The 72,089-nt window shown below is 34.0% G+C and overlaps 4 protein-coding genes and 1 long non-coding RNA gene across 15 annotated transcripts; 1 reads left to right on the top strand and 4 right to left on the bottom strand.

The window, feature by feature from the left end:
- Positions 1-4,574: 4,574 nt before the first annotated feature.
- Positions 4,575-6,626, top strand: LOC131021581 (uncharacterized). The gene is made up of 3 exons (XR_009101002.1): positions 4,575-4,922; positions 5,672-6,281; positions 6,379-6,626. It is a non-coding gene; the product is annotated as an uncharacterized LOC131021581 (long non-coding RNA).
- A 12,554-nt stretch (positions 6,627-19,180) lies between these two features.
- Positions 19,181-21,411, bottom strand: LOC131021580 (1-aminocyclopropane-1-carboxylate synthase 3-like). Its single transcript, XM_057950840.1, has 4 exons — positions 21,182-21,411; positions 20,932-21,063; positions 20,684-20,844; positions 19,181-20,336 (listed from the first exon to the last, which is right to left on the bottom strand). The coding sequence occupies exons 1-4, from the start codon at positions 21,323-21,325 to the stop codon at positions 19,397-19,399; spliced, it is 1,377 nt and encodes a 458-aa protein (XP_057806823.1). The 5' UTR covers positions 21,326-21,411; the 3' UTR covers positions 19,181-19,396.
- Positions 21,412-34,958: 13,547 nt separating this feature from the next.
- On the bottom strand, positions 34,959-40,624 carry LOC131021579 (putative pentatricopeptide repeat-containing protein At5g65820). Of its 7 annotated transcripts, none has more exons than XR_009100999.1 (4): positions 40,269-40,624; positions 36,773-39,088; positions 35,245-35,375; positions 34,959-35,128 (listed from the first exon to the last, which is right to left on the bottom strand). XR_009100999.1 is itself a non-coding variant. In XM_057950839.1 (2 exons), exon 2 carries the CDS (start codon positions 38,878-38,880, stop codon positions 36,841-36,843), a length of 2,040 nt encoding a protein of 679 aa, XP_057806822.1. In that variant the 5' UTR covers positions 38,881-39,088; positions 40,269-40,605; the 3' UTR covers positions 36,619-36,840. The 7 variants fall into 7 exon arrangements, 1 of the variants encoding a protein (XP_057806822.1); XR_009100997.1 differs by having other exon boundaries at positions 36,773-39,131; positions 40,269-40,605; XR_009100996.1 differs by having other exon boundaries at positions 36,773-39,119; positions 40,269-40,605.
- Positions 40,625-42,566: 1,942 nt separating this feature from the next.
- Positions 42,567-45,789, bottom strand: LOC131021578 (psbP domain-containing protein 1, chloroplastic). Of its 5 annotated transcripts, none has more exons than XM_057950835.1 (4): positions 45,635-45,789; positions 45,029-45,186; positions 43,106-43,546; positions 42,567-42,998 (listed from the first exon to the last, which is right to left on the bottom strand). In XM_057950835.1, exons 2-4 carry the CDS (start codon positions 45,179-45,181, stop codon positions 42,777-42,779), a joined length of 816 nt encoding a protein of 271 aa, XP_057806818.1. In that variant the 5' UTR covers positions 45,182-45,186; positions 45,635-45,789; the 3' UTR covers positions 42,567-42,776. The 5 variants fall into 5 exon arrangements, with proteins under 5 accessions (XP_057806818.1, XP_057806819.1, XP_057806817.1 ...); XM_057950836.1 differs by having other exon boundaries at positions 43,106-43,540; positions 45,635-45,787; XM_057950834.1 differs by having other exon boundaries at positions 45,377-45,757.
- Positions 45,790-53,735: 7,946 nt separating this feature from the next.
- On the bottom strand, positions 53,736-56,648 carry LOC131021577 (AP2-like ethylene-responsive transcription factor ANT). Its single transcript, XM_057950833.1, has 9 exons — positions 55,754-56,648; positions 55,247-55,643; positions 55,091-55,173; positions 54,977-54,985; positions 54,800-54,888; positions 54,635-54,708; positions 54,488-54,538; positions 54,307-54,383; positions 53,736-54,224 (listed from the first exon to the last, which is right to left on the bottom strand). Exons 1-9 carry the CDS (start codon positions 56,028-56,030, stop codon positions 53,878-53,880), a joined length of 1,404 nt encoding a protein of 467 aa, XP_057806816.1. The 5' UTR covers positions 56,031-56,648; the 3' UTR covers positions 53,736-53,877.
- Positions 56,649-72,089: the final 15,441 nt, after the last annotated feature.

Raw genomic sequence — 72,089 nt, 5'->3', positions numbered from 1 at the left:
GACCAAAATGACAAAATTGAAAACGATATCATGGACGGATGGAGTATTTGTTTAAAAATTAAAATTTTTTAAAAAAATCTCCGCCCTCTCTCATCTTTTTTGAATAAATCTATTTTTTATTTGTTTTTATTTTTATATTTTATTTTCATTTTTATTTCTAACTTTTTTGCCCTTTCATAATATTAATTTTTATTATATTGAATTCTTCTTTATTTTTTCAATATTCAATTAAAATATTATGTTTATCATATTTATAAATATGATAATTAAGTTGGTATTTGTTTTATATAAATATAAAAATATAAAAACATTTTCAGTGCTGGTGGAAATACTAGTTTATAGTAAAATTATACATAAGAACATTAAAAAATGATTAAAAAAAAATTCCACATATATATGCTTATTGACTAGCGGTTGCACCCATTTAGAACTTATATGTAACTGTATCTATCCAAAACTCAGTTTAAAATTAATTTTACTACTTGTGACCATCCTAAACCTACTTAGCTAATATCACAAATTATCTAAACTCATTCAAATTTATTTAATATAAATTACTATAATAATTAGTAATCAATCTTAATAATGATCGAAATTTGTTTAAATTGCCGTTGTCATTGTTTATAAATAAAAAGAAAAAAGAAACGCATTAAACAAACTCTTAACAAAATAGCAACACTTACCACTATTCGGATTTAAATTATTCATACAAATTATAAATTCAAAACATATACACATTTTCATGGTTTAATTTTATAGAATAATCATCATCTTAATTGATTTACTTTGTAAACTATTATAAAGAACTACATTTGCACCTAGGGGTAGAAAATCGGGTTGCGGGTATCGGGTATACCCTCACCCGTCCCGATACCCGCAAAATTCGGGTGGAGGGTCGGGTGCGGGTATCGCATCCTCAAAAATCGCGGGTAGAGGGTACCCGCGGGTACCCGCATACCCGCAATAAATATTTAAAAAATAAAATTAAATAATTTTATTTAATAATATTAGGAATTAAACCAATTAACCAAAATTAAATATTAGGAATTAAACCAATAAATATTAGGAATTAAACCCATAAATATTAGAAATTAAACCAATAATATTAGGAATTAAACCAATAAATATTAGGAATTTTATTTAATAATATTAGGAATTAAATCAATTAGGAATTGAACCAATAAATATTAGGAATTAAACCAATAAATATTAGGAATTAAACCAATAATATTAGGAATTTTATTTAATAATATTAGGAATTAAACCAATAAATATTAGGAATTAAACCAATTTTATTTAATAATATTAGGAATTAAACCAATTAACCAAAATTTAAAAATAAAATTAAATAATTTTATTTAATAATATTAGGAATTTTATTCGTCACAGGTTTTATGGATAATCGATGAAATAGAAAGGATATTTTCAATTTTTTTTGTGAAATGCGGGACAAAATACCCTATCGCGGGACGAAATACCCTCTCGCGGGACGAAATACCCTCCAGCGGGACCAAAAACCCGCAAAATTACAATTAAAAAAAAATCGCGGGACTGTGAGGGTACCCTCATACCCGCAGCGGGTATCCGCTGCGGGTATTCGGGTACCCGCATCGGGGAAGAGGGTCGGGTGAGGGTGCCGTTTTCGGCAGTTTTCGTCCCGCGGGTACCCGCATTTTGCGGGTAGGGTACCCGCGGGTACCCGATTTTCCACCCCTATTTGCACCCCATGCAATGCACGGAAAACGTTTTTATATTTTTATATATATAAATTGATACCAACTCAATTATCATATTTATAAATATAAGAAAAAAATTAATTTTCACTTAATATACTATTGAGTTGAATATTAAAAAATTAAAAAAATAAAGAAAAATTAAAAATAATAAAAATTGATATTGTGAAAAAGGCATAAACAATAAGTAAAAATAATAAAATAGAAAAAATTGATTTATTCAAAAAAAGAGGAGAGATGAGAGAGAATTTTTAAAAATCATTAATCTTTAAATAAATATAACTCTCCATTTTAAATAAATATTTACATAAAATATATCAAATTAATGCTCTTATCATGATATTTAATTTGATATATTTTATAAATAATTTTAATTTCACAATTTTAGAAAGAAAGAATATTAAAAAATAAGAACACAAAGAAAAAAATTATATCGTGCAAATAAAACTTCAATTTTTTATAACTACAAAATTGCCACTTATTAATTTTGAAATCAATTTGAAATGGAAAATTATCTTCTTAATATATTATAAATTATTATATAAATATAAATTTTTTAATTATTTATAACCAATGCCTTATAAATTGTGTATATATACACATATAAACATATAATTCATTATGGAATTATAAACGTGGGTTGTGCAATTTTTCTTTTTAAACGTGGGGTGTGCATTTTTTTTTTTTTTAAATTATGGGTTATGCAATTTTGATTGAGTTAGTTACTCAATTTTTGAATATATACAATAAGTCATTATTTTTGTAGGAAATGACAAAATTGTCATTGAAATCAATTTAAAATAGATTTTCAATTGAAAACTGCTTTATTAATATAGTATAGATATGCCACTTCAGTTCTCTTGGCATTAAAAGGCATATTTAAAGCACTTGCTTACGGGCGACTACCTTTATACCAAAATCAAGATCAGATGGATAAACCTATTATCAAATTAGAGAACTAATAATTCAATATACATCATATAAGTAATCTGGATCAATCAATGTACTTGGATTTATTCTGGTAAATTAAAAGAAGCGACACACATAATTGAATCATCTTTTAGTATGCATCAAATCCTCTAGTAGAGAATATTGTGTAATATTTGTTTAGGTGAACCTCGATGGAGAACCAATGTATGAAGATAAGAATGAGTCCAACAAAATTACACAATAAAAATGTACCTAGTACGACTTTGAAATAGATAGAGGAGTTTAGTATTGAATTAATTTTCAAGGCTTAATTGGCGGTAAAATACTGAATTTTAATTAAATTCTGATTTTCACTACTACAAAAGTTTACATACATAACAGTGAATAGACAACGGTTTTTTTCAAAAACCGTTATGTATGAGCGCACTTTTAGGAATAGATAACGGTTTTGCGTAAAACCGTTATCTATGTACTGTTGTCTAAATGCATAGATAACGGTTTGAACAAATGCGTTATGTTTTTGCGTTATCTATAAGTTGCATACATAACGGTATTACAAAACCGTTGTGCCACCGTTATCTATGACCATCTTTTATAACAGTAATTTACAACGGTTTTTGAACCGTTATGTATAAGAGTCATTTACAACGGTTTTTGAACCGTTATGTATGAGCGTCTCTAAAAACTGTTATGTATAATTTTTTTTATTAATTTTTTTAAAATAATATTATATTATCTTATATTATATTAAAAAATAACAAATAAATTATTTATCCTAAAATTTGAATTTATTCCTAGATATAGACTTTGAAAAATAAAAAATTCATAACATTTTTTTTATTTTATTAACACTTATATAAAATCTAAATTAAAAATCTAAATACCATAAATTGAATATTAAAAGTGAAAAAAAAAGAAAAAAATTTAGGAAATTTAGAAATTAACCCCCAAAACTAGAAGCCCTAGTTTTGTTCGTCCTCACGGTCTCTCTCGACTCTCTCTCTCCCCTCTCGACTCCGCCGCCGGCGCCGCTGCCCTGAGCCAGCCCGTCGCCGCCCATCCTTGTCGCGCTGCGTCGCGCCGCTGCCGCCCACCCTCGCTGCGTCTCATCTCCTCCCCAAATCTTTCTCTCTCTTCGCGATCTCTCCCACTTTGAGAGATAGTCGCTGCCGCTGCCGAGGCAAGTTCTGGCCATAGAAGCACGCCCCCCCTCTGTCCTCCCCGGCCGCAGCAACGTCAGCCACCAAACTCGTCGCACTTCCCTCGTCTCCCTCTTAATCTCCTCTCTCTCTGACTCAAATGCACGCACACCATACCGCGCCTGAAATCCTAGATCTATAATCTTACAGCCACCTCCCTGTCGATTCCCGTCGACCGCACGGCGGGAAGGCCGCCGCCTCCGAGCGCAGCCCAAAGCCCCCTCTGTTCGGTTCAACCCAGTCGTCGCCATCTCAGGGAGACCGGCGAACTGCGTGACCTAGAGTCCGCCCATCGCTGCTAGTGGTTCGAGGATCGGCGAGCCGATGGTGTTCTACGGCAGGTTCTCTTCTCAACTCCACATAATTGAGGCAGGAAAGGGGAAAAGCCCTAATTCTCCTCTCATCCTCTATCTGACGTTTCGGCCGTGAGCTTCCGGTGAGGCCGCCGCTGGTAAGATTAGCCTCTCTATCTCGTCTCTAATTTTCCCAATCCCCACTGGAAAATAAAAGCCCTAATTTTTTTTACAGAAAGCCCCAAATTTTCAGATTCGGATCTTTCCCTATGATCTTTATTCGAATTTGAATTATTCTATTTCCTTTTGCACTGTGTTAGCTGCGTTGGAGTTAGCTAATCAAAATGTGATAGTGAAGTAGAATAATTTCATTTTGCTAGTGTTTTATTGGTTGGCTACTACTTGCAGGTGTTGTTCGATTAAAATGTCAGCAGGTGAAAACAAGATGCTTACACTAATGTCAGCAGGTGTTGCGTTATCTATTAGTTACACTATCTGCAGGTGTTGTTAGAAATGAATTGTTATTGATGTTCATATGCCATCTTCCTTATAACTGTCAGATAATATGGGATAAGGTTGGGGAATCTGATGCTGAAAAAGACAGAATGTTGCTTGAGCTCGAACGAGAATGTTTAGAGGTGTCCTTGAGAAATGTAGATCAGGCAAACAAGTGTAGGGCTCAACTGAGGCAAGCAATTGCTGATGCTGAGGCCGAGCTTGCTGCCATCTGCTCTTCAATAGGTGAGCCTCCAGTACACATAAGACAGGTAAGCTATGGATGCGTCTATTTTCTATTACTATATAAATAGTGTTGTATTTCTTATTTCATGTGTTTCTTATCATGTATATACAAGTATAATTTGGAAGTGTTCAGTGTTGTTTGGTGGAAGTTGATTATATGTAGGTGGAATTCAGTATCTATAAGTGGAATTCAGTATCTATAAAATTTATGTATAGATTAGTTAGGCAAACTCATAAATATGTTGTTGAGAAAATGTCGAATGGACTATTGCCTCTTAATTTGATTTTGGCTTCTGCTGATACGTATAGTTAATTCAGACAAATTAAGTTGCTCCACCGGTTTGTTCTTTCTTGAGATCCTTAAAGCAAAACTTTTCACTTTCATGGATATGATGTGGCTTTACATGACTTGTTTTAATTCATTGGAAGGGGGAGATATCATAAAAAAAATGTTCTTCACATTGGTTAGATTATAAGGTGGATTAGAATGGTTTTTGTTATCCGATGAACTAGAAAGTGGATGCTAAATTGATTGAAATTTGTATAGCATGGGTGAGGCAATACATGGTGTGCCAGTGATACTTTATGTGATGGGGCTTCTTAATTGGTTCTTGTTCTGTGATCATGGTGTAACACTAGCAGGGCCAAATAACATGCTTCATGAGTTATTATTGAATTAAATTGTCTAGATTTATGATTTATCTGTATGATTTACTATCATGAAAGTGCTACCCTGCAATCTTGTATTGACGAACATTTGGAACTCATTTTTCAGGCAACAGCAAGGTGATGAAACACCTATGGTGTGGGAAATGCTCCTTTATATATACAAGTATAATTTGCAAAGATAAATACATGTTGTGAGGCAATTTGCATTTTTCCTTCTAATTTGCACCTTGTTTTATATTTGCAAGAGTCTTTTCTGCTAACAAAAAGAATATGTCAACTGCAGCTCTTGAAGAGCTTCTAAAGCACGTAGTGCCAACTGCAAAGCTACATAAAGCACAAACAGAGATGTAGTGGGGATGTGTTATACAATCAAAATTATTTTGTTGGTTAGACCTTTTCATTTCTATTTGTGGATTCATCTAATTCTCCTTTTACTATTAAGCAGAATAGTTCGTTGTTGACAGGGCAATTATTGGTATTTGCATTCTTCTGAGATTACTATATCCTTTAGCTTTATTATTTCAGATTCAAATTATGCTAAGTAATTGATGTTTCAGTTATTCCCTTCTTCATTCCCTCGGACTATATTCAACTATACGGTATATATGTAACGTTGTGAGAGAGAGCAGAGTTGAAATATCTCTTTCATATTTCTTTTATTTAAGAAGCTCGGGTTGGCTATGTTTTGCAGGTGAACTCGCTCGTGTTGATGCAGGGTAATCTTCTTCTCATTTTAACAATATAGATAGAACATTGAGATCTTGAAGATTACTTATGTAACTCACATGTTGTCGGATTTTTTTAATTCTCCAGTTCATTATTGTGATTGAGTTTATCATCTTGGCGGATCAAGTAGATGGGAGTCGATGAGCTATGAGGACTACTACAAACGAGAAGGCTGAAGCAGAGAACGTCGTTTCAAATGTCTAGCAAGTTGCGCGCATTTGTAATATTTTTTAATTAAACATCTAGCTAAATAGAATATATGTGAAGTTTTCATTATATTTGGATGATAATGTATGAATATTTTGGATGATGTATAATATTGTTATTGTTGATTATATCATTTTGTCGTTTTATAAAAATTGCAAAATTTAAAAATATACTATAATTATATAAAGTGCAAAAAAACTGTTATAAAAGGTGTAAAAACCGTTATAAGAAGTAAAAAAAACTGTTATAAGGTGCAAAAACCGTTATGTATAAGCATTATAGATAACGATTTCATACCGTTATGTATAGAAAAAAAACTGTTAACTATGATAGGAAAAAAACAAAAAAAATACAAAACATAACGGAAAAATCCTCATACATAACGGTATAAACCGTTATGTATAATCATTATAGATAACGGTTTCATACCGTTATGTATAGAAAAAAAACTGTTAACTATGATAGGAAAAAAAACAAAAAAAATACAAAACATAACGGAAAAATCCTCATACATAACGGTATAAACCGTTATGTATAATCATTATAGATAACGGTTTCATACCGTTATGTATGAGCGTCTCGTACCGTTATCTATTCTCACATACATAACGGTTTTTAAACTGTTGTCTATGATACGTATCATAGATAACACCACTATACACAACAGTTTTTTTGCTCATAGATAACGGATAAAATCCGTTATCTATGAGCGTTTTTCTAGTAGTGTTTACATATAAAATTTAGAAGGTAACGTGATTATTACTAAATTTTCATCAAATTCTAATTTTATATACAAACTTTAAAAGGTAGCGTGATAATAATTGAACTTTCATTAAATTCTGATTTTGAATATAAAGTTTAAAATATAACTTGATAATTTATTGAACTATTTATTTAATCTGATTTTGCTATTAATTGAGATTTCGGCCAAATTTAATGCTAACATAACTAGCTGAATAATTAACGTGGTATAATTAATAGGGAAATGAAACGATATATCTATGATGGCACATCGCAACCACTACTCGAAATTATGCAAAATCATATTATAAGGCTAGTTGAGTCAATATATAGTAAATTTGGTCGGAATCTTGATTGGTAACAAAATAAGATAATATCAATAGTTCGATAATTATTGTGCTATTTTTTAAAGTTTGTATACAAAATCAGAATTTGATCAAAATTCAATAATTGTCACGCTACATTCTAAAGTTTGTACGCTAACTTTTAAAATTTGCATGTGAAATTAGAATTTGATAAAAACTCACGCAACTTTACAAATTACAAAATTAGAATTCAACGAAAGTTCCGTATTTAACGGACAATTAACCCAATTTTTATAGTAGTTTACCATACCGCTTTTTTATTAGACCAACACACTGTGATCTAGTTAGTTAGGTTAGACTCATTTTCTCAAAACATTGCTTTAAATCTTTCGATCAATTTTATCTTCATGAAAAAAAAAACACGTAATTAGCCTACATGACGAAACATGTTGTCACGCCATGATACATGAAGCGGAAAATTGTAGTAACCAAAAGGGCATCATATATTTGAAAGAATTGGGATGAAATGTTGTGAGAATGGAGGCCACATGGTTTGTTGTGGAAGAATAGAGATTAAGGCATGTGGAACTTCTCTTATTTGAGTGGCCCCACTCCCATTCCCAAAGTGAGTGTGTGTTTATATATGTACATACACCTATATGTAACTATCCATATGTATGTGTGTGTATGTTTGTTAGATAGAAAGAGAGAGGGAGTAGCACTATAACCTAATGTTGTATCTTTTTATTTGCTACTCCCTCTTTCGTACTATGTTTTAATGCTGTGTGGTGACAACTAACATGACTCTTACATTAAGTTCATCACTCACCCACACAGCAGACACGCCTATGGACCATTTGCTCCCTCTCTGCAATTTGCTTAGCCCATCTCAATTCCTACTTGTTTTTAAGCATCATCTATATATATATATAAACTAAAATTAATATGAGTTTCTAAATTATATGACAACTCGCTTTCATGACTTCATTTGACTAGGCACGCATGTATTTTAGTAAGTAAGATTCAAAAACTACTCTTCAATTCATAAAGTCTTACGTGACAAAAATATTAAATCGTACTGCAATTTCTATGACATATATAGCTAGTCTAGTTAGTGAAGTGGCGATTGAAAGCTCATATATGACATAGATTCAAACTCTCTCTCTCTCTTACACACACACATATATATATATATATATATATATATATATATATATAAATATAGGAAGAGGTTCAAATAAGAACCACTAATAAAATAAGAACGGAGAACCATATTTTAAGCCATTCGATCATATATATATATATATATATATATATATATATATATATATAGGGGTGGGCTACCGTGAGAGCATATCTTAAAATAAGAAATAAGAGCAATTTTTAATGTATGAATTTTATGTAGAATACGTATGAATTCGTTGTATAAAGGTATGAATTTTGAAAAATAAATTTTTGCTACCTTTGGGATTCGAACTGAGGACCATAAATCCATCCAACAGGTTACGAATCAACCGTAGATCTTGATGATCTAAGGGCTGAAAATGATTCTTATTTTATATCTTAAGAAATGCTCTTATTTTAGCTCTTCCCTATATATATATATATATATATATATATATATATATATATATATAAGAAAAGATCAGGTATAGTACTCAAACCTTAGTTAATATGCAATACCAAATTTGAACAACACATTTTATTTACGTGGATGCATAAAACTGTGACACATGACATAGGCGTTTTAAGATACAAAAATATGGAGTAATACAAGGAACAAATTTTAGATAAAAAAAAAAAGTACCCGGCGAACCGTAGCAGATGTGTGGGTGCGCCTCTCGCCTCTGCTCATCGACCCACTTGCCGTCTTGATATGCATATAGCTGAACAAAAATATGTGTATATTTAAACATAAATATGCATTGATAATTCTTAATCTGGGCGACCCGACGGCCTCTCGAACTCATCAAGAGTTATACTAGGTGACTCACCGGATAATAAATTAAGAATTATTCATATGTGTGCAACATCATGCATATTTATGTTTAACTATATGCATATTTACATTGTAATCATGGTGGTTGCCGGATGCAGCTCTCGCTGTATCCTCTGTGGCCATTGGATACATTGTTTTCTTTTCTTAAATTTTTATTCTTATTTTACCTTACTGCATTTTTGGTACTTAAAGGCTCTGTCACGTACCGCATTTTTAGTGTGCCAAATAAACAAAATGTGTGGTCCATATTTGGTACGTATACTTCCTCCGTCCACAAAAAATAGTTCCTTTTTGCCATTTTGGTATATCCACAAAAATTAATCTCTTTCTATTTTTGAAAACTATCTATCACATGGTGGGATCTATTCTCCACTCACAATACAATTAATTATCATTATAAACACTACTTTTTAAGTGAGATCCTTTCTCCACTCACAATATAGTAATCATTTTTATTAAAACATGTGTCGTTCACCTTTAGGAATATTTGTGGTGGACGGAGGGAGTACTACCTAAAGACATGGTATTACATGGTTGAGTTCCGGTAGAACCCTTTCCTTAGATAGTATATATAGATCCAATTATAGATCACACATTTTCTCCATGTGGCACACTAAGAATGTGACACGTGGCAAGGAGTTTCCAAGACAAAATCTGCCCAGAGGTAAAATTGAAATATAATTTTTGAATATTAAAAAGAAATCTAATTTTTTTTGTTTTTGTTTTTTAAAGATCTCTGAAACTGACATATTTTCCATGCATAATATTACACAGAAACATGCATAACTTTACACACAAAAATGCATTAAATTGTAAAAATACATTGCATTTTTTGACAAATATGATTTTTTTTGCCCCCCATCCACCCCACCCCATCCCCCCCCCCCAATTTTTTTTTAATTTATTTGTTTTTTGTCAAAAATTCTTTTTTTGCAGGGTTCGTTGAAACGAGATGCATTGTTCAGTTTTATAATATGCGTTGTTCTATTTTGCAATATGCAGGGTTCATTGACACAATATGCATGGTATTTCTCGCCACCCTTCTCCCCCGCTTAAAAAAATTAAGTTTTTTTTTTATCGAAAATTCATTTTTTTGTAATACAAAACAATGCATATCATAAAACAAAACAATGCATCATGTGTCAATGAACCTTGCAAAAAAATTAATTTTCAACAAAATATTTTTACAAAAATTTAAAAAAAAATGACCCGGGGAAGTTGGAGGTGGGGGGTGGGTTGGGGTGGCGAGAAATATCATGCATGCATATTGTGTCAATGAACCCTGCATATTGCAAAATACAACAATGCATATTATAAAACTGAATAATACATCTCGTGTCAATGAACCCTTAAAAAAAATTACCCCATCCGTCCACAAAGATTGTGTGTTTATTACTATTTTCATCTATTCACAAAGATTGTTAGAACGTTGATGGTCGAATCCACAGGGAGTCAATGTATCTTGATACATATTGTCATAAAAGTTTATGGTTGCACTTTGCTCTAAGTGTCAGGACTCTCTGGTCTGAACGGAATGTAGACTTTGACTGAAAATAAAATGCTGAAATAAACACAAGAAAATATCAATAATAAACGAAACCTAATTTGGGCATAGTCTAGTTAGGTATGGGATGTACTTTCGATCATCGATTCAATGTTATTCATTGTGCTCGCATGTTATTGGTTATGGGCCATTTAATCAGTGAGTTGTGCCCAAATTGTCACAGTGTCATGTGCACAAGCTCACCTAACCCCTCATTCGCACCCTTCGTATTAGTTGAAAGTGGTCTACTTTCCTCCCTCTGGCCTGGTAGATTCACCGCAGCAAAACTTGAGTTGTGCAAGTATTACCTAGAACGCATTACTATCACCGTCGCTTCAGCGACACTTTACGGAATAGGAGATCTTCACACTTTTGCCCCCGTACTGTTTGTAACTTGACTTTTGCCCAGAACGTTATCGGCCTAATAAAAATCTAAGTTTGGCCAAGTTGTTTTGAATTCAAGCCTAATTTTTCAGAACATGTTTGTATAGTTATTAAGTTCAATTTAAACCTCACGATTTATTACCTCCATACCCAATTAATATCGACTTAGTCCATACCAGGTATATAAACGTAGCTACTCATAATAAAATAAATAAAGGCAAAGCATAAATGAGAAAAGAACATACTTGATTAATGCGTTGCACGTCTAAACGAAAAGTAATCTTTGCCCGACACCAACTCCAAGCAAAGCAAATAAAAACATAAATCAAGAATTAAAAGTGCCTTACAAACTTGTTTTTTCCTCACTCACTCAATACATGAGAAATAAAGCTAAGAACATAACTTAAAGGCGAAATGGCGGTGTTAGGGGTCGCACTAGGAGCTGCCGATTTCAAACCCTCCCTTTGGTTAGCTGAAGTTGCTCCTATATTATTTATAGAGAGGCAGTGGGCTGAGGCCTTAACTCAGGAATCATGGCAGGCGTCTGTGGGCTAGGGTTAACGGAAGTTACTTTCATTCGGCATCAAATCCTAGAATCTGCAGATCTCTTCCTCCTTGGCAAGAATCTCCCTGAAAAGGTAAGCTAAGAGTCTGCCGCCTTGCCCTTGTTCCGACCAAAGTTTGCGTCTCTCTTCGGCTTCCTCTTCTTTGCCTTATCTTCCTTCTCTATGATCTAGTCTCTATCATTCGGGCTCCATAACCTTTTTCCCGCGTCGATGCCCGCAAGAACCACCCCAACCCCACAGTCTTCGCTCACTGAAACTTATACAAGAAGAAGCTCTTGCTTTCCAAATTAAAAATTTATATTTAATTGACGGAATGATTGAAACTAATACAATTTGAATTGCTCCAAGCGAGATGATTCTCACAAACCCAATTAAATGATGATACTCACAAGTTAAATTTGTTCTTTCAAACTCCAAACGAGATGATTCTTGGAACCCAATTATAATATTTGAAGCTAATAATGTATAAAAGTTTGTCAAGATTTTTTCAAGTTCCATACATAATGATGTTTATAAGTTAGTTATGATATTAGAAGCTTTAAATCATATAATCTCACAAGTCAAATTTGATTTTTAAACCTCCAGATAGTGATGTTAAAAAAATTGACGCATAAAAGTTCATTTTTTGTATTTTAAGGTCTAGACGAGATGATGCTCAAAAGTCTGGTGTTCAAACATTAGATGTAGCCTTCAGGGCTTTAGATGATGATATGATCCTACAGGGTGGTTCAGACGAGATGATGCTCAAATGAAATAAAATCTTCAATATTAACCTTTTTTCAAAATATTATTAAATAAAAATTTATATAAAAATAATATTTATTATTCTAACAAAAGGTTAACATTTAATTGAGGAATATGATTCAGATTAATATAATTTCAACTATATTACCTTAAATTAAATAAATTTAAAAATAATTTATATATAAATAATTATTTATACAAAAATAATACACCCTCGTCCCCCAAAATTATGCATGAAAGTTTGTAGTAATGATAGTGGAGAAAGGGTCCCATAGTGATGGTATTGTTAAATAGATTATGAGTAAATAGTGTAAGTTAAAAAGGTAAAATTGTAAGAATTATATGTGGGATAGTGTCTAAAAATAGGGTATGCATAATTTTGGGGGCAGTACCAAAAAGAAAAGGTATGCATAATTTTAGAGGATGGAGAAAATATCGTATAATTTAAATAATAATTTAAAATAATTTTACGTACTAGTCTATCGAAAAACCCAATAAAATTAGCCAGCGTATGACATCTGGAATTGCAACCTCCATAACGATTAATTATACGTAACATGTTAAATATCGCTCTCAACAAAAAGAAAAAAGAAAAATACGTATACCAGAACGCATCATTAGTCATAAGAGTACTGCTAAATGCACATATTATGTGCGCACATAATGCCCCTGAAAATTAAACCGGACCGGTTTATTTTTTATGACCCCGGTTCAAATTTTATCCTTGACTAAATTACCCTTATTCTATATTGTGAAGTTATTGATTTGTTCTTAATGATATTTTTTTCTTTTTCTTTAACTTCAATACTTTTGGAAAGTAATTGATTTGTTTCTTAAAATATGCCCAATTTATTAATATAAATTTATATTACTAAACTAAAAAAATGAAATATAAAATCAAATTGAATTAATCTTATTTAATTTGTTACTCCATCACCTCGATTTTCATATATATAATGAAATTAGATCAACTAATTCAAAAAACAAAAGATTGAAATTAAGCACCCCACTTTCTGGAAACAATCCACCGGTACCACCCCAATGTGACGTTTCTTATTGAATGGAAAATCAAGAATACATAAAAACAAAAATAAGAGTCATGTCCACTTGTATGTGATCTTTTGATGTACGAAAAATTTAATGAACACTGAGAGTTGAAAGACAATGGATTTGTAAAAATCCTGCCAGAATTTTCACTAGTGGACTGTTGAATTATACAATTAGTCAGATTTTACATATCCAGTGGGTTGTAAGTCGACTATGTAATTGATTATACAGATTTCTTTACCATTGTTATTAGCATCAACAACACATGAGCTAAACCACGTTGCAAGTCCTTTAGATCGAAGCTAAGGATCTTCTAGTTACTTTGCTGCGGGTCATAATTTTTTGTTCAAGTCAAATTCTTTCTTAAGCACTTCACTCAGGAATTTCATCGAGCAGGTTGTGGGCATTGTATTTGATTGCGATTTGGTTGAGATTTCACCTTGTTGTAATCGTGATTTTCATTATAAGCCTTGTAGATTATATGTATTTGGATCTTGTTCATAAGAAAATGAAATCTTGTAGAGAAAAGAGCGATAATCTATGTTCTTCATATTGAATTCGTATAATGGAAGAAAGGAAATAAGATTTTGAAAACCATTTCCTTAATAATTACCATGGGTAATGAGGTAAATTGCAAATTCAATTAAAATTAAATTTATTCCTCAATTAATAAAAATATGCAAATTGACAAAAATGTCCAATTATGTGTGCACATATTATGTGCATTTAGACTTTTCCTAGTCTCATAAATGGACTCTCTATGTCAACCAATCATTTTTTATTATTTTCCCTATCATTGTGCTGGATTTTACACTCAACTTAAATTAGGTAATGAAATTCCATGCTTCTAATGAAGAATATTCTACTATATCTCAAGTTAAATTGCATGATTATTAAATACTAAACGGATAACATAACAAAAAGGGTAAAAGTTTGTGAAGGGCGGTGCTCTAATTTACTACTCAAAAGTTTTAATTGGCAGAAAAATAAAAGGGAAAATATATTACTTGCAGGCAACTCCGTTATCAAACACCGAGCCCACGTTTCCTGTAAATCGAAAATCCTGCTGGTCAAACTTTGCTTGCATTTTATCCATTTTAAGTGAAACTGAGTTGAAATTAGTAGTGATTACTTTTTTTTTTCTCTCTCTCTCTTTCTTTCTTGAATTCCTGACATGTTAAATTGTATTTTATACTATCTATTATGATATTATATTCTCTAAATATCTTATGCGTATTTTATATTTAAATTTAAATACATACAAAAAATTTATACGTGTATATAAAAGAATGATATATAATTACACACCATAAAAGACTGATATATTGCACATGATTTGTGAATTTGAATTTGAACATCTCGCATAGGCGCATGTTACTTTCTCATCCACCCTCAAGAGAGGAAATTTAGTTTTTGCCAAACCACAAAAAGAAACACAAAAATCCTATGGGATCTGCCCTATAAATTTTTATGCCCTATTTTGTTTTATTATTAACTTCACTACTTTATTATTATTATTATTATCCTGAATAATATTCATTACTAGGGCTGTAAACGAGCCGAGCCGAGCCGAATACTAGCAGGCTCGAGCTCGGCTTGTTTTAATATTCGGGTGTTCGAGCTCGGCTCGAGCTCGATTCGAGCTTTTATCTTGATGATCGAGCTCGGCTCGTCACCCACTTACTAAGCTCGAGCTCGGTTCGAGTTCGGCTCGGGTGATGCTCGATAATGTCGAATTCGAAATCGAGCTCGAGCTCGGCTCGTTAGATGTTTGTATATATGATGTTCAAGCTTCAATTTGTTATAAATTTAAGAAAATCTTCTTAATTAATATAGTACTCGAGTTCGAGTTCGACTCGTTTAAGGCTCGTGTACTAACTCGATTGAAGGCTCGACTGAAGGTTCGTGAACAGGCTCGCGAACATGTTCGCGAACAATCGAATTCGAACATGTTCGCGAACTCAACGAACCGAGCACTGTCAGGCTCGAGCTCGGCTCGATAAAATTTTCGAGCTCGAAATCAGGCTCGAGCTCGGCTCGTTTATTATCGAATCGAGCTCCGAACGAGCTTTTTTCGAGCCGAATCTCGAATAGCTTGCGAATAGCTGTTCATTTACAGCCCTATTCATTACTAGAAACTAAAATTAAAAAAATTATATAAACATCCTAACGTTGAATAATCAACTCCTATAATCAATTATTAAATAAAAGATTATAGTTTAATTATAAAAAATAATTATAAATCCTACTTGGATTAATGAACCCTAATTAATATTTAAAAATTAAAATAAACCACTAAAAATTACAATCGAAGAAAACAAATATTAAAAACTAACATAAAAATGAAACACAAGTATGGAATAGCACAATATAATTATATGTGTTGCTTAAACAGCTTAGACAACGTCATTATATTGACAATTGTCTTTAATTAACAACGTTTTAACTGTCGTCCAGCGTCCAATGTCGGCAAACCACATTTCCTACTATAATCAATAAGGCTTTTTTTTTTCTTTATAAAAACTAGAACGTACTTAGTGCGAAGCACGATGAATCATCGAACATTAAAATTAAACGACATATTTAAATAAATAAATATAAATATCAAACATAATCAAAATATAATAAATATAAAATACTATATCTTAATAAATAAATAAATATTTTCATACACATGCATAAATAAAAAGTTATGGAGTAAAAAATAATGAAGAGAGAAAAAATAAAATATTTTAAATGTAATTTTTTCAACACTTATTCGTTTAAAATTTATTTTTGATGATTTTTATGTCATATTAAAGATTTTATTACGAACTTAAATTTAGGTGTGTCGAATTTTTTTTTCAAGAGTCAAAGACGATTTTTGGAAAAGATTAAAAGAAAAGGGAGGGGGGAGGGAGAGAGAGAGAAATTAGTAAAAGAAAAGAGTAAAATAATAGTGAAAATTGGTGGAGAAGAGAGAGAAAAAATTGAGGGAAAAAATGATGGGAAAAAACTCATTTTTATATATTATATAAATATATATAGATATACTCCCCTTCGTCTCGCTAAAAATTGCTCGTTTATTATTTTGGTCTATCTTTTTCTTTGTAGTCTAGTACATATAATAGACAATAGTTAATTTCTATGCCAAAAAAATAAGTCACAAATGACGAGATAGAAGGAATATAAATTAAGATTTTTTTTCTTAGTTATTGTCATTAATTTTGGTGAAGGACATAAATTTCCCACCCTTCCACCTCCTACGAAGAAGAGGTACTCCATTAGATCACGAAAAATGTGGATTTTTTTTGTTATTTTGGTCCATCTATATATAAGTGTGGTGTTTTTATTCGTGCACATGCCTTATATTTTCAACATTGCTCACACGTAAGGTATGTTCGCTTTAATTGTAAATTTATCACAAGAAAAAGATGAATAAAAATAAATTTGAGTTAATACATGAAATTATCTATTCTAATATAACAAAAATAAAAAGTATCCACTGAGGGTACGTTCACTTTGATGGATGTGAAATATGAGGGATAATAAAAATTTATGCCTTTAAATATTTATTTTCTTTTCCCACATTTTACACAAAAGAGAAGTTCACAATTTTTTCTTTCTCATTTTCACTTTAAAGAACCGCCACCTTGGAACTTCTTTCAAAAACTTATGAATCAGCCGTAGCTGCTCTTGGGACAAAGAAAGGGGCAGGCAGGGTCTCGTATTGAGCTTCATCGCCTCATCGAAAATAGTCTCTCTAAAGGAAAGGGAGGGATAATATCACAAATACTCATGTGCAACTAGTTTCCATAATGACACTACTTCATTTGAGAAATGACACTTGAACATTTCCGAATGACACTACTTCAACATACAAATGACACTTGAAAATCTTCAAGTGTCATTTGTATGTTGAAGTGGTGTCATTCATAAACCAATTGCACGGTGCAACCAATTGCATGGGAGAGTGCCTCAGATAATATTATCCCTCCTTGAAGTGAAAATAAGGAAGTAAAAATTGTGAACTTCTATTTTGTGTAAAATGTGGGAAAATAAATGAGACATTTAAAGGCATAAATTTTTGTTATTCCTATTTTTTCCATCCATCAAAGCGAACGTACCCTAAGAAGAGAAAAAAAACTTAAAAATAATCAATTTTTGCGTAAAAGTACATTTTAGAGTTTTTTTTTAATGAATAGTTTTTATTTTTGTTATTTTAATTTAGACATTTTTTAAGTCCACTTAATGAATTATTCATTTAAATCCTTTATTTCTTCCTTTTTTTGTGTGTCATTGTATCCCTCCTTTATCCCTAATTTTCTATATAAAAAAAATTATCTTTTTTTATCCCTCCTTTTCATTTTAAGGAGAGATAATATTATTGAATCAATACATCATGATAATATTATTTCTTTTTGGAGTGAACAAGAAGAATAAGAAAGGGAAATTTTCTTTTCTACAGAGAATGGGGGATTTAAAGCTCACCCTTAATAATCCTTAATCATCAATTGATTCAGTTTGGTGAGTATTTTTCTCGTTATATATACATCTTCCAACAATTTTTTAAAACTCATGCATGTCATCCAAACTACATCGTATTTTCGTAGATAGAGTGAGAAAAAAAAATACTATAACCTTTCAATCATTTTACACAGGGAAATTGAAAGCCGATAACTTGATTATTTTAAATGAATAATTGCACCTATGTATATGAACTTTTACTGAATTTTAGTTTCTTATATGAATTAAAAAATTAGCCTTCAAAATATATACAAATTTTTAATTGTTTTGATTTTTCACACTATTGTTATTTGCCCTTGAATTAATAATGAGGTGGATGTCTAAAATGTTTACATGCTTAAACAGTTAATGTACTAATTAAATGATGTAGTTGGATGTCTACGTTATTTTAACTAATTACGATGATATTAATTTATTGAAAACTGACCACCATGAGTAAAATTAGAACAATTAAAAAGTTGTGTATTTGGTGGTAGAAATGTTAGTATATGTGCATAATCAAAATTGAGCGAAAATTCGTGTATTTAAGTGTAATATTATTCATTTTAAAACAGGCCTCGCCAACTACTATAATATGAACTTTCGAAAATATTACATATGCAAAAGAGTTCACGAATCACACAAAATGTTTACCTTAGTTTTAATTCCACCAACATGTTTCCATTTAGTTTTACTATAATTATACTTTTTTATTATGATTTGGTTAACAAGTGACAAATCATAATTAATTACAAGAAGCTATTTGAACTTCTTTGATGACGTGATACTAGTCGGATCATGTAGTACATTTTAAATTATTAATTACTGTATGCATACAAACATATGGTAGTAAAAAAAAATGAGCGAATTTACAATCAAAGAAGTATGTACTATTCAAGAAGACCTCATCAAATAACTAAAAATGAGCGAGTTTACAATTCGAAATAAATCACTTCTCGTCCACAAGGACAGAGTGCACTATCTCTACCTAAATCCAATGAATTACACCAAAATATGTAACTCAAAATCATCAGTAAAAAAAATCACACAATAAATGGGATTGTGTTCACATTAATTGAATCAGCTAGCGATCACGTTCACGATCATGATACGAGAGCCGAAAAACCCATTTGGATATGGATTTGGTTCTCGATCTCGCATTGCCGGTTTTCATTGCAGAAATTGAATCCACATACGATTTGATGCGCCGAATTGCAAGCTGCAGTGTATCTTCGGACATGTTGGCGAAGCACACGCGGAACCAACCCGGTTCCACGCAGTGGCACGACGAACCGGGCGAGATGTTCAACCGGACCTCGTAAACCATCTTCTTCCACAGCTCCATTTCCGCTTCGAATGATTCCGACCTCAATAGATGCCTCATGTCTACCCAGCAGAACAAACCGGAGTTGCTCTCGAGGCACGGAATCCCGGTTCTCCGCAGGCCTCGAACCAGCATTGCGTGCCGGTTCTTCAGCCTCCTCCGGTTCTCCACGACGTACTTCTTTTGGAACTCGTCGTCCGAGAGCATGGCGGAGAGAAGATACTGAGTCTGCGACGAGATCAAGCCGAAGCTCGACATTTTGGTGGCGGCTGCTACCACTGAACCGTTGTTGGAGTATATCGCCCCGACTCGGAAGCCGGGCAGGCCAAGGTCCTTGGAGAGGCTGTAGACGACGTGAACCCGGTTCGAGAGTTCCGAATTCCGGTTTGGTAGAAGCTCCATGATGCTGATGAATTCGGTGGAGTCGAAAACTGTGCCGGAGTAAATCTCGTCGCTGATAAGATGAATCCCTTTAGCGTCGACGAAATTGAGGAGGAGATTGAGCTCGTTCCGGTTTAGAGTAATCCCGAGAGGATTAGAAGGATTAGTGAGTAATACTCCCTTAACTTTGAGATTACGATTTTGAGCAAGTTGATAGGCTTCTTGCAGAGCAGATGAAGTGATTCTGAAGCCGTTTCTGCTGGTGCACTGTATCGGCACGATCTCCACTCCCGTCCGCCATTTAAGGTCTCTGTCAAACCTGCATGTACTTACGTATATCAGATCAAAGTTATCTTGATTTTGTGTTTAACCTGTTGGTTTTTACGTTATTTATATTTTTCTCCAAAGAAGATTTGTAGAGGGCAATAGGAGAATAAAAAAGACTGAAATTTTTTAATGTTATCTTTTTGAATTAGAATTACAAGAGGCATATAAATATAACCAAATAAGCAACCCGCACGCAGACACGGGACTTCTACACCAAACAAATGTGCGAAAATAACTGCACACAGAGGGAACCACTACCCACATAAAAGTGAGAAAAAAAGAGTGTGTTATAAATAGAGGTTAAGATACGAATCTAAAAACATGTTAAGAGAGAGGTACCCAGGATAGTAGGGCGTAGGGAGTAGAAAGGCATCGGCGGGGTCGGCGAGGCAGAAAATAAGGGTTTCGTTAGCTGACGTGGCGCCGGCTGTCAGAACAATATTGTTTGGGTCAAACCGAACTTTATTTCCACGTATTTCCGTCATGAATTGTACCAGTGCCTGAATGAACAATATTTATAGCATGTCACTTAATTTTCATGAACAAAATGAAATTTATATAAATGTTGAATTATTTTGCATGGTTACATTTTTGAAAGCGGGAAGGCCGTGATAGTCTTGGAAGAGCGCTAGCTCTCTGAAAATGGAGTGACCGCCTCTCTTGAAGGCGGCTGCATCAGGATTTGCGGCCAGCCACGACTCCAGTAGGTCGAACGAGAGCTGCGGAGAGAGAGAACATTATAGCTCAATCGTAATTTGGAAAAAGAATATTAAAACTATTATATTCATATTTTTTTTTATTAATGTTTATATGATTGAAATGAGTTGAGCTATATACCTGGTTCTCTGCTAGCCCCATTTGAATGATCCCATTGGGATTGGTAGCCTCATGGTATGGATTCTTCTCGTATTCTTGCCATCCAAGGAAGTATGAAGAATCTTGACCGTGGGAGTTGCATGCAGCTTTCTTCGATACCGTCATTCTCTTTGATCAAAACTTGTATGATCTAAAATAGATAAATTTGCTAGTGGAGAGAGAGGATGATGATGATGAGAGACAGTGATAGTTTAATTTGCAGTGGGGAAGGTATGTTGCTATCTGAGGCAAACCCAGTAGGTTTATATAGGAGTTGTAGCTACTAATGAAATGTCGTCGTGATATGTTTGTTGACTACAGAGAGAGAGAGAGAGGAAACTCAGTTTTACTAATTGTTAATTAACGCTAATTATTAGACAGACCCACGCGCTTTTCGAGACGGGTGATGTTATTCATTTTACGTCTTGCACTCTTAATTAATTTTTCATAATTCAATGCCTCTTATAAAATTGCAGTTTAGTAGTTCGTTTTATTTTCAATCCGATAGATGTGTGGCGGTGAAAATTGTTTATATTAGTAGCAAGGGACAAGTGACAATTATAAAATAAATTAATTGAAATCTAATTATGAATATATTTACTGGGGACATAAATGCCTTCAATCTTATTTTGAGGGTATAAAGAGATAGAACAACTATTTTGACGGGATAAAGGGTTAGAAATTACTAATTGTCAATAGAAGGATATCAATAAACAATAAATCAGTGTAAAATTTGACCATAACTGATATGTATTTGAGGAATATACAAATACATAAATGATAAAACTGTCTGCATTCAGAGGGTAGTGTTTTGCTAAGTTTATTTTATTTCATATAGTTTATAAATTAAACTTAATAACTTTTAAGATATTTGAAGAGCTTATCATATATAATGAATAATGTGTTTAGAGTTTATAAGTTGTCAAAATATTTGAATGATTGAATTTATAATTAAGTTAGAATTGAAAGAGAATTGTGAATTAGAGTGAAAAAAATCGAGAGAAAAATGAAGAAAAATGAAATCGGACAGATATATATTAGAATAACAATTAGTAAGATTTTTTTATGAATTATTTATTGCTTATATGCGATCATGAAAATCAAAAATAAACTTATTTTGTAGAGCTTATGAACTAATATTGAAGCTTATTTTTACATCTTACGACCTATTTATGAGCTTTTTTTTTCAAAACACTTTCTTTTTAATGATGAAGAAATTTATATGAGATATCAAAAGTAGTATATATATATATTTTAATTGTACGAAGAAAATCCACACATGCTATATAAGGGATTGTTTTGCATAAATCTCATTCTTATACATGTAAGACATTTTCGATTTATAAATATGTTGTGGAATTATTAAAAGTTTATACATTTTAGTTACAATTCCCCACTCCTCTAATACACTATCCCTCAAGAGTTATAATATTTTTTTAGCATCTTTTTGTTCAGTTTTTTAGCAAAACACAACACATGCAAATGAATTACGAGTCGCCACATCTAGACTTTATATAAGTAATTGAAAACGAGTTGAATGAACAAAAAGCGCCAAAAAAATAAATAAGTTCTTTATAGGAAATTAATTTTAATTGATTGGCTTGAAACATTGTTGAGGTAGACCGACACAGCAAATCGTTATAGTAAAGAGAGTAGTCGGAAAAGTAGAACAAAGCCCATCTATAGGTGGACCTCCAAGTCCGGATTTAACCCTCCTAAATGGGCCCATCTCTTCCTTTCATGTCGACCATTCTCTCACTAGTAAATTTTTTATTTTCTGTTTACACAAATAAGAATACAAAATTAACTTTGTTTCAATTGCTAATTAGCCAAATCGTTTGAAGTCAACCTCCAACCTCCTCTAGTTTTTGGCGCAGCACTAACTATGTCTTACGATAAGAGAGCATAAGCCATTTTCTATATTTGCATATATGTAATAAATAGTGTTCTACTCCTTTCATCCCCAAAAAATATATTATCACTTTTGATGATGCGGATTTTAAGAAATATTAGAAGAGTATGTGTGATAAGAGAATGATTCTCATTTTGTTGTGAATAAAGTAGTGTTCAAAAATAAATAAATAAATATTTTTGGGATCGTCTCAAAATGACAAATTGTGCATGTTTTTCTAGTCCGAATGGAGTAGTAAAAACTGATTTTTCATACAATTACGAATCTCTGACACACTTGACCTAGCATATAATTGCACTTAATATACTTATAAAATAATTGCGTCCCTCGTGAAATTCAAATTCAAAACTATATATATATATATATATATAAATTCATTAGTGTTCAATGTAGATACTTTTGTAGGTTTATAATTTATATGAAAAATATGGTTTTATACGATTTTAACTCTATGTAATGATTATCTAATGTATATACAAATAAAAGATTGTTAATAATTACATTTATATGTTAAAATAGAATATCGAAAGTCGGTTCGGATAAATCATATCCAACAGACCACGATATAGGTTTAACTTTGGCTTGCTCCAAATGGACTTTAAAATCATTAAATGAGTTCGGTGGTTTGTCATGTTTTTATTTCAAATTTGTCCTACCCCAACATCCACCATTTTCATACTTTTTTTAATTAATTTATTTATTAAATTCTACAAATATAATAAAAAATAAATTTAAATTTAATTTTTAAATTTTAAAAATAAAAACAGAGCTATGCTAAAAACGCCATTCTTAGCCCAAAAATCTCCAAAATTGCATTCTTCCATCTATAAAACCTAAATCTCCTGCAAAGCATAAAACAACACATAAAACGCACCAATTTCCAGAAGATTATCTTAAGATTAAGCTCATACAAACCCCAAAATTTAGCACAATTAAGCATAAATCATATAATATTTGACATTAAAAATAGATTTCTTCAATAATAATTCACCTTATATGTGATTTATTCATTTGACACGTGGGTTAGTTTCACAAAATTTCCAAGTGTGTCATTTAATTTGTAAGCTTATAATTTCTAGAAATAAATAATCAAATAATTGGCATATATATCTCGAGTGGAAAGTTAGTTGCATAACACAATTTTATTAACCTTTATAACACTACAAAACCGAGCGATAATCACAAAAAAGATAATATGAATGATAAATATACGATCAGAAATCAGAATAAATTTGAAACGTAATAAATTTCTATGAATAAATCGTTTGTAACGTATGAATAATTGATTAAACTTGGATTCGAATTTTAGAGGTGGTGAAAATTTAACCATATTAACTGAATACACTATAAATTGTGTTTTTATGTGTCGAGTTGATAATATCTCGTTGAGGTGCTTATAAGGTTTATTGTACTAGAAATTCGACCGATTGGAATTAATTCCAAGTACAATAATAATGTTAGAGTAATTTAAACTATCCAATATATTAATTAATTAAAGTTGTCAATGGGCTTAAATTATTTAATTTATATGCACTATCTTAAGCACGAGAAATCATTAAATGAAAATGAGTCATATTCGTAATATGGATGATCATAGATAGATAGTGCAATATTAATTATTTACTGGAATGAATTAATATGGACATACTTAAATTTAAGTTATAATAGGCTTATAGTTATTTAAGCCTATCAAGAGGCAGGGGTATTAATCGGGTTAATCCATCAAATTTCGGGCTAGTTTATCGAGTTGTCGGATTATTCGAGTGCTGGCTAATGTTGAAAAAAATTCTGATTCAAAATTTTCAATCTTAACCCTAAACGTTCGAGTTTCGAGTTAGTTCATAGGGCTCAAAAGTTTATTAAAAAAATTATAATTAATATATTTCTCTTGACAATATTATATTTGTAACATACAAATTCATACATAAATAAGTGAATTCCAACATCGTTTAATATAATAACTAATATGCAACTCTTAAAAATATAGATGCAGACAATTTTATTAATTACTAATCACTTTCTAATTTTTACATCTAAACGTTTTCTCTATAGAAATTAAAAATACAGAAAAGTGAAATGACGAGTATAACTTTTTAATATTGAACTAAAATACATTTAACAAACTTTTGAGGAAAAAAAATGTTATTATACAAGTTTTAGAAGTAAAATAATGAAGTTGTAAATCAAATAACGAGAAAATTTTCATATAATCAAGCGAACACATTATTTTTGGATCAGTCTTATAGGATTTGAGCTATTTTCGGGCCAACCCTATCGAGTGTCAGGCTATTTGGTTACGAGTTATTCGTCCTATAATTTTATCGGGTTAAAAAATTTCAGGCCTCACTACAAGATTTCAACACATAGACAACAGACATGACCAAATATGTTGTCTATTATTATATAGACAACATTTATGACCAAATATGTTGTCTATTACCTTAAAAAAAATGCGGCTATAGACAACAAAGTTTGAAACTTAGTTGTCTATGACTACTCTTAGACAACACATTTTCGATTTACATGCTTTTGCAAAATCGTGTAGTAGTCGCAAAAAGTGTGTAATAGTGTATTTTGAACATTTACACATGTTTTGGCAATTACACATTTTTACTATTATTACACACTTTTGCTAAAAAAGTGTGTAATAATTACAATTTTGGAGGCAGCGTTTTGAGGTGGTAGCGGCGTTGGAGAATCAAGGTGGTGAGGCAGAAAGACGCTGGAGAATCAGTAGAAGACGGAGAGAGAGGCGAGGAAATGGAGAAAATGGAGAGAGAGCGAAGGTGGACGAGGAGTGGTAGACAACGGTGGCAAATGAGGGAGATAGAAGTAGAGAATCGCGAGAAAAGAGAGCGAGAGAAAAGGTAGACGAGAGAGAGAGAGAGAGAGAAGTACATATGCATTAGAACTGTCGGCGTAGTATCAATCGGGCGGCGGCAACGCGGTGGAGAGATGGTGGCGGTGCCGTCGAGAGGGGGAATAGGCGATGGCCCAAAAAACAGAAATGGAGAGATTGACAAAGAGAAATAGGTGAAAAGAGAGAAGAAGAAGAAGAAGAAGAAGAAGAAGAAGAAGAAGAAGAAGAAGAAGAAGAAGAAAACTTGAAATCGTCAGCGACAATAATGGTGGTATCAGCGGACACGCCGGACAGTGGTGGCCCAAATGGGAGATTGCAACGGCAACAAAAGTGGAAAAATTAGGGTTTCAGGGAAAGGGATGGGGAAGCTGCAGGTTTGGATGGAGGGTTAGATTATTATTTTTGTTTTTAAATCATTAAGGGTATGTTTGTACATTTACATCTAAAGGGCTAATTTTCCCAATTTTTATCTTCGGGTTATTGTCGAAAAATACCTTAAAAGTTTTATTTTTTTTATTTATATCATACCTTTTTGTTGCCAGAAAATACATGAATTTAAGATTGACTCTGAATCATCCCACGACTTCCAACCTAAATTCAATATGATGTGGCATTCGAAATTGCCAGCGTGTAATGGAAACCGCCCAATTTTCATTCAAATGTCCAGCTTGTGTACTTTTTAGGGCGATTTTCATTACATGCTGTCAAATTTGATTGCCACATTAGATTGGATTTGAGCGAAATTGCAAGTCGTGGAACAATTCAAACTCAAAATTAAATTCATGTATTTTTTGGCAAAAAAAAATGTCATGATATAAACCAGAAAATTACAAAATTTAGCATTTTTTCGGCAATAACCGTTTTAATCTTCATGGGTAGTATTTTCTTTTACTAAATGAGAATATATAGATTGGCCTGTTGTTAGAGTTAATGTTGACTCTGACAATGTTGGGTGGAATGTTGATAACACTTTGTTGTCAACATTTTTGAGAACCAATCAACATTCTAGAGTGTGCCTTGAAGCTGAACTTTGACTCTTCATTGATAACAGTATATAATTGATCTTTACCTTCCTTTCACGTTTTATTATTCTTTGATTGTTGAATAAATGTTATTTGGTAGTTGAACGCGTTTTTGAGAAGTGAAGAGGTGATTAATCATGGTCCAAAGTACTGAGCAGTTTGTTCCTATTTTTCAGGATTCATGATCTTTTCAACCAACATTCTGGTTTGGTCGACTGACAGTTTTTGGAGAGGAATTGTAGCGGTTCTAGGAAGCTTCTAGAAGTGGGAAGTGGTATAAATTGACCACGACATGAAAGCCTATAAAAGCTACAAAATGGTCCTCTCATTCGTACGTTTTGTAAGTGCATTTTCATCTACCTAACATTCGCTCACAACCAACTGGTCATTTATCCTGCTGCAAACATGACATCGATTTTTCAAGTCGTGCTTTGACGGATGAGGCTTAGGCAACCAATCTGTAAAGTCTCACTCTGTATTAACGAGAGGTCAATGGTAAGGGTTAAAGATCAAGGATACCGGAGCGAAGCAGGTTGTTTATTTGTTTGATTAACATTAGGTTTATCGACTGTTAGTTTTCCATGCTGAGTCAACATTTTGGGTGCAGTTAATTGATAGATGTATTAATCTTAGGTAGTCAATTTGTAAAGGTTGATCACCAAAAGATCTTGTACTGTACCGTGTAATGTTGATGATCATAATGAATTTGGCCATTAGGTACTCACAAGCTGAATTTACTTAACTCGTGAAAAAGTATCATGTGTGTTATTTAATTTCGGCTGCATGTTAGCTTGGATGTTATCAACATTCCTACTAATATTACTTTTACGATTACACAGTAGTACTTATTGTAATTTGGGACACTAAACTATTTCACCTATTAACTCATATTTGAGGGGGTAAATTTTGAGAATATAATTTTATAATTTTTAATTGAAGATAAATAATATAATAGTAGTTATTTTTATATTTTAAAAATATCAAAATAAGGATAAAAAAAGTCATAAATTTTATTGTATTAATTAGTTTATCCTTTTCTTGTATGGGGAGGGATAATTCTGCCCATTAACTCCAAAAAAATTGGGTACTAAAATTCTTAAAACAGAAACATTTGATCAACTCGATACCCTTGCAAAAGCAATTCAAGACTTTAAAATGATGAATGGATTCATTTATGAATAGAGGTCCCGCGCAAGCTAGTTATAATCTTGCATGTTTCTTTCATACTCGCAAACAATTTGTCCCTATATATCAAAATAGGTTGTCACTAGTTACAATCAAGCATGTTGTGTAGCAAAGTCTCATGTCATATAAAATATTCCAAGTATGGAGCTCTTCATCATTAATTCTCCAATCCCGTTTTAATTAGAGTTCAAGCTTAAATGATGGGACTATTCCAGCTGAGCTTGACAATGATCATTTTGTTTGAGTGTACAATTTAATGCCCTACTACAAACAAAAATATCACATCTAACCCGAAATTTTAAGAATTTATCTAATCCCAAGGTAAGGACTAACACAATACAAAATTTTATAACCATATTTGTTAAGATGGTCCTCGAATGAAGCGGCATGCTTATACGATTAAACTAGTTTAATTGCACTCACGTTGTAACATATACTTTGCACCAAGTGGTTCAGACTTTAGTATATAAGCAACAATGTCTATGGTTCAAACTCCGCCACTCTCCCTCCATCAAGTAAGAAAACAAAGTTTAGGACGACATTGTTTAATGTTTTTAATTTGGTGCTTTAATTTCTTCTTCTTTCTGCGTCTAATCGTACTTTAGTGAGACATTATGGGCCAATTTGACGAGGAAATTGTGGTCATCTATCGTAGGTTCCAAGATCTAGGCATGATTTCTTGTCTTGGAGAGAGAGAGAGAGAGATTAAGATTTTGTAGTAAAGAAGAGGGGAACACTATTTATCTGCCTAATGATATAAAGGGTGGTGCTGTTGGTATAGATTGTTGCAGGTTGGGAACCACTGGAGATACCACACCACTTAATTTAGTAATCTTCTTTCCACCTAATCTGCCTAATTTAATATTTCTGCACCAACAAATTGGGGCAACTTAGACATAAACAAACCTTGGCTTCAATACATCTATAGTATATGCTATTCAAATGAAAATACATAATTTTGTAACATTTGATGACATTAGTGACAGATTTTGTAAATGTAAATTTGGGCATCGATCTCTTCATGTGTAAAGGTAAATTAAGATGTCGATTTCTTTACATTTGAAGCGTTGTATAATTATTTAGTGGATGGGCCAAGATCATTTGATTGAGTGACAACATTTTTATAAGAAACAAAGTAAGGATTTGATGAGGTTACCAACATCAATATTGGACTGAGTCAAGACATGGGAACCAAACTGAGATATCATAGTTGGCATAATGTTTTCTAGTGCTGCCACTAAGGAAGCAATGCAGCTACTCACCATTGAACTTGCCTATGCCTTTTAGATATAATATATAGCTAGCTGCAACTGCCCAAATTTGCTCTTATAAGTTCAAAAGTTTTACTTTTTTCTCAACTTATTTCATCAATTCTAATTTTAGATGGACTACCCTTTGTTGAAAGAGTTGGTATTTAATCTACTCTATGCACTAATAGTAGGCTATCGGAATCCTCTCCCTTACAGCCCTACCCATATATTTCAATGGAAAATCTCATGTGCAGATATTCAGACGTTATTAGTTATTACTCTCTCTGTTCCGACTATCTTCAGACCTTTTTTTGGGGGCACGAGAATTAAGAAAATAGTGTTTTTTGTATAGGTGAAAAAATTAAAAGGTGAATAAAGAGTAAAAATTTTGCCCAGTAAGGAAATGTCTCAAAATAGGTGGGACGTCCAAAAAGAAAAGTGTCTCAAGATAGGTGGAATGAAGGGACTAGTTATTAATTTCAAAGTATTGGTTCCCTTTTTAATAAATAATACTCACTTCATCCCATCATAAGTGAGGCAGTTCATTTGGGCACGAGATTTAAGAAGTTGATGTTTAGTATATTAAATGTATTTAATTATATGTGTAATTAATTATTTTAAATTAAATTAATTCAAAATTAATTTCAAAAATAAGAGATAAGTATTAATTAGGGTGATTAAGAAAAATAAGAGTGCAATTAATTTTATTAATAGGGTCTTAAATTTCCTATTTTTTACCAAAAAAAGAAAACGACTCACTTTCGGTGGGACGACCCAAAAATGAATACGACTCACTTTCAGTGTCCCACCGATGGACTAGCAGATAATATATTTCTAATTAGAGTTGTACTTAGGATTCATTAATCTCAATTAAGATTTAGTAATCTTTAATTAAAATTTATAGATCTTCAAATACTAATATTTATTAATTAGAGTTAAAATTAAATTAGAATAGATGCATCGCATATCCAAATGCACAGAAGTGTCAAATTTCAATTGGTAAAAGAGCAAATCGGCCTTTGCTTCCCCCCCCCCCCCCCCCCCCCCCCCCCCCCCCCCCCAAAATAAGCCAACTTGGTTTGCACAAATATTTCCAACCGTAACAAGTTGATCTTTCTATATAGATGCAGACATTGTGAGCTTTATATATTTGGACAAACCAATTCAATGAGAACAATGAATTAGAATTGGGCAATATATATGTAGCCCAATTGAAGGGTTTAAGATTTTGATATTCAAACCTCTTGGGCCCAATAATAAACAGCTCGTGAGCTACTCGAATTTAGACTTGATAAATCTTTATTTGAGCTCGTCTTAGTAAGTTTTAGCTTTACACTATTAGTTCGTTAAGTGGATTTAGATTGAAAATATAAAATTATAAAATTCTTACAACTTATTATATTATAAGTCAACTTATTATATTATAAGTTAACTAGTAATAAATTTATTATATGTCAAATAACTTTTATCTGTTATAATAAATGATGAAATTTAGTAAAAATATTAACAAGGTAAATTACATTCTAAATTCTAAGTAATTGCTTTTTCATTAAAATGTTTGAAACTGTTGATAATATCATAATTAAATATACACACTATCCAAGAGTAATAAAAATGTTCCGAGACGTGTGTGTGTGTTGGCCTAGCGATAATGATTAATGTTTAAAGTCAGAGGTCCTAAGTTCAAGTCCACCATGACACGATTTATAAATTTCTCTATTACTTATTAATTTATCAAAAAAAAAAATCCGAGAATTAATTATGTAAAATGCCTAATTGCTTGCATGAAACTTTGACTCATTGTTTTGATCCATGAAAGCTCGTTGAGGATTATCATCTCACACAATGGCAATCTAATCACCTTCTAATCAAATTTTCAACTCGTCGGTGTTCCAGTTCCGCCAACACCACTAGCTGTGAAGTTCAAATTGTTTGACCTTTTGTTGTTGAATTTTTTCGAGAGCATGAAGCAACATGGTTTTTTAAACCATTTTACCGTTTCAATTTGAATCAACTGTAATTAATGCATTACAATGTTTACATCTTCATTTGCAAGTCTTGATGGAAGAATCACCTTTTTTTGTTGCCTTTGCACGTCTTGATGGGAGGATTACCTTATCTCATCACACATCGGTAAACCTTTCTCAATGTTTCGATTTGGTTTGACCACCTTTTTGTTTCTTTGCAACACATTATGTACTTCTTTCTGTGTTTCTGTCTCTTCTAACTCTTCAACAATTTGAACACATCTTAACATGTCTGTGTCAATGTCTTGATTTTGCTTATCTAACACTTTATTGCTATCTTGATGTGCAAGAAAATCCATATGGAGTCTCAACAAACGGATTCTCTTGCACATCAAGATAGCAACAAAGTGTTAGATGGATGAGCAAGAGTAAGATATCGACACGGACATGTTAGAAGATGTTCAAGTTGTTGAAGAGTTGGAGGAAGAAACAAACACAAAAAAAAGAGTATAAAAAGTGTTAGAAAGAAACAAAAAGGTGTTGGCCAAACCAAATCGAAACATTGGGAAGGGTTATTACTGTATGGATGGAAGAAGGTGATTGTCCAATCGAGACGTGCAAAGAAAGATGTAAACATTGTAATGCATTAGTTGCAGCTGACTCAAACCGAAATGGTATGAATGAAGCACATGTTTTTTCATGCTCTAAGAAAAATTCAACAACAGAAGGTCAAACAATTGCGAACTACACAACTATTGGTGTCGGTAGAAGTGGAATGTTGACGAGTTCGAAATTTGATCAGAAGGCGATCAGATTGGCATTGAGTGATATGATAATCCTCGATGAGCTTCCACACTTGTTTGTAGAGCGAGAGGTTTAGAAAACTTGTTGATTGAATGTCCTCAGTTCCAAATTTTGTCAAATAAAACAATAAGAACTATTGTTTGAAGCTCTTGAGCACAAAGATCGTCACAAGCCCTTTTTCAGGGAAAAAAAAAAGTTTTGATCACCATTTACTGATGTACTGTACACATATTTTATTTATGTTACTGCACACTATATTGGCAAAGAATGAATCTTGCATAATATCATTACTTTTTGCAAGATTGAGAGTCATAAGGTGCAAAGATTGGTGAATTGATTGTACAATCACTGAAGAAGTGGTGATTGACGATTATGCCTTGTTGAATTGTGTATGTGCTTTCTAAATTTGGTTGACAAGACAGGTAAGAGGAGATAGGTATGTTGATGAGAGGGCTCAGAGAAATAGTCAAGTGGATCAAAGCATCACCATTTAGATATTCTTGATTCTACGACTACGTGAATGTGCTCAAGAATAGGATATCTTGCAATAAATCCTTATGTTTAGATGTATTGACGCGCCAGAACTCGACTTATTATGTGATGTTAGAGTCGACTCAGGCATATGAGGAGGTTTTCAAGATATATGGGGGTAGTATGTATGTTACTCATACAAATGATTTGAATTAGAAAGATTACAATGATCACCCTATTGGACAGCCTGAAGTTGCAGATCGGGTCAATGTGAAAAAGATTATTAAGTATTTAATGTTTTATAAGGTTACTCTTCTTGTCTCCTACATCACACTTATCTTTTGCAGAGATGTGTGATATCTTTGGCCTTGTATTATAGCCATCGAAATTACTTCGTAGTCATCATTTAGCTCCTACTCATATATAAGGCTAAAGATCGAAACATATTTGATTGGAAAAAATGAGTCAAATGAGAAGATGAATCGCCTTCTTTACATCGTTGTTTTATTAGATCTTAGGCAAATGCACGAGAGATCACGTTTCATCTACATATTGAAGCTCGTTGACTTTCAATATGTTTGAAGCTTTAATTTGTGTTGAAAATTAGTTGAGGACTAGTGTAAGATGCGTAAGCGTGTACCTCAACAAGAATTACTTGAAGAATTTGAATTTGGTATGTTTTTTTCATATTTAGTTTAAAATTATTGTATTGTTTACTTGTATGTTGATTTATTTTGATAATTATTTGTTCTTTATTTGTTTGAAGTGTTAAGCAACATTGAGCTTGGACAAACAAAGATGACACAAACTTCTCAGAATCAAGTGGCTTGAGTTGATCGAGAGGCCGGTGAATTTGGTGGTCCTAGATTCTTAGACAGTTAGTTAGTCGTTTGAACTTTGAATTTTAGTTGTTTGAAATTGAGATTTTTTGAATTTTAAACTTTTTTAATGTTTGAATTTTGATTGTCGTTGCGCGTTAGTTGAGAGATGGATTGAAACTTTTGGCGTTGCTCGTTCGATTGGAATTTGGAAATTATACATTTAGAAATGTTGTTTGTTCAATACTTTCATTGATATTTAGATTGATTTGAGTCTTAGAATCATGGAATCGAAAAATCGAAAGTTGAAATAGGTAGATAACTGTAGGGGTGGACCGGTACAATATGCCAAAAAAAATTCATTATACCGTATACTATACCGTAAATTGCAGTATGAGATTTTTCATACCGTTGTCGTACCAAACTCTTCGGTATATTGAAGATCGGTATACCAAAAAATTCGATATGAACTTTTTCATACCGTTATCGTACCAATAGTACGGTATACCGTACCAAAATTCGGTATACCATATTAGACTGCATACCAAAATTATTGGTATGTTGTTTCATGTCTAAATTATCAAAATTATTAATGAATTTATATTTTGTAAGTTGTCATTAATTTTTTAATAATTATAATTTTTTTATATATATAATTTATCACTAATTATATATATATACATACATACATACATAATTTATTTCAATCGATATGGTATGCCGATTCACTATATACCGTTTTTTCAATATATATTGTGGTATCGGTATATAACGAAATACCGCGGTATGAGGAAAATTGATACCGTTATCGTACCGAAATTTACGGTATATCAAAAATTCGGTATTTTCAATATTTTTTCGATACGATAAGTGCGGTATACCGATTTTTCGGTATTTTGATCCACCTCTAGATAATTGCATATACAAAAGGGACATTTCAATTTTTTTAAAAAATGGGTAACCGAGTATCCAAATACCCGAATCCAGGTATTAGGATACTCAATATTGCAAGACGTGTCAGGAACATGTGTGTGTGGAATTTTAGGGCCGAATACCCGGCCAAAATTGAGTAGGGTACCCAACCCGCCCCGTTCGCCCACCTGTATTAATAGCAACTGATTCCTTTGCATTTCTCTTTAAATATACATATTCTACTAGAAAGCAATCTATACCCACAGATCATCAATACACCACATTGCAACCAAAGTTGTATATCAATTAAATAAAGCAGTTTCTAGTTAACTCTTCTTTTTAATGACACGATAACCTACAGTCGCTACTCGAGATGTGTACTATATGAAAAGAAGTAACATAAGGTAACGTTGTCACTCAGACTTCATGTTCATTGCAACTATTCTTATGGACATTTGCATCTCTCCCTTTTCTTTTTTTTGACTTGCATATCTCCCTTATCTTAAATGATAGCAATTGAGTTGGAGGGATATAGGACAAACCAAAATCAAAGCATCATAAAAGCAAACTTTTCTAAATGCTTCATTTCCGATATAATATAGTAGGGTCCATCACAAAACTTGAGCATGACTAAGGCCAGAAGTTAACAAGGGAATGGAATTGTTAAGCTATAACATTTATCACTAATTCCACAGTGCACTTTACAAAATTGTGTCGAAGCCTCCACTCTAGCACAAAAAGAGCAATTAAAATAAATTTCACATTGGATTTCTTTAATGATCAAGGCCATGGAAATAAAAAAAGATAAAGATCAATGTCCATGAAGGGAAGTTTAGAGCATTACCTTTTCATGCTGGTCAGTAGACTGTGAAAGATTGGACGCCCTCCCCCTCGATTAAATTGAAGATACAACAATGAGTTTCTAAATCAGCAGCAAAGCCACAAAAGACTGCGAGATAATCGAACTCAACTAAGCTGCAGCAGAAAAAAATAACATGGATTCACAATTCTTGAAGCCTAGGAATGCAAGAGGTAATTGTCTTTGTCTTAAGTTGTTAGACAAAGTGAAAATATAATTTCATTTTGAGTAATCAAATAGGAAAGCATAGTTCACAATGTAGAGCTAGTCGTCCGAAATAAAGGATAAGAAGTTATAATCTTCTTTTGCACCTGTTATCTGTGCAGAGAAAATAAATATCATATATAATGATTAATGAACAACGCAAACACTTTTTTTTTTTTTTTTTTGTAAGGAATGCAAACACTTTTTAACTAAATTCTTGTGTAGATTTCAATGTTGTTAGTCGAACTTATGAGAGATTTTCAACTGCAGATGCCTTCTCAATGCTGGTTAGCTATAAGTAGTAGAATCTTACAAACAATAAATTAACACGATTACACATAAGCATTTTGCAGAATAAAATTCATTCTAGAAATATCTTAAAGTTCAGCACATTTTTTTTAGAAAAATCTTTTGTATGTTTGGTTGTCCAGAAGCAAACATTTTCCTTCCTCCAGAATCCCCCTCCCAACAGATGAAGGGTAATAGATGACTGAAATGCAATGTATGGATATATGAAGGTCTTCAGATCAAAACAAACCTGCCTCAAAACTATGGACAACCATACATAAACCCTACTACATAAACAAATGAACAAATACTATCATGCAAGAGCCCAGGGATAAATTCTAACTGAAACAATGGAAATAATAAATAAAAACTATTCGTGCTGTTATTTCACCCGCCTAGAGTAGACCTTGATCGGAAGAAAATGATTGTTCTTTGTTTTCCAACACTAATTTCAGTTTTTCTCAAACGAATGGGATCTATATAAATAATAATAAAAAAAAAGATAGTTATATTCTCAAAAAAAAAAAAAAACCTTTCTCCTTACATATCCAAACATCAATATCATTTCCAAATCCTCAAAACACATTCACCCAGAAAATCTTCCTAAGGCATCAGAGAACACATCTAGATACCATTGTAAGAAAGATGTAGCCAGGTTTAACCCGTGAGACCTCCTCACTCCCACACTATAGATTTCAGCCATTCTTCCTCCATAAAGCCAACAACATCCAGTTATATGCAGATAATGTAGAGAGAACAAATATATTTAGATATTGCTATTTCATAAATTTATAGTGGATATTTTTAACTGCCAGGTAGTTTGTCCAAAATATCAAATGAGTAAAAACTAAATTAAAGTATACCATATGGCCAAAATATTAAATAATCTTAGCAGAACATGAAGTCCCAGAAAAAGATTTTTCCTTAGAATTAAGTGAATTAGCAAATTATAAATCTAGTTAAATCATCACCAGCTAAAAAATCGATGTGACATAAGACAGTTAACTTTAAAAGGACTTACCTAACTTCTAGGTCTAAGAGGCATCATGCTGTTAAAATCAATCCAGTGGGCAGCGATAAGCACTCAAGTCATAAGTCGCCAGCCTTCCTACTTCTAGTTCCCCAACGACGCTTCCGTGCTCTCCTCTTTCTCCCATCCTCCTTTGCCTTAGCTTTCTCTTTCAGGTCTCTTTCACCGCGCCTTTTGTACATCTTGAAAGTCATCTGACTCTCTGCAGCCATCTTCCTTACTTTTTCTGTGATCTCTGCCGCAATCTGTCTATTATAGAGCTTCCTTAGACCTTTCATGAGCTTAGCAAAGGTATCCGGCTGAGGCATCAACCCAGCATCCATCATATCCACACAGTAAGAGCAAGCATCCTTCACGTGCCCATTTGAAAAGAGTGCATGAATCCAAATTGTCCATGCGTTCACATTAAGCTCGCAGCCCTTAGCTATTATACAAGACCAGCTATCTTTAGCCAGTTGAAGCTTATCTGCCCTTAACAGAGGATTCAGCAAGTCCTTCAGTATACCATACTGTGGAGCAGCTAGAAGACCTCTCCCTACCATTTCACTGAAATAATCACAAGCTTCAACCAAACACCCTTGCTCAATAAGACCATTAATCATGATGATAAAGGTATCTACCCCTGGACTAATGCCGTCTTCTTCTAACTCATTCATCATTCTCCTGCTATCTTCAGTCTCTCCTAACTTGCACGACAAACGAATAGCTGTGTTATATATGCTTAAGTCAGGAAACACACCAATCTTCCGCATCTCCTTCATAAGTTCTAGACACTCCTCCAACTCTTCCTTCTTCTCATGAGCTAACATGAAATACAAATAAGTTGTTGAGTTAGGAGTATACCCTTTCTGCACCATAGAATCTAGAAGTTCGTAGCCTTTCTCAAGCTTACCCCACTTACAAAATCCACTTATCAAGGTAGTGTAAGTAACAAGATCAGCCTCACAACCATGGCGCTCCATATCTATAAATACTCTCACAGCCTCTTCCGTTTTCTCTCTAGCACAGAGTGCTTGAATCATGATGGTATATGAAGTTGCATTTGGATCACACCCATTCCTCCTCATCTCTTGCATGAGATGGAAAGCATCCAACATTTTACCTGCCACTGCATATCCATTAAGCAAATTGTTGTAAACAACAATATCAGGCTCAAAACCTGCTTCCCTCATTTTTACCAACACCACTTTTGCCTCCATCAACTTTCCTTCTTTACACCAACCATATAATAGTGATGTAAAATGTTTTATTGTTGGCGTAAATCGAATCCTCATATCTTCAAACAACAATGCAGCTTCCTTTACGCTGCCATTTTTACATAAAGCATCCAACAGACACCCAAAAACATATTCATCAGGCTCACACCCATATTTTGGCATCTCATCCAACACTTCAATGGCCTTTTTTACCATTCTCGCAGATGCAAATCTCCTCATCAGAACGACAAAAACCTCAGGTGATAAAAGGTGAGGGTTTTCTTTCCTCATCTCCTCTATAAGAGCCCAAACAGCCCCAAACTGCCTCATTTTGCTTAAAATCTTAATCATTGATTTATAGGCATCGTAACTATGCCTGTAACCGGGCTGTTTTGATGCCCACACAAAGAACCTGTATCCTAAATTCCCAGCATCACCACAGCGGCTAAGCACTCTTTCTACCAGTCCAGACCTCACTGAAACTCCGGATTCATGCAAAGCAAGTTCCAACTTTGGGACTCTAGAATGGAATTTTCTCAGAGTTCTATATACCTTCTCAACATCAGCAGAGAACTCATCGTGATCAGGTATTTGGCTTTCTCGAGAAAATTCAGTTTCGCTTGTAAGGTAAATAAAGCCTCGCCCTCTTTTTGGTTCATTCAACTTTCTAAAATTTCCATCTCCAGAAATAGGATTATCTGATTCAGGAGTAAAGTTGGGTTTTGATGGAAACTTTGAAGAATCCAGATGTGAATAAGTGGAAAAGAGCAGGGGATTTGATGACTTGTGAAATTCCAAATGAAATGAAGATTCTTTTCTAATAGCATTTTGCTTGCCGATAAATAAGCGGATATTAAGATTCAAGCATAGACCACATAACTTCTTTGAACTGACTCTCTGCATATTATGGCAGCAATTTAGCTCTCTTTTCAGTTACCACATTTCCTCTTGTTCCTATACCCTAAAGCCCAAAACAGGATATGTCATTAGCCTTCTCCAATATCAATCAATTCAAAGACAAGTTTTTGGTGATGTCTCTCCAATCTGACTCACTATCTAGATAATTATATTATATCATATCATATCAAATAGTCAGCCTTGTCCTGCAGACCTGCACAGGGTTTTTGAAATAGCATGAACTCCTGCACATAAAACTGGAGATATGAGAATAGCATGAGATATTTTGTGGACGGAAGGAGTATAACTTTAACTAAACGCGGGATGGTCACTGCAGTAAAGGAGAAAAGAAGAAGAATCAAGTATTGTTGTTTTTGCTTTCAAAAGGCATTTGATTATTACATTCGTGCTGCATAAAAAGTATAATCTCCTATTGTCATAGGTCAAAAGCAAAATAGAAACAACCATTACAATGAAATAAAAAATTAAAATTGCAGCTTTTAATTGATGCAAAATGCACAATAGAAATTAATGCACTTTTCAACTCTACAACCCTCTGCTAAAACTCAATTTATAACCTTCAGGTTCCAAGCCATTTTGCTATGTTCATAAGCTGGTTAGAATTTATCAACTAAAAACAAAAGGCTCAAGTGCCTCTTCTTTATGCGAACCAGAATCGCGACGCTGACCTAAGGTTAACTCCAACCGTATTTTGCAGTACCATATCAGCTCAACCATACCTCAAAACACGATGCATTTTGCGTTTGGGTCCTCTTTATCTACTGTTCCACTTTATCTATTTATGAAAATTACAGTTTCACTCTTATTTTTTATAATAAGAAGAAGATGCAGGATGATGTAGAAGAAAAAGGATCGGTGATGAATTTGTTTTGCAGAAGCTGCAGTAAGCAGAAAAAGAAACGGGTGTTGACAGGTGCTAAAACCAAAATCTCACGGAATTCGTATCCAAAACCGATAAAGATCAGTTAATTGGTTACCTAATTAACCAACTTGGTTAGTCGGGTACAGGAATAGCCGATCATTTACTTTTACACACATTCAGCACAGCAGCTATTGCAAACACACAATTCACAATTGATTCATTGAACAAAAGCAAGCTTAGTTTTTATTTCATGTTTGAACAAGAGCAAGTTTAGTTCTACTTAAGCATTTTCTCAAACAGTTGATCTACCAAGAATTATCAATCCTCATTCCTTACAATCTCAAATCACACAATTATGATTTCTGAAAGCAATATGGAATATGAAGCTAAATCAAGTATACTATTTAACAGCCAATATACGGAAAAACAACACCAAATGTCCAAATTCATTATCAACATTCAACAACGATTTCACAAGATAGAGATTATTTTCACAGGCCAAGTCACCAACCTCCAATCAAGTATTGGACAGTCTCGTGCAATCAATCAAACTTGAGTGAAGTGGAATCAAATCTTGAGCTCGGACTTCATCGGCCGTCAGGAACGAGCAGCCCCTCGAGTGGTCGTTGAGAAGCGGAGGCCGGAGGCTGGCGCGGCCGCGGCTGAATGGAGGAGTCTGAAACAGGGCTGAGGCTGCCACCTTTGGTAGTGGCTGAGGCGGTGCGCTGGTAGCTGAGGCTGAGGCTGAGGCAGCGCGAATCTACAGCGCAGAGAGAGGTAACGTCGAGGCAATGACTGAACGGAACGGCTAACGAGAGAGTGAGAGCGAGAAGAGAAAAAATGAAGGCAAAAATGATATATATACCCATTATAAAACATAAAACCTTTCGATAAAATAGATATGCAAATAATGAAACTCAATTTTTAGCTATTCATATGAAAAATAAATATTATAATAATTTTTTACAATTTCGATCCAAAATACCTTGTCAGCGCTCCTTCTCTCCCTCAACCACCGACATAATTGACACTAATTGTGTCAAGTGTACCTAATGAATGACACAATTGACACTAATTGTGTCATTTGTACCAACTGCTAGCGACTGCGCCTTTTCTCCCTCGCCCACTCCCGCTCACACCGCGTTGCTCAGCGGTCGCCAGAAAGTCAACGGTCGGGCCTCTCTCTGCGGTCGTGCTCTTTCTCTTGGCACAACTAGAACTAATTGTGCTAAGTGTATCTAATAAATGACACAATTGACACTAATTGTGTCATTTGTACCATCATAACTCGCGAGCCCAATCCAAACTGAAAGCCCAACCCGCAAGCGTAACCCTAAGCCAATTTGTCTAAAAAGGACAAAATCGCCCTATAACGTAAAAAAAAATGGTTAAAATTTGTATTTTTTAGATGAGTGGTCAAATATTGAATTTCATTGCTCAATATGGGTATCTCACAAGTTGGCTCAAACCTAGAAGGGTAAACATTTATTTTTGTCCTAGCTTTTTAACAAAAATATCTCAATTTAAGGATAAGTATATTCAAGTATTCATTGTTTCACAGTTTAGTTATTTGTGTTCCGATAAAAAAATTCTGGCATTTGAGTATTGATGTGTAATGCGAGAATTTCATATTCTCAACTTACATGACATATTTTATGGTGTGGTGAATGTACCACATAAGTTGTGAATGTAAAATTCTGGCATTCCACATCATTAGTTAGGTGCTGAAATTTATTTTCGGGACACAAATAACCAAACATCGAAATGAGGGGTGCTTGTATGCACTTAACCTTAAGTTGTGACATTTTTATTAAAATGTTAATACCATGGAACAAAATCGAATAATTACCTAATCTAAAGTACTCACTTTTACAAAATATATATAAATTATATTTTAGAACATTTTTATCCTTATATCAAAATTAATGTATTTTACACTAATATTAGAACATTGGTGCTCAACTGTTGAACTTGTAATTATCGAATATGTCGAGCGTTAGTAGATTCTTTTAGAATGTTCGACCACTAATGCTCGACTCGCAATAATCGAGCATTACTGTATTTCTCACAAATACAAAAATGTTCAACATATTTGACTCGCAGTGGCCGAGCATGTCGAGCTTTAGTGCATTTACCACTAATGTTCGACATGCTCGAGTTGCATTGGTCAAGCGTGTCGAGTAACGTTTGCGACTTCAGTAAAGTTTGTGATAAATGGTTAATGGTTGCTTTTATCCATTCTCAAGGACAAAATATTAATAATAATCAATGCTCGAAGTAATATATTGAGTTTGACATAACAAAGTTGTACTTAATTAGATCGCAAAAATCACGAATTTTGTTCGAAATGTTGGATCATTGCGAGTCGAGTATCTTGGGCATTAGTGAATTGTGATAAATACATCAATGCTCGACATGTTCAACTATTTCGAATCAAGCAATCGAACATTAGTAGTCGAGTATTTTTGAAAATATAGTAATGCTCAACATTTGTCGATTGTGAGTCGAGCATCAATGGTAGAGCATCAATGCAAACTACATTAATACTCAACATAGGGTGTCTTCTAGGTTTTTAATGACTTGCACTCAAATGTGGGAGTATTTGTTTATTCTGATCCCAAGTCCACTCAAGAACTCCAAAAAAAAATGTTCATCAAAGATCAAGAGTGCTTTGGTGCATGACTTGCAGTTGTGTTCCAAGCGTGTAGCTTTTGAACATCAGTGATTATTTTTTGGATGTTGCTTTTCTGAGTAAACCAGTTTAGCTCACACTTGGATGGGACTTGATATTGATTCTTTGTAATTACAATTTGTTTGAAATCTCACTCAAATATTGGAAAACCATACTAGGAATCTACGACAGTAAACACCGTATGTTTAGTTTAAGTACAAATCAAGTTTACACAGAAGGCAGCTGCGATACTTAACAAGGAAGCAACCATCACAGATTAATCCTCACAATGACCTGCGTCTATAAATGGTAGAAATAATAGTAGTTACAGTTCAAAAGGGATCTATCTCAAGCAGCAACTGTGTTAACTCTGAAAGCATCCATAATCTCACGCAACTCATTTTCTTCTTCTACAAACGACTTCTCCGGCGTCTGCAATCTTAGCTCGTACAGTCGGTTGTTCTCAACCCCAAGTACTGAAAGATAACGACGGTCCCACTCCAGGCGTGCCACTCGGTCCTCAGGCATGACAGCCAATTCATTGTTGTTCGCGTATGACTTTATGTTCACCTAGTTACACCAGCAACGCTACCAAAGTCAGTCAAACGAGAAGAAAATAAGGGTAAAGAGTTGTTAGAACTTCACATTGCATTGAAATATTGGTATAGAGATCTTACTTCAACTTCATAGTATAGCCTTCCATCGCTAGCTACTTTTGACGAGGTAGAAAGAATACGTGATTCACGCCTCACACCAAGTCTCGTGGACATGAACTCGGTCAAATATTGTCTCAGTACTTTCTTCCCTGCTTCTTCCGGTGAACCTAAATCTTTCACGCTTTTGTACTTTGATGATGAAGGTGAAGATATGTTCACTGATATGTTCTCATCAAGAACAAAAGGGTCCCTGAAGAATATATCGGCACCAGCACCACGGACTTGAATCCAATTCGGAGGGTACTTCAATGTGTAGCCATCAAACTGATCTATATATTCCCTGAATGCAATAGATTGTGCAAAAGCATTATCGCACGTGCCAGCTTGAGAATAGATGAAACCTGATAGAATCAATGCCATTGCTTTCCGCCTTGGAACTGCAAAATCTTTACTAGTCTGTGTCTTCTCAGAAGCCAGGCAATAAATAATGTCATGACTAGACTAAAACGATATCACTCCATCACAGAAATAAGCTTATTATATAACAAATCGTGAAAAGGAAAGAACTCAATCTTATCATGATCAAGGACATGAAAAGTCATAGTTGATTTAATTTCTGACCTACAATCCTCCCCATACAAGATAATATGGGCAATAACATCAACACTAGGATTTTATAAATGGACGGGCGAAATTACATTTTTGTATTTAGAAATAAGTTTGGACGGACGAAATTACTTTTTTGTATATAAAAAGTGAGGAAAATACAAATACAATCTAAATATAATAATAACCAAAAAATTGCCCAGCAATCACCAAGGCATGTCTGGCCTTTGCTCCGCCCCTGAACACCAAGATTTCATACAAAAACTAGCACTATGTATGTTAGTAGTTTATCAGGCAACCTTACCAATCTAAGAAGAAGGGAAAAAAAAAAGAAAAAAAATGTGTCAAATAGATCAGAACCATGAAGAAAAAAGGCACGAGAGAACAACCAAAAACATAAGGTTTAGCAATATAATACTGTTATTAGATGTCAAGCAACGAATTAGCCAACTCATAGAACAATTTCTGAAAGAATGCTTTCCATAAGATTGTTTCCAAAGTTTAGAAAGACAAAAGTAGACGCAAATTTCTCAAGATATAAAGCACAATCTAACATAGACATTATACAGAAAGAGGACTCATGTTGCTTAACAAGTACCAAAAATTTGCTTAAGATCACAATCTAAAATGAATAAGATCACATTCCAGAAAGCGCGGGAGTCCATACACCATTCTACTATAGAATGCATATTTGAAGCTCTAATTTGTTGCCAGCATTCTGTGATGTGCACACTTGAGAATATTCAGAATGACAACCGGCTTGCTTCCACGTTAGTATCCCTAACAACTTAGTTCTAGGTCACCTACTCATCACTTTAAATGATAAGAGAACTAGAAACTCAATTTTGTAGCCTATGGTATAGTGAGAAAATTAGAAACTACTTATAACTAATCTCGTGTTGGATTCTACTAATTTCCCACAACAAACGAATGGGGCATTCCATAGCAATTTGAAAAAATTTAAACATTATAATCCAACTACTAATTAGTTAACAACGACTATATATGAAAATGTGGATTCGAACTGATTGAAATAACAATGAATCTAAAATTCATCAAAGTCACTGAAAAATCATTAAAAAAATATGGATATAAAATCCCGAACAATAAACAACCACCACAGGGATTAGCTACTACCACCAACTTCAAATCCTTTAACATAGGTGAATTAGAACTCGCCATCATCTTATAGTCCTACAACAGAGCTTTACACTAACAGGGGATTCTACATTTTTTACAATGTTATACAAATTCAGCCACTTAATAAATCAATCAAATAAAATTGAAACGGTCACATAGCTACATGGATTTGCACCGTTTAATCAAGCATCAGCTCACCTTTTGGAGGGGAAAAAAGGTGGAGGGCAAAGAAGAGAGCTCTTTGGAAGCTGAAGTGAGGCCTCCGGCGGCAAACCTCTCTTTATACGACGCACTTCCAGAACCGACAGCAGCCGGCGGAGCCACTGAAGATACGATCATTTGAAGACTCATGAGATCTGAAAACGGAATGAAAGAGGGGTTTAGTTGGGTTTATCGAGAAACAACACAAAGAATTGAAATATGAGGCTACCCTACTGATACAATTTTTTGGTCCAGATAATTCGTTTTCGAGCCCATCATATCATATCTATATCAACAACATCTACATATATAATATCTATATATTTGGATTTAAGAAAAACATACTCTCTAATATCTATTCTATAACATAGATAAAAGCTGAATAGTTGGAAGAAATCCTATCACAATTTCCACCCACAGTTTTGCTGTTGTATCTCAACTCTTCTTAATACTTGCTGACAATATTTTACTCTTATTGAGCATGTTGAACAGCCGAATTGGTAACAGCATAAACTAGTATTTTCAATTCCAAGATCAATTTGAAATTAAAATACTGGGTTGTCGATAAATAACTTAGTTAAGAGCAGAGAGAGAAGGGCGTACTCGGCGGTGGTCGAAGAGGAAGTGTTTGAGAAGAAGAATTAGAAGATGGCAGGAATGAAAAAAGAAAGAGAAGGAGAGGTTGCAGACAGTAGTAGATGATGAGGGAGAAAAGAAGAACAAGAGGATTGGGCCTTACTTGGCTGTCTATAAATTTTAAACTTGGCTCTAAATAGATAAGTATTGGGCCTCTCATAATTAAACTTGGCTGCCTATAAATTTTAAATAAATTAACTTAATTAAACAAGAAAATGCCACATCAACTTCCCTACCGTTAAGGACCGTGTTTGGAAAAAACTGTGGCTAACAAAAGATGGCCTAAAACCATCTCCTTCTCATGGGCACAACAACAACCTCGACATAGATGCCATGACAAGTTCTAGAAGATCATCACATGCATGACAACACTCAAAACAAAGAATAAACTGTGTATGATAAACAATATTGGCTCAAATTCTCACAGGCTTATTCAACGTCAAAAGTTAAAGCTAAAATCACTTATTCATCATGCAAATTAATTCAAATTATGCTCAAATCATAAAAATAAAATAAAATGGAAATCACCAATTTTCAAAAGAAATCATCATAGGCATCTCACGAGAAATCTAATTGAGCAATAATAAACTCAAAAATCAATCACACACCACTAACCATGATAAAACAATAAATCCAGCAAAAATGATAAAAGTGATAGACATATCTAATCTCACCCCCTCCCCAAACTTATCACAGAACATAAGTTCGAAAATAAGTTTGAAGGGATGAAGATATGTGTGTCACAACTCACAGAAAAACATACTCCATAGTGGTGATATGGACGAAGCTCAAAATTAGCATCTTCCAAGCTCAGCTGCGATCTCTTCAAAAGAACCAAAACAAAGAAAATAAAAGTAACAAAAAGAAACCAAAAAAAGAAGAAAAAAATAAAGAAAAATAAAACAACGAAAATGGTTGAGTAAAAACGTCAAGGGAGCGCTCGCAGGAGAGCGCGCAGTGGGATGATCGAAGTTTGAGATGACAGATGGGAGATTCAGGCCGGAGCGGTCGGATAATCCGACCTGCGTCATCGAAAAACGGCGAAGGGCGGGCTAGGGTTTCGGGGAGGAAGCGAGGGAGTGCTTCATCATCTTATCTAAGAATCCTCATAAGACTTTTCTTAATGAGACCCATTTTAATGAGATATAAACCAAGAAAAAATAGCTTAAATGATTGAAATAATCAAGGGCCTTGGAATATCTCATAGTTTCAATCCATTCAAATAAACAAGGGAGCAATCTTACTATTTCTATGTATCAAAACTAATTCTTAAAAGTAATTGGCTCTAAAAGTAGGGCTGCAAATAAAGAGAGCTACTCGCAAGCTACTTGAGACTTGACTAAAAAAAGCTCGTTTGGAGCCTGATTCGATAGTAAACAAGTAGAGCTCGAGCCTGGTAGCACTCGACTCGTTAAGCTCGTGAACATATTCAAATTCGATTGTCCGCGAGTGGTGCGTTGTTTTACACCAAAAATATCCGACAGTCAGCCGGTACTGCAAGCAAAATCGTCTCCTAAGGGATTAGTGATAATTCTCCTAAAATTCAACCTGAAAAGTAACTTAACAAACAAAATTAATGGATTAAATTGAGAAAATACTAAATCTAAAAATAAATAAATAAAATCCAAAAGAATTGCAATGGTTCTAATCCTAAATAAATAAATAGAAAGTTTCAACAATTAATAAAGAATTTCAGCAATCAATTAAGTCCACCCTAAATTAATTATTTCAATCATTGATGCAAATATAAGTTTAATTCATGCAAGTAAGCCAGTTATAATCGCCGAAGACACTTCTGATGTGATCTTATTTCTCCTTAAGTATTCGGTAACCAGGAAGACGGTTCACTAATTATTACCCTAATTGACTGACAACCTTAAGAGACGCACTATAGATTTAGTGATTTGGCGACATTAATATCTAGAGAAACACGATTCAATACCAATAAACTCTGAAGCATAATTATTGAATTAAGATTGCATTTTCCTTAACCCTGATGTGTCAATTTACCAATAATCAAACCTGAACCATGAATACGTATGACCGATTTAATTGACTGTGTAATTAATTATAACCCACTAAATATTGCGTACTATCTAATGAATTAAAATAATTAATAACGATAAACGTGAAGAATTACATATGCAAGCATAAAATAAAGTATAAGAACAAATTAAATTTTATAAAATAATCTTGCTAGTGCTTCCTTAATCGTTGCTGGAATAAATAAAATTAGCTAGAACAAATAATAAAATAAATAAATAAAAATAAAGGATAAATTGCGAGAAAGAATAAAGAAAAGAAAAGGTTGAACAAAATTGTTGAATGATGCGTCTCCAGACTCCAGATTTCTCCTCCAAAGTGTGCGTATGATCTGCGTAGGGCTGGAAAAATATACCGAAAATTCGGTATACCGGCCATACCGTACCGTAAAATACCGAATTTAAGGTATACCGATTTTTTTGGTAAGGTATGATACCGTACCGAAGATTTACGGTAAGGTAAAGGTATGAATTTTCCAGATACCGGGGTATACCGGTGTATACCGATACCGCGGTATATACCGAAAAAATCAATAAATATCGTATTAAAGGTATATACCGGAACACGGTATGATACCGTATTACTGGTATACCGAATATTACTGTATATACCGGTGATGCGGTATCATACCTTATTCCGGTATACCTTAATATTCAGTATATACCGGTAATAAGGTACAATACCTTATTCTGATATACCGCAGTTGTCCGTATATATTGGTATACCGAAAATCGCGGTATATATCATATCAAAATCTATAGTTTTAAAATATATAATATATATTTTTATGTTTATATTTTTAAAAGTATTTATAAATTTTATAAAATGATGTATATAATCTATATTATGTGAATATATACAATTGTACATGAATTTATAAATATCATCAAATGATACAAAAACAAATAAAATACAGTATATAGTATAAGTGATACAATAAAATAAAATTATTTATTTTGATATTATAGTATAGTTATAATATATAACTAAAATTATTGTTTTACAATAGATTGTACATCTAACTTATAATAGTTACATATATAATAGCATAGTTATAATATTAGGATTATATTATAAATAATACTACGTCTAACATATAAATTATATGTAACTTATAACATCTATATAATTTACTATATATTACATGAATGCATACAAGTATGCGAATATAAATATCATCAAATGATATAAAAGTGAATAAGTATGTAAGTTATATCAATATACTGTGTTATGATATCAATATAAATAATTTATACTATATTAAATTATATAACTTACATACTATATTATATTTTATTCACTTTTATATCATTTGATGATATTTATATTCGCATACTTGTATGCATTCATGTAATATATAGTAAATTATATAAATGTTATAAGTTACATATAGTTTATGATTTAATATAATTGAATTATTTATATTGATATTGTAACACAATTATAATATAATATTTGAATTTGCTTTTGTTGAAGTTTAATTGATGAGACTTGAGATGTAGACAATGTTAATTATTTTGTGTAGTATATGAATAATTTTCTTAAACAAATTACATCTAACTTACAACATTAATACAACTTATTATATAATATATGAACATGTAAGTACGAGATTATAGATATAATCAAATAATATAAGTATCTTATAATTATATGATAGTGTTGTTTATATTAATATATATATATATATATATATATATATATTAATAACATAGTTTTATTATCATAATCATGTGATGTGAGTTACATAGTTATATTGTATAGTATATATAATTATGATTATTTTTCTAAACTAAATTATACCCAACTTATAACATAAATATAATTTATGAATATATAAGTATGAGACTATAAATATGATAAAATTATATACTTCCATGAGTTATACAATTTGATATAACTATTATGTCATTATTATATTTGTTAAATATTATTCATTATCTAAACATATTTTAAATAAATAAGTTATCAATTTTTTACCGTATTAAATTTTTTCGATTTCGGTAATACCGATTATTTTGGTATACCGTTAAAGTGCGGTATACCGTGAAAGTACGGTATACCGAAATAAAGGTACGGTAAAGGTTTTGTATATTCTCCATACCGTACTTAAGGTATACCGTATGTAAAGGTAAGGTAAAGGTATGAATTTTCTCCATACCTGAGGTAAAGGTAAGGTATAAGGTATGGTCGATTTAATAGGGTATACCGTACCGTGCCACCCCTAGATCTGCGTGTAATTTAATCACATTTATATATATCCTAAAAATTAATATAAAATTGTGTGTGCGTTGGCCAAGCGGTAAGGGGATAATGTCTAATGCCAAAGATCTTGAATTCGAATCCCTTATGACCTGACCTTTAATTTTCTTTATTTAATATTATTAATTTATCAAAAATATATATATATATATATATATATATATATATATATATAACCTAATTCTAATACCAAAACTAAAAGAAAATGGCGCACGAGCCTTAAGCTATGATGCACGGATTCTTAAAAAATTAGCATGTACGGCGAATCGGATTCTTTTAGGGTGCGATTCTCTCGGATTCTCGTCGGATTCGCACCCGATTCACCACGTGGCGTATCTTTTAAAATAATTTATACAAATAAACCGAATTCGCAAATTCCATAGGCGAAATTCACGTATCTCGTGTACGAAAGGCCTACACAAGGTTATTTTGATAATTTTATTTTCAATTATGACTTATATATTGGACTAATAATATTTGAATCGTTATATTGTTGCTCAATCAACTTATATAATTGAAAATGCTTAACTTTTGGGTAAAATAAAATGTAAAATACATATAATTAATTTAAGAAAAATTAAATTGTATATATTTTATAAGTATTATATATCATAAAATTTTAATAATTAGATGTATCCTTACCGAATCACACCCTATAATTTTTAAAAACCCGTATCCCCGTACTCGTATCGTATCGCCCCCGCATCCGCACCCCCGTACCTATGCAACATAGGCCTTAAGCAATAAATAAGCCCATACTAAAAGTCAAAGTGTGCCCACTAAGAAAAGTCAAAAGGGTTCAGCTACTCAATCTCTCGCCAATTCAGCAAAAATCACAAGTCAGTTCGAATTTGTTGGACGATATGGGCATCATGCTTAGCATCACGTAGCACATTTTTTTCTTCACAACTCAGGACTTCAAAACTCTTCTCAAAATCAAACATTTTCTCAAAAACCTATCAAAACTCATTAGAAATTTCATTAGATTTGAAATCATACCAATCAAGCAAAGAATTTACACTGAAACACCCAAAATATATGCGTATAAATACACCTAATCAGTGAGCTTGTTCAAGAACCTTCAATTGAGTTAGTGGGCTAGCCTTAAACGAATCGAGCTCGAGCTCAAGTAACACATTAATCAAGAATTTTTTTTTTAATTTTTAAAGAGTTTGAGCTCGAACATCTGAGCCGAGCTCGAGCACAAGTAACATATTAATCAAGAAGTTTCTTCTAGATTTCTAACGAGTTCGAGCTCGAACATCAAGTATACGAATATCTAATAATCCAAACTTGAGCTCAAGTTCGAATTCAATATTATCGAGTATCACACGAGCTGAGCTTGAACCGAGCTCGAGTTCGGTAAGCGGGTGACGAGCCAATCTCGAGCTCAAGTTGAAATTCAACATTATCGAGTATCACACGAACCAAGCTCGAATTCGGTAAGTCGGTGATGAGCCGAGTTCGAACATCCAAATATTTGAACGAGCCGAGCTCGAACATACTAGTATTCGGCTCGACTCGTTTACAACCCTACTTAAAAGATGTTCCTATAACAAAAAATTGTGATTAAGAATTTTCCTACAAAGTACTGTGATCTAGAATTGTAAGAAAGATTAGCTCCACCGATTGCGTATGCTCGATAAGAAGTTGGGTTAGAAATAACCCTTTCCATGTAAACTTAAATATTCCATTTGTCCACAAAAAATAGTCTCATAAGGAGATGACACGAGTTTTAATAAAAATAGTTAATGTATTGTGAGTGGAGAAGAAGTCTCACTTAAAAATAGTGTTAATAATGATAATTAGCTGTACTGTGAGTGGAGAAAGGAGTATAGCATGTGATAGAAAGTTTTATAAAATAAAAAGTGACTAATTTTCATGGACGAATGACAAAAATTAACTATTTTTTAATGAACAGATGAAGTATTTCCGATCTAATTCTCCCTACAATAAGAGCATCCACAACGCTAGGGAGGGGGTGCCGCCTCGATGCAGAATGCCGCGAATGTGCGCGCTCTGGTTTGCCCCGGGCTCAGCTAGACATAATGCATCGTGCCGGCTTGGTAGGAGTGAAAAGGTGATCGCCTGCATTCAACGCGCGAAAATTAAAAGAGAAAATAGCAATAGTGGAGCCTTTGCAGGTGTAGGAGAAAGAGAGAGGAGAGATGGAGCAATTGTAGGAAAAAAAAATGGGGAAGAAGAAGGAGAAAAAGAAAAAGAGGAGACCATGTGGGGCGGCGGGGGATGAGATCCAGTGTCCCATAATTTTATGTGTGCCACTGTATTCCATTCTTATATCTATTATTTTAAAAATATTTTTTATAAAAATAAAATTTATTATGATACTATGAATTATATTTAATTTTTATTTTAAAAAATTAATTTTTTTAAAAAGTATATACCATGACTTTGAATTTATCAACCTATTATTAACTAATAAAAGTGAAATTAAATGATAAAAAATAATTATATACCCTAGATTGATGGAATAAACCCTAGTTAATAATCACAAAATTAAACAAAAGCATATAAAGTTGAAATTGAAGAAAAAATATATAAGAAAATAAATAAAATTGAAAGTGGGACACAATTGAATTTTAATTTTGAAAAATAAAAATAGAATAAAATTAAAATAGAGATTTTTTTATATAAATTAATAATATTAAATAAAAAAATTTAAAGACCGCGTCACAGGAGACTTGAACCCAAAAACTTTGACTTTTAAAATAGAGATTATAGCAAATGAGATACTGGATCTCCCACTATTTTGTGTGTACCACTGTGTACAACTCTTAATTTATCTATTGTATAATTGTTTTTTATAAAAATAAAAAAATATTATTATATTATGAACTCTAATTAATATTTATAACTGAAAATTGAAATTTTAAAAAATTATATACCCTAACTTTGAATTAATGTACCCAAATAATTAATTATTAATTCACATAAATATAAAAAAATAATTATAAACCCTAATTGGATGAGTGAACCCTTGTTAATTATCTTTTTATAATATTAAAGCATAATAAATTAAAATTGAATAAAATATAATTAAAAATTATAATAAATTAAGAGCGGCACACGATGATACACATAAAATAGTGGAACAAAGGATCCCATATGAGATTATAGTGCCTCTTTACAGAGTCTTTCAACTGTAGATGCTCTAAACTCTCGTGTTCCTTGATTTTGAGATTTGCTAGGAATGTCTGCAACTTAGTAAAGATTGGGCTGGAGTATTTCCAACTCCTAAAATATTAAAGGCCCAACAAATTCTCGAAAAGGGTAATTTTATATATAGTCCTTTTTTTTACTCACTATATCCTCTCATTTCAAAATATATATACATATTAACAAATATACTTTTGTACCCCTACCGCCCCAAATTAATTTTTTATATATCAATATAGCCAAAAATATTTAACAAATTAATAAAACCCCCAAATCATCTTCCCGTCAAGTTTCGGTAAACAAAAATATGTGTTAAAGTTATTAATATTTATAATTATCAAACGAACATTTATTCAAAATGTATAAAAAGCAAAGCAAAAACGTCAATCATTTTGTGTTATGGTGGAAAGTGGAAACTTTCCTTTCTTTCTTGACTTTTATTTTTCAATATGCAGTGTGTGTGGCAGCTTTGAGGTGTGGTTTAACGGAATTTTTTCAACAACATTAGCTTGATAATGTAGGGTTTGTTGTTTTAGGTTAAAATGTTAACTTAAGTTGTTTATATTTTCTCTACTTGCATAATATAGTTAATCGCCCTCTCATATGGCTAATGTTGCAAAACTTTATACAGTCAAAATGTTAAGCCTCATGCGGATTGCCCTGTAATAATCGAATCGAATCGAACTAACCCGAATCAAAACTTACAAAATCTTGTATAAAAGATTACATCAAGTGCTCGGGAACACATCCGTCCACGCACAATCGAGCGCAGAAACGTCGGAGGCGACTTGAGGGGTCGTAGGGGGGAGTGAGTTTATAGGAACTAAGGAACTCAAACTCCCAACTCGATCCTTGTCGTGATCGTGGCATGCAGCCACTCTCCAATCGGAGATGTGACGAGCGGAGAGGGCGGCGGCGTCTCTTTTCCGCCGAGCGATCTCCCCCGGGAGAAGGCTGTCGCTCTCCATGATCCGCTCCACATCATACTGCGATATATCAAAGTTGGTCACCGCGTTTGCACCCCTGAATTTGATGGCAGCCACATCATATGCCTCAGCAGCTTCTTCTTGGGTGCCTGAAATCAAATCGTCACTCCACTTTTTATTACAATACCACATAACAACTACTCCCTACTTCTCAAATTTCTTTAAACTCACTAAATGTTCCAAGATAAAGATCTTTGTTTCCTGCAACTCTCCCAATCCGAGCTTGCCAACGCCCGTGCTGATGATGTCTGCTAACAACAATATAATGCAGGCTAAGATTTCTACATAATACTACTATAAATTTTAAATAAACAAATTAATATTGTTGATATAAGCAATTGATTATCTAGACCTTGTCACTCCTCTGTATATGGAAGCGCCCCTAGAGAAACCACTGCTCCTCCTACAAAATCAAGTTTAAAAAAAAATAAATTAAAAAAGCCTAAAATAATGGGATGAGCATTCTTTAAATTTTGAAGAAAGTGGGTGTGAAGATCACCTTCTTAAATGAGCAACGTATTCTTGTCTGCTCATGTTCTTCATATCTTGGACTTCTTGTTGATAATTTTCCAACTGCATTGACTTAAATATGCTTAATTTCTAATTTCTATGACATTTGCAAAAAATAAATGCTAATTGGAATAAATTGGCCAGAAAATCACACCGGAAAATTGATATGTGTGGAAGGCCCCCAATACTTGATTGCTGCAAGATCATAAGCCCTCGCCGCCTTCTCTTCCACGTCATAACCCCCTAAAATGTAGATTCTAATTATATCAATGTGTGTAGCAACACAAGTGTAATATAAAGGTTGAAAACAGGAATTTATAATAGGAATTACCTAGATAAACTGCAAGTGCATTCATGTTATTAGCCCCACAAAAAAAGGAAGCAAGGTTTAGTAAGAGCATGATGTTAATAATAAAGATTAGTGCAAGAAAAATAATTAACAAACCTTGTCTTCCCTTCCTGCTCTGCCCTTCTTTCTTACAAGTGTTATCCCATAAATGAGCTTCATATCTACCTGTCCATCGATGCCTAATACAAAAATGCAGCATGTTACACTCAAATCTTGAAAAACAAACATAATGTAGCAAGAAAAATATGCAACCTTGTGACTCCTCTGTACTGAGAGGTCCTTTGGCCGAAGGTGTCGATGGACTTCCGATGGAGAATCTGCTTCTGATGAGGCTTCTCAAGCACCCTTTTCTTGCTCTCAAGGGCAATGCAGTTTGCAACATTGGCTGGGATTTGGTCGGAAGCGGCGGCGCTAGCAATGGGGCTCATCGACAAGCTTAGTGTGTGCAGATCGCCGTACACATTTCTTGAATCCCAGCTGGCTGCCATTGCTGGGAGCTCCAGATTGTGAGTTTGTTGATGTTGGCTGAGGAAATCTTGGCCGTTGATTGCATGATTTTGAGGGTACATTGTATGTAAACTCAGAGCCATTCCTTGTCTGTCACACCCTTGATAGTTATGGGTCCCCATTGTTGTGAAATCCATACCTTCTTCACGGTAAAAGTTATTCAAATTAAACCACAGTATATTCCACAAATTCTACCTCAAAAAAAAACACACACACACACAGTATGTATATATGGAAGTGAATATTAGAAACCTTGTGGTTGAGGCCTATTGATGGCTTCCATTGGGCACAATGATCCATCTTGTTTAAGTGGCATTATAGAATTGAAGCAAGAATTGTCACTTCCACCGCCGTAGTAAGTGATTCCGGGGAAGCTGAAGCTAGACGAGAAGGTTAGCGGGAGGGCGTCGGCGGCGGTGCGCGGCGGAGGTTGGTGGTTGTAGGCTGAGCCATCCATGGTGGAAGAGAGAGAGAAGCCCAACCAATTGTTATCTTGGTTGCTGTTATTTTCGTTACTCATGGCCTTCATTTTTGTTTTTGTTTTTTTGACTATGGAACTGTTTACTCAATGATGCAAAATGTCAAAAGCAAGATATTGTAGGAGTGAAAAAAAAGAATTTGTGGGTGAATGAAGGAAAGCAAGTCAATGATTGGGCACAAGTAAAATAATCATGGCTCCCTTTGTTTCAATTCCCTCCAGTTTGAAACGAGTACATGTTTAGTTTGTTTTGTAGCTACAAACTTACGTTGAAACGAAATGGAGAGTAGAATCTTGCCAAAGCAAAGCAATGCACTTTGTTTTGCTTTTGTACAAGGCCCTTAAAACTTAACAAAAAGAATGAGCAATATTTCATTTCATAGGGATCTGCGCCTGAGAAAATACACCAGCTTCTCCTTTTGCTTTTCCTCCTCTCCACCTCTCCTTTTCATTTTACCCTTTCTATTCGCATAAATCCGTAGGAGTTGCAGTGTGTGTGTATACTTCAACGCCTACTTTTTTGGCCTCAAGCTTACCAATTAATTACGGCTGCAATTTTGCCAAGTTGAGAACATCAGTTTCTGCAGAATAACAGCTCCTTGTTACCTTGAAAAACCGCTTGTTAATTCAACGTAACATAACATCCACTCAGTCCTATGCAATACAATACTGTGACTCCTTCTCCTCTCTCTCTCTCTCTCTCTCCATGATTCTCCACAAGAGGCTGTCCAATAATTAATACGATTTGACGCATCGAAAAAAATGGGTGATCTTAACGCGCATCATATGCCATTCATTTCATCGTATAAATGTTCGTTCTATATGATTAATGATTATGCTGAAATGAGCTTGTCCCACTGCCACTAACTAGATTCATTATTGTCCCTTTTGTTATGCTTAAATAATCGACTTATGTCTCACTAATCATACGACAAAACGGTTTGTCATATGTTTTTTTAATACTTCATTTTCAAATAAATCTAGATGCATTAGCAGCAAAATTCATATTCAGTTCAAACTCATCAACATTTTTTAAAAAAATATTTATTACACTCACTATAGCCCTTTAGGTGACTCTAAACCCTGACTTATTTGATGGGGAAGGAGCATCTTATCAACAGAAGATTGTGCTTTGTCGTCAATTCAAATTCATCAATATTTTTTTCTTTCGCTTGAAAATTTCAGTCCTAAATCTAAACTTTCGATTTGCAGACAAGCCCGTTGAGTCAAGAAGTTTACAAATTTATGGTACAAATCGGGATCAATTTTTTATTTTATTTTTACTTGAAACTAGTGTACCTCCCGCACGATGTGCGGTGATTATAGTTTAAATTTGTATATGATGAACGTATATTTTATAATTACTAATTTAAATTAATAAAATTAAAATTTGATACAAAATTTGTCTCTGCAAAGTGATCCAATTTTCTAATATAAGCATGTAATTTATATAAAACTATACTACGTTCGTCCACCAAAAATATACAACGAAATTAGTCTCTGCAAAGTGATCCAATTTTCTAATATAAGCATGTAATTTATATAAAACTATACTACGTTCGTCCAACAAAAATATACAACAATTACTCGATTTAACGTCCACTAAAAATATATAGCTTTCTTTAATTTTTTTAAATAATATTTATAAATTTATAATAATAACAAATAAGAAAATACAAACACATATATAGATTCAAAAAAATTAGTGAGATAAATCTAGATAGTTTTTTAATATCAATAATCACAAAATATTGAAACTTGTTTTAATACACATCAAAATAATTATTCTGATTTTAAAAAACACGCATTAGAATGATCTGAAAGTCGGGCTTCCCAGCTTGGCTTTCGGATATTGCTCGTCGTGATTTAATATAAGTTTTTTTCCCTTCAAAAAAAAATATTTTATTTAATAAAAATAATTCTGAACAAATCAGTGGTGCATTAAAATGGTCCATTGTAAAATAAATCTTGAATTTATACTTATTTTGCATATTCTACCTCAATTTTAAACCTTTGCGAATAAAAATTAAATTCTTATAATTTTTGCTTTAGGTATTTCCCAGTACAAAACTAAAATATATAGTACCCTTTATTGTCAGTTTTTCTGCTTAATTTCACACTAAACAACGTCGAAACACTCATTCTCTATTGGATCTTAATCAATTGTGGTATTCGCGTCATCTTTTCGATCATCATAAAAATAAAAGTTCAATTATTTAACGTTAATTTTTAAATAGTCAATTATATTAGTATTTCTAATATTAAATTTGTTGAGTTTATTTAGATATAATAATCAATTTTGTTATTAAAAAAAATGGCGGCCCTAAAAACACAATTTGATTAAAAAAAAACTTGTATCTTAATTAAATAAAAATAATAATCACTTCCAATTGATTTACAAAATTTTGTGATTTATAAAAAGAGTTAGTTATATCATTAAGAAAGAAAAATAAAATAAAAATAAGGGTAAATATCATATTAAACCTTAAATTATACCCGCTTTATCAAAAATACCCTGAAACTTTTGAAATGCTCTCTAAACCCTCAAACTATCAGGATTTTATCAAATATATCCCGCATCTCTTTTCCGGCCACCAGAAATGTGACGTGGCTCGCCGGATGCCACAGTGTAATTTAAAACCTATTTTTTTTAATACATGTCATTTTTTTATTCTTTTTTTTTTAGTCAAAATCGGGCCAATCAAGGAAATAAGTCTCCTCACTTCAAATCAGCGTCGCCTCCCTCTTGGAAATCCGGCGATCCGACGCCTCCGTCCCATCGGTGGCTCTTCGCCCCCTCCCTTCTCGCCAGACTCTCTCCCTCTCTTCCTTTCTCTCTCCATCTTCATCTTCTTTATAGATCTCTTATAATTCAGCGGTGCACCAAATCGAGCCCTAGCTTTCCCCTTAAATCACAGGCCGTAGCCGCCCTGAAATTGGCAGGGTAGTGCTCGACGTTCCACCTTAAACGAGCCCTAGCTCTCCGCCGACTCAGGCGGAAATCGCCGATCCTCATCCTCCTTCTCCAGTGGTATAGGCCGCAACCTCTGCAACTTCCCATCAGCTCTGCTCTCTCTCCCTGTGTTCTTCCGGCGGACAACAAGCCTGAGGCTGCCACTTTCTTGCCGTCTTGGTGCCATCGTCGGAGGCTTCTTTGCCTCGAAGACCAGGGCAGACGACGGCGGGGGTTCGCTGCTGCTTGATATACAAGCGGCGGCGACTGAAATTGTGGGCTCGCCTGCTGCAGTCACCGAGAATTGAGGGCGAGGCGACAGCGGCGGCCAGTCGCTGCTGTCAGCCGGACGTTTGAGAAGGCGGTGGCTGTGCGCGTGTAGGGTGAAAAAGGGAAGATGGAGATAGATAGAGGGTGAGAGGTGAGAGTAGTGGGTGGCCGGAGAGGCGGCAACCTTCACGGGGGAGTGAGGAGGCGCCGCCGCCAGTTTGTGTCGGCAAGTGTGTGTGTATGTTGTTGTGTTTATCGCGTGTGTATGTGGTTGTTTGTGGAAGAAGTATATTACCAAGAACAAGAACAAAGAGAGAGAGACGGTAGAGACTAGTAGATGACATGGATTAAAAAAAATGACATGGATTAAAAAAAAATAGAATTTAAATTACACAGTGTCATCCGGCGAGCCACGTCATATTTCTGGTGACCGGAAAATAGATGCGGGATATATTTGATAAAACCCTGATACTTTGAGGGTTTAGAGAGCATTTCAAAACTTTCAGGGTATTTTTGATAAAGCGAGAATAGTTCAAGGTTTAATATGATATTTACCCTAAAAATAATGATGCGGTTTTTTTAAGAGGAACATGCGGTTTTGTTGAAAATGAAATCAGCGGTTTTTTGCTAAATTGATTTCTAAATTTTTTACTCAATTTCCAATTATATCCTTCTAATTGAATTAAATTACATTTACTTTGCTTTTTTTATATATATAAAGATTTCAGCCATAAATCTAATTAAACCTTCGGCTTTCAAACTAGACTGCCGTATCAGGAAGTATACAAATTTTTTTAGTGTGTGCACATTTTTATTGATAATCATATTATTTCAACAAAAAATAAGTCGTGTCTTTGTAAATCAAGGTATAAATATATGTACTTGACGTATTATATGCAATTTTAGTGTCATTTGAACCTCAGTTTACGTAATAAAACTTTATATGAAATAAATTGATTACACGTATTTCCTAAACAAGTAGTAGTATCTAATTTTAGTTCTATCGGATTCAGCCTATTTTCGATTCTACGTGCATGAGAGGATAGCTATTAGCTATAGACTGACGTCTCTAACTAATTACCAATACTATTTCTTGAATTCGATTTTACATTAAATTTAGATTTAGGATTCTGTTATTCACTAGATATATGCAAAATCTTATCTTAGATGTGTGATGATACAAAGACATAATAGTACAGGCATACAGCTACTGCTGCATAGCTTAAAGCTACGAATCTTGGTTATCTCACCAGAAGGGGGACAAGGCTAAACGATGCCGTCTGGGCAAAAGTCTTCTTACATTCACAAAAGTGTGTGATAACACAGAAACTCAGCAAATGGGTGTGTAAGAAAAAGAAAAAGATAAAGAAATCAGAGTTTGACCAATGCATGCTTTTTGGTGCTCTTTTGAAGCTTTTGGATTTGTACCTTTCTAAAGAGGTGCACCCAAAGTTTGAATGGATTACTATCCAAATCTGGTATATATTACTCCCTCCGTCCACCAATCAACTACTCATTTGATGGTCGGCACGGAAACTAAGAAAGCTGAAAAAGATGGTGTAAAAGTGGTGTAAAAGACTAAAAGGGTAGTGTTAATATATTTTGATTACTTTTACTAATCTTTCATTGGCTATTTGACATTATTTTAATGCCTTGATTTATTAAAGTGTTCTTTTTTTATATAAGCTATTTCTTTCTTTCTTTTTTTTACTCTTTAATTAAATAAACTGAAAAATGGAAAATAAATAAACTGAAAATTCGAAAATAAGTAAATAAATAAACTGAAAATTCAGAAAATAAATAAACTGGAAATAAATAAATAAACTGAAAATTCAAAAATAAATAAATTAAAAACTGGAAAATAATTTTTTTTGAAAATAAATAAACTTAAAGTTCAAAAATACATAAATAAATTGAAAATTCAGAAAATAAATAAACTGGAAATAAATAAATAAATAAACTGAAAATTTGGAAATAAATAAATTAATTAAAATCTGGAAAATTATTTTTTTAGAAAATAAATAAATTAAAGTTCGAAAATAAATAAATAAACTGAAAATTCAGAAAATAAATAAACTGGAAATAAATAAATAAACTGAAAATTCAAAAATAAATAAACTGAAAATTCAGAAAATAAATAAAATGGAATTAAATAAATAAAGAAACTGAAAAATTCATAAAATAAATAAACTGGAAATAAATAAATAAATAAGTAAACTTAAAATTTGAAAATAAATAAACTGGAAAATAAATAAACTGGAAATAAATAAATAAATAAATAAACCGAAAATTCGAAAATAAATAAAAAATTAAGAAACTGGAAATAAATAAATGAATAAATAAACTGGAATTAAAATTTTCAGAATATAAATAAATAAATAAACTGAAAAATAAATAAACTGGAAATAAATAAATAAACTGAAAATTTGAATATAAATAAACTGAAAATTCAGAAAATAAATAAACTGGAAATAAATAAATGAATAAATAAACTGGAATTAAAATTTTCAGAAAATAAATAAACTGAAAACTGAAAACTGAAAAATAAATAAACTGGAAATAAATAAATAAACTGAAAATTCGAAATAAATAACCTGAAAAATTCAGAAAATAAATAAACTTGAAATAAATAAATGAATAAATAATCTGGAATTAAAATTTTCAGAAAATATATAAATAAATAAACTGAAAATTAATTTTTTTTTGAAAATAAATAAACTGAAAATTCGAAAATAAATAAATATATATATGAAAATTCAGAAAATAAATAAATTGGAAATAAAATTATCAGAAAATAAATAAACTGGAAATTTAAAATATCCTACTCCATTTAATTAACATCAAAATTGGATTAAGTAGACAAGTAATGGTAGAGTATGGTGGGTCCAATTGGTAAAGTGTAGTAATTTAAAAAGTAGGGGGGGTATATATGTCCAAAAAGCAGAGTAGGTAGTTAATTGGTGGACAAAATTTTAGAGGCAAATGAGTAGTTGATTGGTGGACGGAGGGAGTATATGGTACACTTCCTAAATTTTTAGTAAATCATCTTAATTTGTGTGATATTGTTTTAGATTCTATACTGTTTGCTTAGTTTCTCATCAAAACATAAACAGTAAGAAGTTTACAATATTTGAGAAAAAAAAAAGTATAAAAAATTACTAGTACAAAGAATTTGGATTACTTTTTCTGTGATGCATCTTCTATTGGTAATCTGAAGGCTAAGCGGAAGCTCAAATAAGATAAACAAAAGGGTAAGCGGAAGCTCAAATAATTAAGAGCACCGGCATCCGTTGGGGCTCATTGTCGGCTCAAGTGGGCCATGGCGATGAGCCCGCCGATGCAAAGGAGGGCGACTCGAGGTGCGGTTTCAAGTGAACAAGACAAAAAATGTATTCCCAACGGCTGAAAAATGGCTTGTGACGCTCGGGGCAGAAGTAAGGAGTGATCTCTGGTGCACAAGATACGGACAAGGAGCGGCTCCTATAAGTGCTTCGAAGCGGAGGGGTATATGAACGAACCGAAACACTTGAAAGAGAGGGATTCCAAGAATATGCAGGATGAGACTGCATATTCGAGGATAGCTTAAATGATTTGATTGGTTCAACTCATATCAACAAGATGCATCTTCTTTTTTAGTGACCACGTGAAAGAAACTCCAAGATTAAGCGTGCTTAACTTGGAGTAATTTCAGGATAGGTGACCCCCTGAGAAGTTTTTCGAAGCGTGCGAATAAGAATAGGTGACTCCCTGGGAGTTTCTCGGGAAGCGTGCAAATGAGGACAAAAACACTCTAAAAAAGACTCGTGTTGGTATGTGGGGACAACCGTTAAGTCTAGAGTCGGGTTTTTACACGGCTATTTCACCCATTTCTTTAAAACTTTCTTTTTTCACCTATAAATGACACATCTCCCCTACATCATTTCTTCAAGCTTGTCTTCTTCATTTTTTTTCTTTTCTCTCTCATTTTTTCACATAGCAAAATAGCTTCGTTCTACTTTTCTTCGTCTGATGGTGAAACGAAGAGAATTACAGAAATGATTGTCAATATGCAAAAGATTATCATAGAAAATTCATCAACCAAGCACCTGAAAGATCTCTCTCGACGAGGGGCTTGTGTATCACAATCATGAGGCCGCCCATCAACGGCTACTTCAAGATTATTTTAATGATGACTCGGTGTAATGGCCCAACCTTTTTTAGACATCGTTTTCGGATGCAAAAGGATTTATCTTTGCGCATCATTGATGGCGTCCAACAGGTGGATTTGTACTTTCGACTGAGGAAAGATTGTATAGGTTAGGACTCGCTCACGCTGTTGCAGAAATATATGGTGGATATCCGACAACTAGCCATCGGTGTTTCAGCGGATACTTTCAACGAGTACCTCAAGGTTCCGGACTTCATGGGCCGGCTATGCCCTCAAGAAGTTATGTAGAGCAATTAATCAAGGTGTATAGCACCGAATATATTTTGCACCCTACACCGACTGACATAACATGGTTGTTTCAAATGCATGAGCAGCGACACGGCTTCCCCGAGATGCTCGGGAGCTTGGATTGCATACATTGAGCTTGGAAGAATTGCCCAAAGGTATGACATGGCGCGTTTACACGAGGTGATCTTGATCACTCACCTTGATTCTTAAGGTAGTTGCATCAACCGATTTGTGGATTTGGCATGCATTTTTGGCGTTACCTGCTCGAACAATGATATCAATGTGTTGGACCAATCGCCTCTATTTTTTGATGTTTTGGATGGCATGACACCGCTGATATTATCAAATGTGCTACTACCTATGTGACGACATCTGCCCAGATTGGCCAATATTTGTGAAGAGCCCACAAATGGCGTCGAACTGAAAAGAGGTGAGGTTCAAGAAGATGCAAGAAGCGACCCGAAAGAATGTCGAACGAGCTTTTGAAGTGCTTCATGCTTAGTGGGAAGTCATAAGAGATTTGGCTCATCCTTAGTATATTGAGCATCTCAGAGAGATCATGATGACATATATTCATTATGCACAACCAGCACAACATGATTGTAGAGCATAAGCAGTAGGTCTGCCGATGCTCTCCAATCACTCCCGCCTTGTTTCGAAGATTTATTGGGGAGAGATTCAATTCTTAAAGATAAACGAACGGCCACAATGCTTCAAGGTGATTTGATCGAGCATATTTGAGCACGATTTGGACCATTAGAGCCGAAATAGTCATTTTTATGTTTATTTAAAATTTATGTTTGATTTTTTTTAATTGATATATATATATATATATATATATATATATATATATATATTTTTAAATTGTTATTACCCAAAGAAAGGAAAAACACACTCACACTCTAACTCTCTAGATGACTCGAACCCCCGACCTATTGGTTGGAGGAGAAGCGTCTTACTAACAGACTGCACTTCATCGTCTAATTGATGTATTTTTCATATTTATGTTTAATGTAATTTATGGTATTTCAATTATTAAATTTCTCAATTTAAATTAAATCAAAATTCAAAAACACTCAAAACAAATTCATATGAGTTAACATGACGAGCCAAACAAATGCGACAGTTGGCTCATGTTAGCAAAATTTTATGTTTTGAATAAATGCCAAAACCCAATGATCGAACGTGATGATGACCAAAATACATTTTATGTTTTGAATAAATGCCAAAACCCAATGATCGAACGCGATGATGACCAAAATACAGTTGGAGGATCAACAAGTTTCCAATTGAAGTGTAGCTTGTGGAAGAAATCAAAGGCTACTGAGACAAGGTCCCAGCAGAAGATCCAGGTGGTGTCCCAGGCTAAGGGAAAAATCTCAGCCTGAAGGATCAGCACAATGGCTAAGGTGATTGACAAACATGGTTTTCGTACCTCACTTTCACATGAATTGTTGTCATTTTCCCCCATGAATTGATTGTTAATATGTGTTTGTGATAACACTCATGTTTCCATTGTTTTTAGTGTTCATATGATGTTAATTTTATAGGAAATTGAGTATTGGATGATTGTTTTGTGCTTTTATTGCTTTATCTTGTGACTATGTTACTTGCTCGAACTTTATTGGATTTTACAGTATTTTCGAGATGGAATTTGGAAATATTGTCAGAAATAGAAGTTGTAGATCGTCTCAAGAGGAGTTCGTGAGCGCAAACGGATTGTAAATCGGAGTTCGGACAAGAACGTTATGGCCAAAACAAGAAAGTCGCGCACAACAGTGAATAGTGTTGACGGAAATTTCCGAATTTTCGGGAATTTTCGGGTTTTTTATATTTTCTCAGTATTTTCGAGTTCTACACTGTATTTATCCATTGTGCCTATATATAGGTCCTTTCCCTGACCTATTAGACACATCTTTTCAGATCTCTTTACATCTCTTTATTTCTTTTCTTCTTCTTTTTATTTTTAGACTTAGAATTTTATTGCTTCCATACATTAGCTTTATTTTTCCTGCAAGATTTCAGCTGTCATTCAACATTCATTTTGGGTTTTATTTAATTCAGTTTTTATTATTGCTTTGTTTTTAATTATGTTTATGTTTTATTTTATTATGTTTGGCTAGTTTCGTTTAGCTGATTCTAGGGTTTGTAAATAGTTGATTGAATTTATGTGATTTATTTGTTAATCCCTTTGTGCCTTCCAGTTTATGATTCATAATTCCTGGTGCTTGATTTCTTGTGGATTATCTGGTGAATAATTTGCATGTGTAGCTATTCGGTTTGAGACCTAGCGGAGATAACTGTTTAGCGGATTCAGGAATGTATGATATGATTTTAACCTTGAGACCTAGCGTAGATAGGTAGATCATAGGGAGCTATTCTTAGGAGCTATTGGGAGTTAGTAGATTTTCTTGAGACCTAACGGAGATAGATAATTTACTAATCTACGATCGTTGCTGCTCTAGCGAGAGTGATTGATTAATTAAGTGATCTCTCATCATAACTGGATTAAACTGGTACATAGGATTGATAGATTTATTGCATAGATTTAGTTAATGAATTTACTACCCTAGGATCAATTGTCTTTTAATATTTGATTTTTCCTACGTGTTTTGATTTATTGTTATTTGCGTTTTAGTTTAAGTCAATCAACCTTCTTTTTATTCGTTTGCCTGTCTACTGTTATAGTCTGTTTAGGAGATAGCTAGAGTTATTTCGTTGTGTCAGTCCCTGTGGATACGATACTCGGTTACTGATTATTTGCTACAATTGCACCGTGTTAGTTGCGGTATTTGTTGCTAAGAAATTAGTGATCAGTTTGTATCCAAATTTTGAGTTTTGTTGAGATTTGATGCTTGGTGTAGCTTTTGGAGTGATTTCAGGAAAAATCGAGGATCATTTGGAGGATTAAGAAGAGAAAATATTGAAGTAAGTCTCGAGAGGAATCCGTGAGTGTGAACGGCGCCGAAATCGAAGTTCGAACGAGGGAGAACGAAGCCGTCAAAGCCGACTGCGCAGGACCCCACGGCCGTGGTAGCCGGCCGTTGCTAAAGAACAGTGCACCGCGGTCCCACCCGCGGCTGCGGGGGTGACCGCAACTCCTTACATCGATAGTTCAGAATGTTTTTGGAAAGCAACCACGGTCCAGGCCGCGGCCGCGGGCTTCCTTCCTTCCGGCCGCGTGTTAGACCGCGGTTCGTACTGCGACCGCGGGGTTCCGCCCTTTGTAGGCCCAGACGCAAATTTTAACCCTAAAACTTCCTTTTTCCCCTTTTTTCATATCATTCATTACACACACACAATTCCATCACTCCTAATCCTCCACACCTAACCCTAATCTCCATTAATACACCCATCTACCAAGATTGTAGAAAGCCCATTAATAGGATTTGTCACTCAATACTCTCTCTTTCATATGTGTATTTCATTGATTTAAGTATGTTGTTTGTGAACATGGTAGGCTAAATTCCCTTTTGATTTGGGGATTAGGCTCATGGATGATGTAATGGATTGATTTTGTTTGCTCAATATATGTCTTGATTATTTCCTTGTCATTATCTTGTCAAGCCCTAATATTATCTCTTGTATGAAGTATTGGTCACTCTTTATGCATTTTTTATTTGTAATTTGAATCGGGAGAGGATGATTACAATAGATTGGGTGCTTGAAACATATTGACTCAATAAACTGGGAGGTTGAGAGTTGGGTGAGAGTTTATTGATCATTTGTGCTTTTGGAAGTAATAGGTTAGAAGTTGAGCGGGGACGGCAACTATGACCCGTAATCTACTGTTTTAGTCGTTCGAGAGGGGGCTAGAACTAGTGGGGAGATCACTCTAGATAAATAGGAATGTCAAGACTAATATTGAGCTAATTTGAAGTCTAATTGCTAATTCACTGATGCCTAGTCCCTAAACCACATTTATCATTTGATTAATCCACTTGTTTGTTTAATTTAAATTGTCTTTGCACTTGTTAGGTAATTAATTGGATAATTCAACCAATCACCGCATTGTTTAGTCTAAATAGCCCTAGTACAATGAATTAGGATATCACTAGAATTAACTACTAATCCTTGTGGAATACGAGCTTGCTTCCCTATATTGCAACTACACCGTACACTTGCGGCGTAGCGAAAATAATTAGCGAACAAGTTTTTGGTGCTCGTGCCAAGTCACCAACACGAAGACTTTGCTGCCAATCTTAAAGCAAAGCCAATCTTGAAGTGTATCAACCTTATGAACATTTAATACTATTGTGTTCGCATTTAATGCGAATCTCACTTTTCAGAAGAAAGTACAAGGTTGACTATCGAACGTCAACATCACAGTACGAATGCGCAGATCCAAGTATTCCAACCATTCTTTGATACAACAGGAAGTTTTTCAAAGAATGACAAATCAAAATTTGAAAAAGGCCCCTTCAACGGCTCTATTCAATCTTCCATGTATATATACATCAGAAGATCAAAATACGTATGGTGCCTCTCTGACATTGTTGTACACTCTATTTATCTAACACTTATGGTTAAATCCTTCAAAAACAACAACTGTCCAATAAGGAACATGTTTTTCAGTATAAAATTCCAATCTTATGCTTGCGAATATATATACAATTTCTAGATCATGCGTTCTACATTGTAAACATCCTAAGCCTAGATCTGAACACACTAAACCCTTCAATTGTTCTTCATTAACATTGTATTCATATAGTTGGAGAAAACCCCTCTATAGCTTCCACTGGTTGTAAAAGCCAAGTGTAGAAGTAAGGAAAAGTCGATAAGTAAGCTACTGATTTGTAGTCGGAAAATTGACGAAGTAACAAAAGCTACTGGGAAATAGCATATGATATTGTAACCGCGTAAATTATTATCTACGGTCATGGTTGTGTAACCCATATGATCAGCATAACGTAACTTGTTGGTCAAGTTGACTTGCAGCTCTAAAATAAGGAAACAAAGGTTAAGGGATTCCCTTGTCTATTAGGGCCGTGGATGTGGGAGAGTTGCTCGAAACCACGTTAAATTGCTTGTGTCATTTGCCTTTTGCTTGTTCATATATTAATGATTGCTCCTCAAATTGACATTACATTCATATTTAGCACAAGTGTTAAACTACATCTCGGCATATATTGTCAGATTGACTCAAGTTACTGACATTGGATTTAAAAAAAAAAAAATCAAAAGTGCAAAGGCTGAAAATTAAAAGAAAGATGATATATATATTTTTTATGTAAGCATGCGCTTGAAATATTCACTTTCAAGTCGGGCTCGTTTCTTCGAGCCACCTATCAAGCTTGGGGGCTCGGCAACGGGACATGGCTTGTCGAGGTGGGGTTTGAGCCCCTCGGTAGAACCCCACTGCGAATGCTTTAACATTATTTAGTGTTTATTAAAATTTGTGCCACAAAAAATAATATACACTTTTATGGGACAAGTTTAGTAATATTAACACATTTGATTAGAATATTCACTAAAAAAAAACACATTTGATTAGAATATACGTGAAATGTCAAACTATAAAAGAAAAAAAGATCAAAGAAATTCGTTGCTTTTTCCACTTTTTTTTTATCTGCGAGAAATAAAAAGAAAGTGGTCAGGTATGTGTTTTTAAACTAAATAAAAAATCAAAACGTTAACAATTTAAGTTTATAATTTTAAAATATGATAAATATAAATTATATTAAAATTAATTAACTATGACATAAAGATAATTGTACTTCATAAGCAAATACATGATCTACTTAATTATTTTATGAAACATCAATATCAACATTTTTTTATGCTGCTGAAATAGAAATTTTATTAAAAAAGAAAAAAAAAGAAAAAAAAGAAAAAAAAACAAGCGAAAGCATCCACGAGAAACCACGGGTAACCGAAAGACGACCAAGACTATGAAAATATTTTTAGAGGATCGTCCTCGTCGAAAGAATCTTCGTCGTCCAACATATCTCCCCATTTTTTCTTTTGTGTAGATACCATGGCCGACATAGATCGGGCTGCATCGGAAGAGGAGTGAAACACAAAGTTTTGTAGAATCGCTCCTCCAGATTGAGCATGCTGCACTTTATTCATGAACTCCACTGGCGACGGAGTGTCAAGAACGGCGCCTTGCAAAACGGCACCAACAGCACGACCAGCTGCTTTTTGGAAATCTGAAGACATACCATTCTTAATTAGGCCAGAGTCGGTGCTTGATAGAGGAATCAAAAATCTTCCCTTTCTTGGTAGTACCTTTCGGACGCCCCCGACCGCGAGTTATGGGAGGATCCTCAATCACCGCATTTCTTGGCGTCACATCTAAAGCTGAATGATCAATCGCCGAATAGGGCGTCCTATCCGGGGACTCATGTCGGCTCGGCTCCGAAACAGCCGACGATTGCAGGACCAAAGATCCCGCGGCCTGCTCCTGCTGAGCACAATCGGAAGGTGCAGTCGAGGTAGGGACCTGATCCAGAGGAGACCGTATAGGCTCAGAAGCAGCAGCCGAACTATCGATATCAACCCCCTCAATCACCAAAATGGCGAAGGCGTTGGAGGTGACAGTGCCACCAACCGGCGCTGAAAGTGGGGATCCTCCCTCGATAGTGTCTCTAGTAATACCATTGTCGGGTTGCACGGCATTATCAGTGTATTTGGAGGGAATTTCCCGCCAAACAATCGAACGATCTTTAAGCTTCCAGCCCCTCTTGTGCTTCCGTTTATGATCCTGCTTGCCCTGATCGGCTATCGGAGAAGAGGGATCCGTGTCCGTACGATTCTTCCTGCAATCTTCAGTACAGTGACCAACAGCAGAACAAATCCAACAGAAATATGGGATATTTTCATATCCAAATTCAATCTAAAAAATATCATTACCACATTTCACATCAAGAAACTCAGGGATCTCAATAGCGACATTCATTTCAACAAGAACACAAGCAAAATATCCAACAGAGGCTCGAGCAGAACAACCATCAATGACAATCGGCGTGCCAACATGTCTAGCAATACCAGTGAGGACCTCAGGATGCCAAAAATCGTGCGGAAGATTGAAAATGCGAAGCTAAACCTGGGCAAGAGTGGACGCAACTTTGTTAGGATTAAACTTGGGAACCCAGGCCTGAAGGTGGAGAAGGCCAGTACGAAGGGGCCACGAAGCTTTAGAGAAAGCAACAGTGTAATCTTCCTGCGAGGAAAACTTCAGAGTGAAGTATCCTTTGCCAAAAGGAATAATCTCCCACGGAAGGCTAGGCTTCCATAATCCAGTGAGCTCATGAAAGAGATCAGCAGCAAATCGTGGAGAATCTCCTTTCTGGAGAAATAGTCGGCCATGGATGGCGAACTGAAATGAACGAACCTGCCGCTGGTGAAAGACAGTAGAAATAGTGAGGCAAGGTCGATCGTCTTCAACCAAAGGCTTGAGAACTCCGTAGTCATGAGCCAGGACGACGTCGGTCAACCGACCTGCCCTTTGCTCGGCAGGGCAACCAGCCCTAGCTTTCAGTGTATCTGCAAAAGAGGCCTTCGGCTGAGGTGGAGGCGGCACCTTCTGAGGGATCAGACCAGACGGCGGAAGTTCAGTCGTCTCCGAGAAGAGAACGCCGGCAGACCCTAGACTGATATCAAATGCAACCCTAGACTGAGCAGGGGCAAACGGCAGAGGCTGGGCCGTATCAGAGGAGCGCGGCGGAGATTGCTGGACTATGAAGTCGTCTAAAGGGAGAGAATCCCTAGCAGAGGGGCCGCCGGCCGTAGGATCGACCTTCTGGTTATCAGCCGAAGAGAGAACAAGAGTAGAAACCCTAATATCCAAGAGAGGCGGCGGCTGCACATGAACCCTAGAGGCTGGCACGATTGCTGCAAGTTCAGGGAACAATACCATTGCGTCGAAACAACATCCAACTGTAGCAGTAAGAGGCAGTGGTGTAGCAGTAAGAGGCAGTGGCGATGGTGGGATTGCCGATTGAGAGTGAGGTGGCGGCCGAACAAAATTGTTCGATACTTGTGGGAACTGTGTGATAGAGGAAAAACGGCCATGGCTGATCCGGAGAAGACTAGTCGGACGACAGAGGAAAGGCCGGAGACACTACGGCGAGAGGGAGAGGACATCGCCGCTAAGGTTGGCGTTTAGAAGCATCGCCGCTCTTCTCCTGTAACCTATCTCATACTCAACATTTTTTTATGAAATTAACTAATTAACTACAAGATGAATATAATGTATGTATGTATATATATATATAATAAATCAATGTATCATATGAATAAGATTTTGGCCTGGGTTCGAATCTCGAGAGGGGCGAGATTTTCACTATATTTACTGTATTTTACAGAATACATCTGTTCATTAGTTATGATGATCTATTCGTAAAATTTATAGATTTATTCGTTATTCTCCATTCTCTCGAAAAATATAATTTTCTATGGATCATATTTATATTATATATATATATATATATATATATATGGGTTAATT

The sequence above is a fragment of the Salvia miltiorrhiza genome, chromosome 4 (assembly GCF_028751815.1).
Source record: "Salvia miltiorrhiza cultivar Shanhuang (shh) chromosome 4, IMPLAD_Smil_shh, whole genome shotgun sequence".
In the NCBI taxonomy this organism is placed as follows: Eukaryota; Viridiplantae; Streptophyta; class Magnoliopsida; order Lamiales; family Lamiaceae; genus Salvia; species Salvia miltiorrhiza.
The sequence above is the reverse complement of the archived record's forward strand: the minus strand, read 5'-3'. Positions and strand labels throughout refer to the sequence as shown.

Bases quoted from the DNA above. Each gene is read 5' to 3' on its own strand.
- LOC131021579 (XM_057950839.1), bottom strand. From the start codon at position 38,880: ATGCAGAGAGTCAGTTCAAAGAAGTTATGTGGTCTATGCTTGAATCTT.
- LOC131021578 (XM_057950835.1), bottom strand. From the start codon at position 45,181: ATGAGTCTTCAAATGATCGTATCTTCAGTGGCTCCGCCGGCTGCTGTC. The intron at 43,547-45,028 runs GTGAGCTGATGC...GCTTCTGAGAAG, and splicing joins CCTTTTTTCCCCTCCAAAAG to ACACAGACTAGTAAAGATTT. The intron at 42,999-43,105 runs GTAAGATCTCTA...TGGTGTAACTAG, and splicing joins GGCTATACTATGAAGTTGAA to GTGAACATAAAGTCATACGC.
- LOC131021577 (XM_057950833.1), bottom strand. From the start codon at position 56,030: ATGAAGGCCATGAGTAACGAAAATAACAGCAACCAAGATAACAATTGG. The intron at 55,644-55,753 runs GTTTCTAATATT...TTTACCGTGAAG, and splicing joins CAATAGGCCTCAACCACAAG to AAGGTATGGATTTCACAACA. The intron at 55,174-55,246 runs GTTGCATATTTT...TTTTTGTATTAG, and splicing joins CAGTACAGAGGAGTCACAAG to GCATCGATGGACAGGTAGAT.
- LOC131021580 (XM_057950840.1), bottom strand. From the start codon at position 21,325: ATGACGGTATCGAAGAAAGCTGCATGCAACTCCCACGGTCAAGATTCT. The intron at 21,064-21,181 runs GTATATAGCTCA...CTCTCTCCGCAG, and splicing joins TGGGGCTAGCAGAGAACCAG to CTCTCGTTCGACCTACTGGA. The intron at 20,337-20,683 runs GTACCTCTCTCT...AAGTACATGCAG, and splicing joins CCTACGCCCTACTATCCTGG to GTTTGACAGAGACCTTAAAT.